General features: G+C 42.6%; 1 protein-coding gene and 1 long non-coding RNA gene across 5 annotated transcripts; one reads left to right on the top strand and one right to left on the bottom strand.

Annotated features, from left to right (window-relative positions):
• Nucleotides 1–29,190: 29,190 nt before the first annotated feature.
• LOC137203159 (uncharacterized) lies at nucleotides 29,191–30,223 on the bottom strand. The gene is made up of 2 exons (XR_010932957.1): nucleotides 29,973–30,223; nucleotides 29,191–29,469 (listed from the first exon to the last, which is right to left on the bottom strand). It is a non-coding gene; the product is annotated as an uncharacterized lncRNA (long non-coding RNA).
• A 274-nt stretch (nucleotides 30,224–30,497) lies between these two features.
• ADNP2 (ADNP homeobox 2) lies at nucleotides 30,498–70,272 on the top strand. 4 transcript variants are annotated; one of them, XR_010932955.1, is made up of 9 exons: nucleotides 30,498–30,628; nucleotides 38,674–38,794; nucleotides 49,330–49,419; nucleotides 53,140–56,294; nucleotides 56,762–56,940; nucleotides 62,893–63,099; nucleotides 65,918–66,179; nucleotides 66,800–67,058; nucleotides 67,148–70,272. XR_010932955.1 is itself a non-coding variant. In XM_067698766.1 (5 exons), the coding sequence occupies exons 2-5, from the start codon at nucleotides 38,687–38,689 to the stop codon at nucleotides 56,841–56,843; spliced, it is 3,435 nt and encodes a 1,144-aa protein (XP_067554867.1). In that variant the 5' UTR covers nucleotides 30,498–30,628; nucleotides 38,674–38,686; the 3' UTR covers nucleotides 56,844–57,894. The 4 variants fall into 4 exon arrangements, 3 of the variants coding, with proteins under 3 accessions (XP_067554867.1, XP_067554866.1, XP_067554865.1); XM_067698766.1 differs by lacking the exons at nucleotides 62,893–63,099; nucleotides 65,918–66,179; nucleotides 66,800–67,058; nucleotides 67,148–70,272 and having other exon boundaries at nucleotides 56,762–57,894; XM_067698765.1 differs by lacking the exons at nucleotides 62,893–63,099; nucleotides 65,918–66,179; nucleotides 66,800–67,058; nucleotides 67,148–70,272 and having other exon boundaries at nucleotides 53,140–57,894.
• The last annotated feature ends 1,446 nt before the right edge of the window (nucleotides 70,273–71,718 follow it).

The following is a 71,718-nucleotide window of genomic DNA, read 5'->3' as shown; positions in this document are numbered from 1 at the left end:
TCATCTGTAAACAGTGACAGTTTTACTTCTTCTTTTCCAGTTTGGATTCCTTTTATTTGTTTTTCTTCTCTGATTGCCTTGGCTAGGACTTCCAAAACTATGTTGAATAAGAGTGGCAAGAGTGGAAATTCTTGTCTTGTTCCTGATTTTAGAGGAAATGCTTTCAGTTTTTCACCATTAAGATAGATGTTAGTTGAGGGTTTGTTGTATATGGTCTTTATTATCTGAGGTAGGTTCCCTCTATGCCCACTTTCTGGAGAGTTTTTATCACAAGTGGGTGTTGAATTTTGTCAAAAGCTTTTCTGCATTTATTGAGATGACCATATGGTTTTTATTCTTCAGTTTGCTAATGTAGTGTATTACATTGATTGATTTGCATATATTGAAGAATCCTTGCATCCCTGGGATAAATCCCACTTGGTCATGGTGTATGATTCTTTTAATGTGTTGTTGGATTCTGTTGGCTAGTATTTTGTTGAGGATTTTTGTGTCTATGTTCATCATAGATATTGGCCTGTAATTTTCTTTCTTTCTTTTTTTGTGTGGTATCTTTGCCTGGTTTTGGTATCAGGGTGATGGTGGCCTCATAGAATGAGCTTGGGAGTGTTCCTTCCTCTGCAATTTTTTGGAATGGTTTCAGAAGGATAGGTGTTAGCTCTTCTCTAAATGTTTGATAGAATTCACCTGTGAAGCCATCTGCTTCTGGACTTTTGTTTGTTGGTAGTTTTTAAATTACAGTTTCAATTTCATTACTTGTGATTGGTCTGTTCATATTTTCTATTTCTTCCTGGTTCAGTCTTGGAAGGTTGTACCTTTCTAAGAATTTTTCTATTTCTCTACTTCCTCTTAAAAGGAGTTTGTTCACACAGGGCCACTTCATTTTACTACCTTGACTCCTAAAATGGTCAGACCTTTATTCTGGCTTTTGAAAGCACTAAATCAAACAAAACATGAACTGACAGCATTAAAAAGGGGTGTGTGTGTGTGTGTGTGTGTTTTAATTATGGAGCTTTTCTGAGCTTCTAAGAGAAACTCATTACAATCTCTAAGAGAAGCCCGTGAGGATCCCCTCAAGGGTGAGGGGCCTTCAGGGTTGTCTCAGATAACTCTCAGGTAGGGTGGAGACAGAAAACAGTAATGAAGACATAAACGAGGTGAAGGATCCAGAGAGGAGAGCTCAGAGCAAGAAACTTTCTCAGAGTAATAAAAGCAGGGCTTGTGGAAAGGGGCCAAAAGGAAATCAAGGAATACTGTGCGGGAACTGAGGTCTTGGATGTACTGATGGGAAAGGGGCTTGATGGGCTGGGCAGGAACTTCCTGCACACAAGAGTCCCAAGGACGCCAGGTTGGTTATATTTTCCTAAGTTGTTCTCACTTAGAGTCAAAAGCAGGTGGGCTGGGCCCCAAGCTGTAAAAGAGCCCACTTCTCTGTGTTTGACCCAAATCTTATCCTTCAGGCTTCTGAAGAACAACACAAGCTGACGTCACACCTCTCCAGGCATTTTACCAAAAGGGCATTGATTGGGGAAGAGAGGAGCCCTCAGCAGTGCAATAGGGATCTTTGGGTGGATTCTGATGAGTATGAGAAGCTTGAATCTCCAAGTTCCTCTGCACCTCCCTCACTGCTAGAGTCCAGCGTCCTTCTCCCATCCGAGGAGACCAACCTCCCCTTGTGAAGACTTTGCAATGTTCTCAGCGAGGCAATTAGCTTTCAAGAGAATGCCATTCTCAAGACCCACCCACCACAGTCAGATCCCTGTGCATGGGGGATGCATACCAAGTCTGGCCTGGGGAGAGAGGTGTGCAAAAGGCTTCTTCTAGTTGTTATCAACGGATATCTGAGCATAACGTTTGAAAATGGATTTTACTGATATTATACGAAGAGGAAAACAATGTTGGGTTGAACAGAATCTATTGATATGGGGCACTTAGCAGATATTCTGGACTCAGCGTTAGCCTCAGCAGCTGGGAGTTGTTCTCACAATTTTCTTAGTTGGTTGACTGACAGCCAGAGTAATTGGTGGCCACGTTAAATGGATTTGAGATCCATAGCTTTCTTGATTTAATGTATACAAAGGAATCTCCTGGCTTAAGGAGTTAAAAAATAATGGAATGGGTATGTCAAGTAAGACCCACTTATACATTTCCTCCCTAGGTTCTGGTAAGAAGGCACTGAGACACTCTTACCAAAGCATGGAGAAATATATTAATGAAGAGAACACTAATATAATCCACTTCTACTTGAGAATGGGATGCTGCTGCACATGCACAATTTGATGCCTCTCTTGCCTCAGCCTGAGGATGGTCCTGGGGTGGGTGTCTCTTATCCAGAATCAGAGCCAAGCCTCATTATTGCTTTCTCCTTGGGTAGCAGGAACTCTGGAGAAGGTGCTCATTTTAGATGCGGTCATAGGGTGGTGAGAGAAAAATTAGACTGTTCTGTGATACAGGAAGGCTCCTCGTGCAGCAACTAAGATCCAACACATCCAAAAATAAATAAATAAAAATAAATTAATTAAAAAAAAAGAACAGACATTCACTGTTGATTCAAAATTTAATGACCAACATGCACTTAAGAATGTGTATTCTGCTGCTGTTGAGTGGAGTTTTCTGTATATGTCTGTTAGGTTTAATTGGTTTTTAACGTTGTTCAAGTCCTCTGTTTCCTTATTGATCTCCTGTTTAGATGTTCTATCCATTATTGAAAGTAGAGAATTGAAATCTGCAACTGTTCTGGTAGAACCGTCTCTCTTCCCCTCCAATTCTGTCAATATTTGCTTCATATGTTTTGAGACTCCACCTTTTTAGTGCATATATAATTATAACTGTTATATCTTTTTAAAAAATTACTGAAGTATAGTTGATTTACAATGTGTTAGTTTCTGCTGTACAGCAAAGTGACTCAGTTATATATATATATATATATATATATGCACTCATATATTTCTGTATATATATTTTCATATCTTTTCCATTATGGTTTATCACAGGATATTAAATATAGTTCCCTGTGCTATACAGTAAGACCTTGCTGTTTATCCATCCTATATATAATAGTTTGTATTTGCTAATCCCAAACTCCCAATCCTTCCATCCCCCCTACCCTTGGAAACCACCAGGCTGTTCTCTATGTCTGTGACTCTGTTTCTGTTTCATAGCTATGTTCATTTGCGTCGTATTTTAGATTCCACGTGTAAATGATATCATATGGTATTTTTCTTTCTTTCTGACTTACATCACTAAGTATGATAATCTTTAGGTCCATCCATGTTGCTGCAAATGGCATTATTTCATTCTTTTTTAAAAACATCTTTATTAGAGTATAATTGCTTTATAATAGTGTGTTAGTTTCTGCTGTATAACAAAGTGAATCAGCTATACGTATACATATATCCCCATATCCCCTCCCTCTTGCATCTCCCTGCCCCCGCCTCCCTATCCCACCCCTCTAGGTGGTCACAAAGCACTGAGCTGATCTGCCTGTGCTATGCGGCTGCTTCCCATTAGCTATCTATTTTACGTTTGGTAGTGTATATATGTTCATGCCACTCTCTCCCTTCGTCCCAGCTTACCCTTCCCCCTCCCCATGTCCTCAAGTCCGTTCTCTACATCTGCATCTTTATTCCTGTCCTGACACTAGGTTCTCCAGAACCATTTATTTATTTATTTAGATTCCATATATATGTGTTAGTGTATGGTATTTGTTTTACTCTTTCTGACTTATTTCACTCTGTATGACAGACTCTAGGTCCATCCACCTCACTACAAATAACTCAGTTTCATTTCTTTTTATGGTTGAGTAATACCCCATTGTATATATGTGCCACATCTTCTTTATCCATCCATCTATCGATGGACACTTAGGTTGATTCCATGTCCTGGCTATTGTAAATAGAGCTGCAATGAATATTGTGGTACATGACCTTTGTTTCTTTATAATTTTTAAAAACTTATTTATTTGTTTGTTTATTTATTTATTTGGCTGCATTGGGTCTTTGTTGCTGCCCATGGGCTTTCTCTAATTGCGGCGAGCGTGGGCTACTCTTCGTTGCGGTGTGCATGCTTCTCATTGCAGTGGTTTCTCTTGTTGAGGAGCATGGGCTCTAGGTGCGTGGGCTTCAGTAGTTGTGGCACACAGGCTCAGGAGTCGTGGCTTGTGGGCTCTAGAGCACAGGCTCAGTAGTTGTGGCACACGGGCTTAGTTACTCCGCGGCATATGGGATCTTCCCAGACAAGGGCTCGAACCTGTGTCCCCTGCATTGGCAGCCGGATTCTTAACCACTGTGCCACCAGGGAAGTCCCCATGACTCTTTTTGAATTATGGTTTTCTCCAGGTATATGCCCAGTAGTGGGATTGCTGGGTTGTATGGTAGTTCTATTTTTAGTTTTCTAAGGAACCTCCATACTGTTCTCTATAGTGGCTGTATCAATTTACATTCCCACCAACAGTGCATGAGGGTTCCCTTTTCTCCATACCCTCTGCAGCATTTGTTGTTTGTAGATTTTTTTATGATGGCCATTCTGACCAGTGTGAGGTGATACCTCATTGTGGTTTTGATCTGCATTTCTCTAATGATTAGTGATGTTGAGCATCCTTTAATGTGTTTGTTGGCCATCTGTATATCTTCTTTGGAGAAATGTCTATTTAGGTCTCCTGCCCATTTTTGGATTGGGTTTTTTGTTTTTTTGATATTGATGTGCATGAGCTGCTTGTATATTTTGGAGATTGATCCTTTGTCAGTTGCTTCATTTGCAAATATTTTCTCCCATTCTGAGCGTTGTCTTTTCGTCTTAAGGTTTCTTTTGCTGTGCAAAAGCTTTGAAGTGTCATTAGGTCCCATTTGTTTATTTTTGTTTTTATTTCCCTTTCTCTAGGAAGTGGGTCGAAAAGGATCTTGCTGTGATTTATGTCATAGAGTGTTCTGCCTATGGTTTCCTCTAAGAGTTTTATAGTGTCTGGCCTTACATTTAGGTCTTTAATCCATTTTCAGTTTATTTTTGTGTATCGTGTTAGGGAGTGTTCTAATTTCATTCTTTTACATGTAGCTGTCCAGTCTTTCCAGCACCACTTATTGAAGAGGCTGTCTTTTCTCCATTGTATATTCTTATCTCCTTTATCAAAGATAAGGTGACCATATGTATGTGGATTTATCTCTGTGCTTTCTATCCTATTCCATTGATCTGTATTTCTGTTTTTGTGCCAGTACCATACTGTCTTGATTACTGTAGCTTTGTAGTATAGTCTGAAGTCCCAGAGCCTGATTCCTCCAGCCCCATTTTTCTTTCTCAAGATTGCTTTGGCTATTCGGGGTCTTTGGTGTTTCCATCCAAATTGTGAAATTTTTTGTTTTAGTTCTGTGAAAAATGCCATTGGTAGTTTGATAGGGATTGCATTGAATCTGTATATTGCTTTGGATAGTACAGTCATTTTCACAATGTTGATTCTCCCAATCCAACAACATGGTATATCTCTCCATCTGTTTGTATTATCTTTAGTTTCTTTCATCAGTGTCTTATAGTTTTCTGCATACTGTTTTTTTGTCTCTTTAGGTAGGTTTATTCCTAGGTATTTTATTCTTTTTGTTGCAATGGTAAATGGGAGTGTTTCCTTAATTTCTCTTTCAGATTTTTCCTCGTTAGTGTATAGGATTGCAAGAGATTGCTGTGCATTAATTTTGTATCCTGCTACTTTACCAGATCCATTGATTAGCTCTAGTAGTTTTCTGGTAGCATCTTTAGGATTCTCTATGTATACTATCAAGTCATTGCAAACAGTGACAGTTTTACTTCTTCTTTTCTGATTTGGATTCCCTTTATTTCTTTTTATTCTCTGATTGCTGTGGCTAAAACTTCCATAACTATGTTGAATAATAGAGGTGAGAGTGGGCAACCTTGTCTTCTTCCTGATCTTAGTGGAAATGGTTTCAGTTTTTCACCATTGAGAATGATGTTGGCTGTGGGTTTGTAATATATGGCCTTAATTATGTTGAGGTAAGTTCCCTCTGTGCCTACTTTATGGAGGGGTTTTGTCATAAATGGATGTTGAATTTTGTCAAAAGCTTTTCCTGCATCTATTGAGATGATCATATGGTGTTTCTCCTTCTGTTTGTTAATGTGGTTTATCACATTGATTGATTTGCATATATTGAAGAATCCTTGCATTCCTGGGATAAACCCCACCGATCATGGTGTATGATCCTTTTAATGTTCTGTTGGATTCTGTTTGCTAGTATTTTGTTGAGGATTTTTGCATCTATGTTCATCAGTGATATTGGCCTGTAGTTTTCTTTTTTTGTGACATCTTTGTCTGGTTTTGGTATCCGGGTGATGGTGGCCTTGAAGAATGAATTTGGGAATGTTCCTCCTCCTGCTATATTTTGGAAGAGTTTGAGAAGGATAGGTGTTACCTCTTCTCTAAATGTTTGATAGAATTCCCCTGTGAAGCCATCTGGTCCTGGGCTTTTGTTTGTTGGAAGATTTTTAATCACAGTTTCAATTTCAGTGCTTGTGATTTGTTTGTTTATATTTTCTATTTCTTCCTGGTTCAGTTTGGGAAGGCTGTGCTTTTCTAAGAATTTGTCCTTTTCTTCCGGGTTGACTATTTTATTGGCATATTGTTGCTTGTAGTAATCTCTCATTTTCCTTTGTATTTCTGCAGTGTCAGTTGTTACTTCTCCTTTTTTCATTTCTAATTATATTGATTTGAGTCTTTTCCCTTTTTTCTTTATGAGTCTGGCTAATGGTTTATCAATATTGTTTATCTTCTCAAAGAACCAGCTTTTAGTTTTATTGATCTTTGCTGTTGTTTCCTTCATTTCTTTTTCATTTGTTTCTGATCTGATTTTTATGATCTCTTTCCTTCTGCTAACTTTGGTGTTTTTGTGTTCTTCTTTCTCTAATTTCTTTCTTATTTGAGATTTTTCTTGTTTCCTGAGTTAGGATTGTATTGCTATAAACTTTCCTCTTAGAACTGCTTTTGCTGCATCCCATAGGTTTTGGGTCATTGTGTTTTTATTGTCATTTCTTTCTAGGTATTTTTTGATTTCCTCTTTGATTTCTTCAATGATCTCTTGGTTATTTAGTAGTATACCGTTTAGCCTCCATGTATCTGTATTTTTTATAGTTTTTTTTCCCTGTAATTGATATCTAGTCTTATAGCGTTGTGGTTGGAAAAGATACTTGACACAATTTCAGTTTTCTTAAATTTACCAAGGCTTGATTTGTGACCCAAGATATGATCTATCCTAAAGAATTTTCCATGAGCACTTGAGAAGAAATTATATTCTGTTGTTTTTGGATGGAATGTCCTATAAATATCAATGAAGTCCATCTTGTTTAATGTGTCACTTAAAGCTTGTGTTTCCTTATTTATTTCATTTTGGATGATCTGTCCATTGGTGAAAGTGGGGTGTTAAAGTCCCCTACTATTATTGTGTTACTGTCGATTTCCCCTTTTATGGCTGTTAGCATTTGCCTTATGTATTGAGGTGCTCCTCTGTTGGGTGCATAAATATTTACAACTGTTATATCTTCTTTTTTTGTGTGTGTGGTACACGGGCCTCTCACTGTTGTGGCCTCTCCCACTGTGGACCACAGGCTCTGGACACACAGGCTCAATGGTCATGGCTCACGGGCCCAGCCACTCCGCGGCATGTGGGATCTTCCCGGACTGGGACACGAACCTGTTTCCCCCGCATCGGCAGGCGGACTCTCAACCACTGAGCCACCAGGGAAGCCCCGCTATCTTCTTCTTGGATTGGTCCCTTGATCATTATGTAGTGTCCTTGTTTGTCTCTTGTAATAGTCTTTATTTTAAAGCCCATTTTGTCTGATATGAGAATTGCTACTCCAGCTTTCTTTTGATTTCCATTTGCATGGAATATCTTTTTCCATTCCTCACTTTCAGTCTGTATGTGTCCCTAGGTCTGAAGCAGGTCTCTTGTAGACAGCATATATATGGATCTTGTTTTTGTATCCATTCAGCCAGTCTGTGTCTTTTGGCTGGAGCATTTAATCCATTTACATTTAAGGTAATTATCAATATGTATGTTCCTATTACCATTTTTTAAATTGTTTTGGGTTTGTTATTGTAGGTCTTTTCCTTCTCTTGTCTTTCCTGCCTAGAGAAGTTCCTTTAGCATTTGTTGTAAATCTGGTTTGGTGGTGCTGAATTCTCTTAGCTTTTGCTTGTCTGTAAAGGTTTTAATTTCTCTGTCAAATCTGAGTAAGATCCTTGCTGGGTAGAGTAATCTTGGTTGTAGGTTTTTCCCTTTCATCACTTTAAATATGTCTTGCCACACCCTTCTGCTTGCAGAAAGATCAGCTGTTAACCTTATGGGGATTCCTTTTATGTTATTTGTTGCTTTTCCCTTGTTGCTTTTAATATTTTTTCTTTGTATTTAATTTTTGATAGTTTGATTAGCCTGTATCTTGGCATGCTTCTCCTTGGATTTATCCTGTATGGGACTCTCTGTGCTTCCTGGACTTGATTGACTATTTCCTTTCCCATAGTAGGGAAGTTTTCAACTATAATCTCTTCAAATATTTTCTGAGTCCCTTTCTTTTTCTCGTCTTCTTCTGGGACCCCTATAATTCGAATGTTGGTGTGTTTAATGTTGTCCCAGAGGTCTCTGAGACTATACTCAATTCTTTTCATTCTTTTTTCTTTATTCTGCTCTGTGGTAGTTATTTCCACTATTTTGTCTTCCAGGTCACTTATCTGTTCTTCTGCCTCAGTTATTCTGGTATTGATTCCTTCTAAAGAATTTGTAATTTCATTTATTGTGTTGTTCATCATTGTTTGTTTGCTCTTTAGTTCTTCTAGGTCCCTGTTAAGCGTTTCTTGTATTTTCTCCATTCTATTTCCAAGATTTTGGATCACCTTTACTGTCATTACTCTGAATTCTATTTCAGGTAGACTGCCTATTTCCTCTTCATTTGTTTGGTCTGGTGGGTTTTTACCTGCTCTTTCATCTGCTCTGTTTCTCTGTCTTCTCATTTTGCTTAACTTACTGTGTTTGGGGTCTCCTTTTTGCAGGCTGCAGGTTCGTAGTTCCCATTGTTTTTGGTGTCTGCCCCCAGTGGGCAAGGTTGGTTCAGTGGGTTATGTAGGCTTCCTGGTGGAGGGGACTGATGCCTGTGTTCTGGTGGATGAGGCTGGATCTTGTCTTTCTGGTGGGCAGGACTGCATCTGTTGATGCGTTTTGGGGTGTTTGTGAACTTATTATGATTTTCGGCACCCTCTGTGCTAATGAGTGGGGTTGTGTTCCTGTCTTGCTAGTTGTTTGACATGGGGTATCCAGCACTGTAGCTTGCTGGTCGTTGAGTGGAGCTGGGTCCTAGTGTTGAGATGGAGATCTCTGGGAGAGCTCTTGCTGATTGATATTATGAGGGAATGGGAGGTCTCTGGTGGATCAATGTCCTGAACTCAGCTCTCCCACCTCAGAGTCTCAGGCCTGACAACCGGCCAGAGCACCAAGACCCTGTAAGCCACGTGGCTCTCGGCCCTGGTTCTTGCGCTTCCCATCACTCTGCCAGCTCCTGCCTCTGTGCTTTCCTCACTTTCGGTTTGATATTTACTTCCCATGCCAGGTCGGGGGGCGGAGGGCAGTGCAGAGAATGCCAGCAGGCAGCTGCCCCACCGCGTCCTCGTCTGCACCACACACCAGGCTTGCCAGGTCCCTCCCAGTCATGGGGCAGTGTCCGCAAAGACAGCCTGACCGCTGACAGATCCACAGACCTGGCGAGGAGGGAGGGATTGGAGCAGGCATGGCCTACATGTCACCCACCGGCAGCAGCGCCAACCTATTTCATTCTCTTTAATGGCTGAATAGTATTCCGTTTTATATCTATATATATACCATATCTTCTATATCCATTCATCTGTCAATGGACATTTAGGTTGCTTCCATGTCTTGGCTATTGTAAATATTACTCATATCTTCTTGATGAATTGACTGTTTTATCAATATGTAACGCCCTTCTTTGTCTCTTGTAATAATTTTTGACTTAAATCTACTGTCTCATATTAGTATAACCAGCCACCCTGGCTCTTTTGGTAAATATTTGTATAGAATATCTTTTCCCATCATTTCACTTTCAGCCTATTTTTCTCTTTGCATCTAAAGTGAGTCTCCTGTAGGCAGCACATAGTTGGATCATGTTTTAAAATCCATTCTGCCAATATCTGCCTTTTAATTGATGAGTTTAATCTATTTACATTTAAAGTGATTACTTACAATGATGGATTTACTTCTGCCAATTTGCTATTTCTTTTCTATATTTGTTATTATTTTTGTTCTTTAATTCCTCTGATACTGCCACCTTTTTTTGGGATTGATTTTGGTTCCCTTTTTTTTTCTGTATAATTTTTAGGTTTTTTCTTAGTGGTTACTATGGGGATTAGAGTGAAATTCTAAATTTACATGACTCTAGACTGAATAAACACAGACTTAGCTTCAACAGCATATGTTGACTCTGCTCCGATCCAGCATCATCTCCCCTTTGTGTTGCTGTCATCACTAATTGCATCTATATATGTTGTGTACCCATTAACATAGATGTAGAATAATTGTTTTATGCATGTGTCTCCTAAATCATATAGGAAAAAAAGAAGAGGAGTTATAACCCAACAACACAATAATACTAACTTTTATATTTATGTATATATTTACCTTTCCCAGAGATCTTTATTTCTTTGTATGACTTTGTGTTACCATCTAGGTTCCTTTAATTTCACCCTGAATTTCCTTTAGAATTTCTTGTAGGGGAGGTCTACCCGTGATGAATTCTCTTAGCTTTTGTTTCTCTGAGAATTTCTTAATTTCTCCTTCTTGAAGGATAATTTTGCTGGACATAAAATTCTTAGTTGACAGTTTTTTTTCCCCAGTAATTTAAATATATTTTCCCATTACCTACTGGCTTCAGTGGTTTCTGAAGAGAAATTGACTTATTGGCTTATTGAAGAGTGCTTTTACAAGTTGCTTCTCTCTTGCTGCTTTCAGGATTCTCTCTTTGTCTTTGTCTTTTGACAGTTTGATTGTAACATGTTTCAGTGACATCTCTTAGAGTTTATCCTGCTTGGAGTTCATGGAACTTGAGTGTGTAGATTCAAATTTGGGAAATTTCTGGCCATTATTTCTTCAAATATTTTCTGCTTCCTTTCTATCCTACTTCTTCTTCTGGGACTCCATAATGTGGATATTGATACACTTGATGTCTTGTAGGTCTTTTTTTCTTTCTGCTCCTCAGACTGGGTAATTTCAGTTGCCCTGTATTCAAGTTTGCTAATCCTTTCTTCTGCCTGCTCAAATCTGCTGCTAGATCTCTCTAGTGGATTTTTTTTTTGATGTGGACCATTTTTAAAGTCTTCATTGAATTTGTTACAAGATTGTTTCTATTTTATGTTTTTTTTAGGCCACGAGGCATGTGGGATCTTAGCTCCCCAACCAGGGATCAAACCCGCACCCCCGTGCATTGGAAGGCAAAGTCTTAACCACTGGACCACCAGGGAAGTACCTCTAGTGAATTTTTAATTTCAGCTATTGTACTTTTCAGCTCCAGAATTTCCATTTGGTTCCTTTTTTATAATTTTTATCTCTTTATTGATATTTCCTACTGTTTGTGCATTGTTCCCCTGATTGCCCTTAGTTCCTTGTGCATGTTTTTTTTCTGCTTCCTGAGCACATTTAAGACAGCTAAAGTCTTCATCTAGTAAATCCAGTGTCTTGGTTTCTTCAGAGATGTTTATGGCCAGTTGCTTTTTTCCCCCTGTGAATACACCACATTTTTCTGTTGCTTTGTATGCCATGTAAATATTTTGTTGAGAACTGGATATTTTGAACATTGCTATGTGGTAATTCTGAAAATCAACTTCTTCCCCTTCCACAGGGATTGGTGATGTTGCTTGTTGAGGGGTTCAGTCATCTGTACAGTGACTTTTCCAAGGATAGATCATATGTAAGGCATATAACAATTCTCAATAAATTTTAAAAGGTTGAAATCATACAAAGTATCTCTTCTGACTACAGTAGAATGAAGCTAGATATCAATAACACAGGAACACTGGAAAATTCAAAAATATATGGAAATTAAACAACATACTCCTAAACAACCAATGGACCAAAGAAGAAATAGCTAAGCAAATTAGAAAATAATGTGAGATGAGTGAAAACAAAACCACAATATACCAAAACTCATGGCCTGCAGTGAAAATAGTGCTCACAGAGAAATTTATAGCTACAAATGCTTACATTATTAAAAAAAGAAAGATATCAACAGTCTAACTTATACACCTTAGGAATGAGGAAAAAGAGAGCAAGCCAAACCCAAAGCCAGCAGAAGGAAGAAAATAATGAAGATTAGAGCAGATTTAAATGAAATAGAGAATATAAACATGATAAAGTCAATGAAACCAAAAGGTGGTTCTTTGAAAAAAACAAAACTGACAAACGTTTGCTAGATCAACAAAGGAAAAAACAGAGAAGATGCATATAACGAAAATTACAAATTAAGGGAGGTCATTATTACCTAACTTATAGAAATAAAAAGGATTAGAAGAGAATACTATGAACAACTGTATGCCAACACATTAGATAATCTGGGGGAATTTGACAAATTCATGGAAACAGACAAATTACCAATACTGACTCAAGAAGAAATAGAATATTTCAACAGACCTATAACAAGTAAAGATTGAATCAATAAACAAAAATCTCTCCCCAAAAGGAAAGCCCAGGCCTTCCCTGGTGGCACAGTGGTTATGAATTTGCCTGCCAACGCAGGGGACATGGGTTCAAGCCCTGGTCTGGGAAGATCCCACATGCCACAGAGCAACCAAGCCCGTGCACTACAACTACTGATCCTGTGCTATAGAGCCCATGAGCCACAACTACTGAGCCCACGTGCCTAGAGCCCATGCTCCACAACAAGAGAAGCCACCGCAATGAGAAGCCCGCGCACTGCAACGAAGAGTAGCCCCCACTTACCACAACTAGAGAACACCCACGTGCAGCAATGAAGACCCAACAGAGCCAAAACTAAATTAATTAATTAATTAATTAGTTAGTTAGTTAAAAAAAAAAAAGCCCAGAACCAGATGGCTTCACTGATAAATTGTACCAAGCATTTAAATAAGACTTAAACACCAATCATACTTAAACTTTTCCAAAAAACAGAAGAGGGAACACTTCTTAACACATTTTCTGAGGCTACTATTACCTTGATTCCAAAGCCAGATGAATATACCACAAGAAATGAAAACTACAGACCAATGTCTCTTATGAATATAGTGTATTAGTTTCCTAGGCCTTCCGTAACAAAGTACCACAAACTAAGTAGCTTAATACAACACAAATCATTGTCTCAAAGTTTGGGAAACTAGAAATCCAAAGTCAGTGTCAGCAGGGCCATGCTCCCTCCAAAACCTGTAGAGGAATCCTTCCTTCCTCTTCCTAGTCTCTTGTGGTTTGTCAGAAATCTTTGGTGTTCTTTGGTTTGCACTGCATAACTTCAGTCTCTGTCTTCATCTTTACATAGCATTCTCCCTCTGTGTCTCTGTCTTCACATGGCTGTCTTCTTATAAGGACATCTGGAACATTGAATTAGAGGTTCATTCAACTCTAGTATGACCTCATTTTAACTAATTTCATCTGCAGTGAGCTCATTTCCAAATAAGGTCACATTCATAGGTATCTGGGATTAGGACTTCAACATACCTTTTCTTCAGGGGAACAGAATTCAATTCATAACCTAAAAATTGAGCAAATTGAGTCCAAAAGCACATTAAAGAATTATACCCCAAGACCAAGTGGGATTTATTCTAGGCATGTGAGGGTGGCTCAACATAAGAAAATCAATCAATGTAACCCACCATATTAATAGAATGAAGGAACGCCCCCTCCCATATGATCACCTTAATAGATGCAGAGAAAACACTTGACAAAATTCAACACTCTTTCACGATAAAAATGCTCAGCAAACTAGAAATAGAAACTTCCTTAACATGATAGAGGACATTTATGAAAAATCCACAGCTACTAAAAATCAACGTCCTACTCAATGGTAAAAGACTTTCTCCCAAAGATAAGAAACAAAACAAGGATACTCCCTTTCACTACTGCTATTCAACATTGTACTGTATGTCCTAGCCAGAGCAATTATGCAAGAAAAATAAATAAAAGGCATCCAAATTGGAAAGAAAGAAGTAAAACTATCTCGAATTGCAGATGATTCTACATATAGAAAATCCCAAAGAATAATAAAAAAAAAGTAGAGCTAATAAATAAATTTAGCAAAGTTGCTTGTAGATTAATATACAAAGAGCAGTTGTGTTTCTCTGCATCAATAATGAACAGTCTAAAAGAAAATTAAGAAACAATTCTATTTACAATAGCATCTCTCCAAAATACCTAGGATCTGATTTACCCAAGGAGGTAAAAGACTTGTTTATTGAAAACTACAAAACATTAATGAAAGAAAGTAAAGAAGACCTAAATAAGTGGGAAAATATGCCATATTCTTGAATTGGAAGACAATACTGTTAAGATGACAATACTCCAGAAACAAACTACATATTCAATGCAACCCCTATAAAAATTCCAATGGCCTTTTTTTTTTGCAGAAATGGAAAAGCCACTACTCAAATTCATTAGAATTCAAAAGAATTGCAAGGGTTCCCAAATAACCAACAACAAATAGAAAAAAATTTGGGAGACTCATACTTCTGGTTTTAAACCTGATCACAAAGCTGCAGTAATCAAAACGGTATTGGTACTAGCATAGGGATAGACACATGTACTAATGGAATAGAAGAGTCCAGTAATAAACCTATATATTTATGGCCAATTGACAAGGGTGCTGAGACCCTTCAGTGTGAGAAAGAAGAGTCTCTTCAACAAATAGTGATGCAGCAACTGGATGTGCACACAGGAAATAATAGAGTTGGATTCCTACCTCACTCCGTATACAAAAATCAACTCAAAATCAACAGCCAAAGTGTGAAAGCTAAAACGATACAACTCTTTGTAAAAAATATAGGGGTAAATTTCTTTGTCCTTGGATTTGGAAAAAGGCATTCTTAGGTTTGACACCAAAACATGGGCAACATAAGAAATAATAACTGGACTTCATCAAAATCAAAACTTTCGTATATCAAACGACATCATCAAACAAATAAAAATAAAAGTACGGAGTAGAGAAGATATTTGCAAATCATGTGTTGATAAGTTTAGTATTCATAACACATAAAGAATTCTAACAACTCAACAACAAAAGGCAAACAAGCCAGTTTATAAATGGGTAAAGACAGGCTTCCCTGGTCATGCAGTGGTTAAATGTCCGCCTGCCAACGCAGGGGACACGGGTTCGAGCCCTGGTCTGGGAAGATCCCACATGCCGCGGAGCAACTAAGCCCGTGTGCCACAACTACTGAGCCTGCGCTCTAGAGCCCATGAGCCACAACTACTGAGCCTGAGTGCTACAACTACTGAAGCCCATGTGCCTAGGGCCCATGCTCCACAACAAGAGAAGCCACTGCAAGGGAAAGCCTGTGCACCACAACGAAGAGTAGCCCCTGCTTGCCACAACTAGAGAAAGCCTGTGCACAGCAATGGAGACCCAACACAGCCAAAAATAAATAAATCACATTTTAAAAAATGGGTCAAGAATCTTAGTAGACATTTCTCCAAAGAAGTATATAAATGGCCAACATGTACATGAAAAGATGTTCAACATCACTGGTCATTAATGAAATGCAAGTCAAAACCATAATGAGATACAACTTCACATCCATGAGGATGGTAACAACAACAAAAACAGCAACAGCAACGATAACAGCAATGAAAAATAGCAGGTATTGGCAGCATGTGAATAAATTGGAACTTTCCTAAATTGTTGTAAAATGGTGAAACCACTATAGAAAAAGGGTTTGGCAGTTCCTCAAAAAGGTAAACACAGAATTACCACATGATCCAGCAATTTCACTCCTGTATATATAACCAAAAGATATAAAAACATATATCCTCATAAAAACTTGCACATGAATGTTTATAACATCATTATTCCTAATAGCCCAACATGGTAATACCTCTAACGTTCATCAGTGGATGAATGGATTAAAAAGTGTGCATATGGACAGTGGAATATTATTCAGCCGTTAAAGGGAATGAGTTATGATAGATGCTATAGATGCTATAATTCGGACGAACCTCAAGAACATTATTCTAAACGTAAGTAGCCAGTTACAAAAGCTCACATATTGTCTGATTCCTTCTATATGAGTGTCCAGAATAGCCAAACCCGTAGACAGAAGAGACCAGTGGTTGTCAGGGGCTGGGGGTGGGGGAGGGGGAGTGACTACTTCATGGATACGAACGTGATCCTGGGGGGATGAAAATGTTTTTAAACAAGAAAGAGGTAGTGGCTGCATGGCACTCTGAATGCACTAAGTGCTCCTGAATTGTGCACTTTGAAATGATTCAGTGTACATTGTATAAACTTCACCACAGTGAAAGCAAACATGAGTGATCCGTGGATCACCCTCTGCCTTCCTCTCATCATCTTCACTCAAAAATGACAATTTCGCTTAGATTTTTGACCCTACGTACACACTGCCGTGACATATTGCTATGTGTTGAAGCCCCCCCCCATTCTCCCTTCTCCATCTACATAATCTTGTAAAATCAGGTAATAAAGTAAATTATTGGGACTCTTTTGCCATCTTCCAATCAGTAATGGACAATTACAACTTATCTTTGATGCTACCATTCTCTAGAAGTAAGGCTGATAGCACTCAGCTGACACAGATACACGTCTGCAAGCAGAGAGACAGGTCACCCGAGTGCTGGCTGGTTTCAGGCACTGTGCCCAGATGCTTAGAAACGACATCTCATTCCACCTTCACACAAAATCCTGAGATAAATCTGATCGCCAACTCATAAATGTGGCGGTGGCAGTGGGGTCCCGCCACAGTCACTGCCCAGAGGGGCGTCCAAGGCGGGGGACTGGACGCCCAGGGTGAGGCTGCCTGTCCCCGGGCTGTTAGTGCGTGGCCGCAAAGGGGCCTGGACGGCCCTAGGGGTCAGGAGGAACGGACCCTTTCTCAGGTGAGCAGGTCCCGAGAGCCACCAGTCCACCGTCACAACTTCACTCCCTGCGTCTTAAGGACTTTCTGGGGTTGAAGCACAGACGCCTCAGGGGAGGCCAGGTTCCCCTGACTTACGCTCCTTTGTCTGCGCACAGGTCAGGTGAGCGCAAAGACCCCGAGCTTCAGCCCCAGCTCCAGGGCCTGAGAGAGGAGGTGGGACATGGCCAGTGATGCAGCCGCCTGGTCGCTCACCCTGCTTCCAGCTCAGAGAAGGCGAAGCCTGAGACACGGGGCGCCCTGCTTCAAGGAGCCACCTGCTGCGCCCTGGTCCCGGAGCCTCCTTGCAACACACAGAGGCTTCCCTTTGACCCACTCCAAGGCTCTCCCACAGCCCACCAGCCTGTGACGGGGGCGGCTGACCCCTGGCCACAGCAGCTCTGATACCCAGCCTCTGCTTGCTCTCATTTCCAGTCCGTCCTGCCTGTCACCGCGGACCCCTGCCTCTGACCAGCTGTGGTCCCCACAGAAACCCTTGCAGGAGGTCCCACTCTCTTTGATGTGAGTTCCTAAGCGTTTACTGCGCTTGGTGCCCAGGTCTTGTTATTGGTTCCCATCTGTGCGGCATCCTTGCTGGAATCAGACCATTCCTTTCTGTCCCTTTTTGCCGTCTTGGCGTTGCTGTTTTGCGCTGTGCTGACTAAAAGTAATTTGGTCATAATTATAATCACAGGGTAGAACCTGGCATAGGTCCCATGAACCTGTGGCTGGAGCTGGCCTCCCAGACCAGCGGTCTGTGATTCCTGTGGACCAGCGTCCTCTTGGGCAAACTCTGCTTGGGGTCGGCAGCGACATAGGATGAGATTGTTCTTTCATCTCAAGCTTGTGTCCTGAGAGCCTGGCTTTGGTCCAGAGACAGCGGTTCTCTCTGGTTTCCACCTGCTGGGGCCAACGGTCAGGGGGGAGCTAAAGGCACCATGTTCAAGAGCATCACATTCCTTCCGACTGTCAGCAGCTCTTGTGGCTCATCCAAGTCTACATCCCCCGCCCCACCCCGCTTCCAGGACAACCCCTGCTTCTTATATGTTCTCTCATTGTAACCACAGTTATTGCACCTGTCATTCTCAATGACATCACTTCACCAAGGACAACTTGGGCCTTCAGTGGCCCCTCTGGAGAACATCCGGCTTGAAAAGAAGTCCATTTGAGAGGTATGTAGAAGAGAAAGGGAGCCGGATTTCTCAGGCTCAAATGGTGCTGAGAGATCTCAGCACTGTTTGCTTAGTAGAGGCCTCCCAATTAAATTCTGAATCCAAATTCTTTCGCTGGAAGTGTATTTGGCCAAAGCTAATGAACAACTTGACAAACTTCAGCTCCCACCAACTACTCACCTCCCTAGGAAGCCCCGTCCCGAGGGGCCTCCTGCACCCAGGTCTCCCTCCCCCACTCCTATCACTTCCCTTCCGCACCTGCATCCACTCTCCCTGCCTCTTCCCCCGTCCAGGCCCCCTGCCTTTCCCCAAAACTCTCCTAAAACCCCAAATTGGCAGGTACCTTTCATAAGCCAAATATGTAGGCAGCTGTAGACTGTAAACCATGGACTCAAGCCAAATTAAAAACTATAATTAAGGATTTCCCTGAACCCAGATAAAACCAGCAACTCTTCATAGGATTTAAGTTCTTTCAGATTCAGGGGCCCCCCGGTGGCCCTGCGGTCCTTCTCCCAGTGCAGGGGGCCCGGGTTCATCCCCGGTCAGGGCACTGGATCCCGCATGTCGCAGCTAAATAAATAAATAAGTAAATATTTTAAAAATAAACAAATTCTTTTGGACTCATATGAGCCAGGGTTGCCTGACCCATATCAACAGAACCTCAGGTTCTAAATCCTGGATGGCAAAAGCTGACTGGACTGACTTGGAGAGGGATCTGCAGAATAAACCTGAGGGTGCAAAGAAGGCCAGATAAGTAGGCCAGAGTTTCCTAAAAGCCATACAGGAAACATTTGCTGTAAAAATTTACTGGACGAAATTCATCATGCAAACAAAGAAAGGTGAAACTATAGGAGATTTTGAGGACATTCTGGAGTTAAAGAAGGTGCTGATGAAACAGCAGCTCTTTTGTCTCATCTGGTCTATGCAGTTAGACCTGAGATTGGAGGCCTAATTCAAGAACAGAAATCAGAACGGGAAATAGCCCTTCACCTGAACGACAGCACCTGGCTTTAGAACAAAAATGAGGCAGGACCCAGAATAAACCTGGGACCCTGCAGATCAAAGAGCCAGCTGGCCCACCCCCCAACCAACCATCTCCTGACGGAACGTGTGTTGATACCGTACACAGAGGGACACTTGAACAAAGATCATCCCTTCTTGCAAAAGAAAGACCAAGACCAAGCCCAAGCCTCGACTCAGATCCCTGAGGGTGCTGCAAGGAGGGAGCAGTGCCCTGAAACAAGGTGAATTAACTCAGTTAAGATCACTGAGGTTATGGTCAACTTCATCAGTTCCCGGTCCATACGGGTGCTACCCTTCCTACATTAAACTCTGCTACCTTTTAGTCAACACATCACAACAGGTGGGAGGTATCTCTGATGACCCCCAGATTTTCCAGATCTCTCAGCCCTTAACTGTAATGTCTGAGCCATTGGCTGAGAAGCATTCCTTCCTGCTCTGTGGTACCACTCCAGCAAATGCCATAGGGAGCGACTTATTCTGCTAATGGAATTGGAAGATGAAATGCACACCACAGGGACTATTTCTTGAGCCCCAAAGACTCCTGTATTCACAATCAAGTTGTGTCTGCCCTGGGTATACCTTTGCCTCCCCCATGATATTTATGCAGACCCCAGATAAAGGTCTCGATGCAGTACCTGACAAGGATAAACATAACTGGACCAGACCTACCAAACCGTTCCTAAGCTTCCCCCATATTCCCTGAAGCAAGAAGCAAGGGAAGAGATCAAACCTCTGTGGAAGGCCTTACGTCCACAGGCTTCTCACATCCTGCGCTAGCCTTCGCAACACTCCGTCCTGCAAGCAAAGGAACCAAATGAGTGAGGCCACTGCTTTGTTCAAGGCCTCAGGGCCATCAGCAAAATTGTGATTTCCCAGTTCCCAGTAGAGCCCAGATACCATCCTACGTCCAATTCCTCTGGAAGCCACTTGGCCACTGTGGTGAACCTCTGCCCCTTTCAGGCTGCCCCCCGGATCCTGAATCAAGACTTGAAGGATCTAAAGTTCTCTCATGATTTAGTGCTGGCGCAACATGTACATGATTTCCTACTTTTCTCAGAGAACAAAGCCTGTGAGAAGGACTCCATTCACTTTCTCTCAGCTTTGGAAGAAAAGGGACTTAAGGTTTTGAAAGATAAGTTACCAAATTTTACCAAAACAGTCCATTATTTAGGGTATGACCTATCTAAAGAGGAAGGCTCACTCCTGGCAGACTAAAGACGGGCCGCACTTATCCCAGACCCCTCACCAGAGGACACTGGGGAGGACTTCTAGGCTTAACTGGATGTTGCAGACAATGGGGGCCAAATCTTTCTAAGATTGTATCATGTCTTTACGAAGTAAGTCCTCAGTGAGGGTCCTTTTCCTCTTGGAGCCAAACATCAACAGGCATTCAGAACCTGAAGAAAGCTCTTCACCAGCCTCCTTCCCTGCACATCCTGGCTACAAACTCCCCATTGTCTGTTTGCGGAGAAGCAGTCTGGACGAGCCCTTGGAATTTTAACTCGGCGTCCTGGGAACCAGCAAACCCATCACTCACTAGAGACTTGGGCAGAATTGCTCCACTGTCGAGGTCATCAGCTCACTCTGAATGTCTTGTCTGAATGGGCTGCTTCTAAGGAATCCCTGGATTTTGAGGTCCCTTTTGAAATAGTCTTCCAGCTAGATGGAATTCCGGACTGCTTCTCTAGTTGGGAATCATGAACCGAGCTGTGAAATGGGACTCTGGAGTTTAACTGCCGGCTTTTGTTGTTAACAGTGGGTGGTAAGGGGCCTTTCAGTGAAATTTAGGAGCAGTTTTCTCAGGTGTCTCTTCCAACAGACGAGCCCCCTGAGCTGAAGATCATGAAGGGACGGCTTAGGATGATGCTGCGGGGAGGCGGCCTCAGCCGCTGATGACGGGGCTGGGTGTAGTAGAGAGTCCTTTGCAATGTTTCGCCGTGACCTGTGTGCAGGAAGGCGGAGTCTAGTGTTGGAGGTGAAACCCCTAAATGCATCGGCCTTCCCTGTTATCAGATCATAGGGTGACTGATGTATCCCTGGAGGAGTCAACCATATGCCCATAGGGTTATTGGAGCGCTCTTGGTCCAAGGACCTCAGGGTTTCTGAAAACAGCTAACTTTTTGGGTTTTTTTTTTAGTTTTTTTTTTTGTGGTACGCGGGCCTCTCACTGTTGTGGCCTCTCCCGTTGCGGAGCACAGGCTCCAGACGCACAGGCTCAGCGGCCATGGCTCACAGGCCCAGCTGCTCCACGGCACATGGGATCTTCCCGGACCGGGGCACACACCCGTGTCCCCTGCATCGGCAGGCGGACTCTCAACCACTGCGCCACCAGGGAAGCCCTATAACAATCTATTGATCAGATTCTAGGTAATTATAAATTTGAATTTAACAACCTTCATAGAGCAATGGGCCAAACACTTGCCACCTGAAAGAGCCCAAAGCATGTAAGCAGCTGAGGTAAGGCCTTGCGTCCCAGACAACTTCTCTTTAACTGGGTCTCCATGGGCCCCTCCTGGGCACTAGTTTTGGGGGACCAGGACCTTAGGTGCTGCTGCCTCAGACCAAATCCTCATGAACTTTAGGAAGAGTTTCTCAGACTTGTCTATACACAGAGGCCCTAAATCTAGAAGTCACTAAGGCTGGAAATTCTAACTGAGACATGAGCTCTGAAATGAGGCCACCTTGATTACTCAGACAATTTTCCTGGAGGAATCAGACTCATTGTGATGCCAACAACCAGAACAGTGTTCCCAAATGTGGGACCATACAAAGAGAGAGGCTCTAAGAGAGTTACCATTAACTCTGGGGAAGCTATGACCACCCCCCCCCACCCCCGCCTCCCCACCCCCGGGAACTGCAGACTGGCAGGGCAGAGAGAGATGACCACAGTGCTCTAGATTTCGGGTTGGCCAGTCATGTGCCACTGGTAGTACTTGCTGTGCTTGGATCAATGAAACAGGCAGAACACATGGTATGTCACCTTAAAGAAAAAGCCATTTGTCTCTTTAGGGTTAATCCTCATGGTCTACGGGACTTTCTTCTCTCGCCCTAGGTTGGGCAGCTGCTATTCCTAGTTCAAAGCAACCTACAGGGACTACTGACGGCTCTTGTTTTTGTTGTGGTCACGACGTTCTATCCAGCCTCACAGGCTTCTGTGCAGCTGCTCCCTCATCAGCTCAGATGATTGCCATGACGGGACAACTAAAAGAAAAAATAAATCCCGTGATATGATTGTTGATGGAGACAGCTAGAGAATCCCCAAGCTGTGAAGACCTGGATCCCTCACCTTCCCTGAACTGATCAGCTTCCCACAGGTGAGACAGAGACCCAAGTGGGAAGGGGACTGAGAGACTAAATACACAAATGGACAAGGGTCAGACCATTTTTGACAGTCTCTGACTCACAGCCTCTGCAGCGATCAGCCCGGAATGATCAGGACTTCGTCAGTGACTGCCAGCTTCCTTATTATTATTATTATTATTTTTTGCTTCCACTTCCAACTTAGGACCAGCCAGAAAAAGCCAAATGCGCTCCCTAGCCCGGTCTGCTCCACAAACACGAGGGGTCCCAACTCTACTTAGCCGCCTGCAGCTCCCCAGGGCACCTGCCTGAAGCCTTCCCTTTTCGCTCCGAAGGTTTCTCACTCATCTGCCTGCCTCTGAGTCTCTACCAAACACAGGTGATGGCGGCTGACATGCCTGCTACAGCCAGACCCAGATAAACAGCCTCTGTTTGTTCTCATTTGGGGGATCTTCATTTATTTCCACGTGACAAACTGGACTTACGTAGATTGTGAAACAGTCTGAAAAAGAAGGATGCTGACAACTGAGCCTGGAGTGGCCTTTCCGAAGCCTGTGCTATTTAGATCCCCGCCCCCGCCCTGCTTTAGAGCTTTACTGCCTCCCCTGCCGCTGCTCTTCTAAGCTATCTTGGTTGGCTTCCAGCCTCTCTCCCTTACACTGGTAACCAAACTGACCTTTTATTTTCTGGAACGTGCTTGCTTTCTTTTCCTTCCTGGCTTTGGGACAGGCAGCTTCTTCCACCTGGATTTCTCCCCTATTTCTCTCTTCAACTGGATGCATCCTCACTGCCCCTCAGGTGTGCGCACGGACATCACTTTGTCTGGCCAGCTCGCCTCCATGCCGGCCTGTGTTAATTGCTCCTCCTCTTGTTACCGTAACAGACCATTTTCCCGCTGATTATTTGGTTGTGTTCACCATTCAACTGTAAGCTAAATTATAGTGGTCATACACCACACCAAGCCTAATCCCATCAGCCCTCACAGTAGTTTTGCAATTCCTTATCTAGATAATCTGAATGAACATATCTGAAACGTTTCCTCTGAAGAAATTATTTCTAGAATTATTTTCTATCAGTATGGGATCTAATGCTTCGCTGATTACATAGTACCACCAACTGACTGTACAGTTCAACTTTTCCGTTATCTTATTTGTCATAACTAACCTAGGAAGGCAGTTGTCTACAAAGTGTTTTGTATTTTAACTTTATTATTATATTAAAATCATAGAATCTCAGGGTAGAAGTGACTTCAAGAACAAGTCCCATCTAGTACATTCCTTTGTGCTGGTTCACTCTTTACTCTCTCTCACCCATGTTCATGGCTTTGTAACTGAGCAGGACCCTATGGGGTCTTCTCGGGACAGACCCCTCCCCCATATCCTCTGCTGCAGCTCCTCTCTGAAGTACCTGGATAATAGTATCTGATGCACGCTTCCTGAGTTGTTTTACAGATGCTAAAACCACCACCAAGTGGGAGAAATTAACTACCTGATGACCATGAGCATATAGCCCCCAGGCCTCCTGGAGCCTAAGGATTGAGCCTAAGGTGAACCCCTGTGACACCACCTTGGTACCCCATCATCAACCAGTCAGAGAATTGTGCACGAGCTGATCACATACCCTGCGACCCCCACTCCCTCCCTCACCTGGCCTTTAAAAATGCTTTGCTGAAACCCTTCAGGGAGTTCGGGTTTCTTGAGCACTAGCTACCCTGGACTCCTTGTACGGTGCCTGCGATAAACGCTGCCCTTTCCTTCACCGCAGCCCAGTGGCAGTGGATTGGCTTTGCTGTGCGTAGGCCGGCTGACCCAACTTTGGTTCAGTAACAGCTTCGATTATTATCTGTATTATGGTGACTTTATATTTCTAACGCAGACCTGCATTCTTAGATCCAGACCTGTATTTCCAACTATTTGATTTTAGCATCTAGAGGTCTCAACAGCCTTCTTCAACAATGTCAAGACCAACCTTGTGATCCCTTCATTCTCTTTCCAGTGTTTCCACTATCTGTCCTCACTGCCCTCGTTCTTGACACTTCACTCACAGCCCCGTCCACACTGTCAGGTCTGGTTCCCTTCACTTCCTAAATACCTCTTGGAGCTATCTGCTCTCCATCTCCAGGGCTACCCGCCAAATCCCGGTTCCAAATGGCCATCGTCTTCCCCCTGCACCTCTCCGGCACTCTCCTCTGATTCCCACACCTGCTCTCCTCCACACTAGAGCCAGCTGTACTCTCCAAAAGCAAATCGCACGCTGTCATCCCACTCACTGAAAACACTTCACTGGCTTCTCACTGGTCTTAAAAAAGACCCAAGTAGTTTACTGATCTGGCTCCTAGCTTCCCCTCGTAATGTACTTTCTTCCTGTGACCTGACCTGTAATTCAGTCCTTCTGGTTTCCTTGGTCAGCCTGTGCCACACCTGCCCCAGGCACCGGGCTTTGCAGGGCTGTTCCCACTGCCTGGAGTCATCTCCCCTCACCACCTCTCTCTGCCTTGATCAACTCATGCCTCCTTGCCCTCTGACCTCAGGTTGCCACTGCAACAGGATTGCTCAGCCGGCTCAGGTCTCTGGGCTATAGACACCTGGAGAGCCTGCCTTCTACTCAGCTGGTAATTAAACTTTCACTGTGTACTTATTTCACTAATGACAGTCTCCCTCACTGTTCTCTAAGCTCTGTGAAAGCAGGGGTTGAGCTGCTTTTGTTTTCCGCTCATCGCCGTCTCCTTGGCGTCTAGTAGACACACAAATAAACGTAAAACCAAGGTGAGAAAGGGAAGATCCCATGTCGGGTTCACAAGGAATATCATCTCCCCTTCTATAGACATTTCAGCGGTTTTGGATTAAGCGTAGCAATTAATTTTATTGTAGATGAGCACGTGGACAGTTGTCTCTGTGTGTTGCCAGATGCAGTTGCAGAGGGTGCTAGCCCAGCTCCGCCCAGAGGAAGGGACACTCCTTTCTCTTTCTTTCTTTGTCTGGAAGCTGGGTGGGGCCCTCAGGGCAGCACACGCCCAAGGGCTCCCTCTGTGGGCCAACGTGTCAGGCTCTGGGGCCAGTTTAAGACTTCTCTCCGTTCTGTGGTCACCCAGATTTTGCTCTTTTTACGGTGGACAGTGAGTTTTGCAAAAGCTGATGCTGATTTTATAGAAGGAACCAGATGAGAGAGTAGGAAAAGCCCAGCACATCTGTAGACTCAACTGAAGCTAAAATCAAAGCATCTGTACTCGTACTGACACCAAGTAGGTTGAGAAGAAGCAGAACAAACTTGTTTGTGCTACGACGTGCCCAGCATATAAGTCCTCAGGTCTACCTTCTGATTTTGAATGATTTGATGACTGAGTCCCTCTGGGTCATATTGCTCATTCCTCTGTCATGGGGAGGGACAGTCCTTTCAACATCAAAGCCGTTGATTGTAGTTTTAAATGTCATTTGTCACATATCCATGCATACTCAAGTGTTTAGCGACATTAGCGACATAGTAGACCAGTGTCTGCAATTTCCTTTGAATGCATCCAAAAAACAACACAAAAAAGATGGAACAAGAGATGAATAGTTGATTCACATTAGCCAAAACATGGAAGCAACCTAAATGTCCATCAACAGATGAATGGATAAAGAAGATGTGGTATATATATACAGTGGAGTATTACTTAGCTATTAAAAAGGGTGAAATAATGCCATTTGCAGCAACATGGATGGACCTAGAGATTATCACACTAAGTGAAGTAAGTCAGAAAGAGAAAGACAAATACCATACGATATCACTTATATGTGGAATCTGAAATATACCACAAATGAACCTATCTACGAAACAGAAACAGACTCACAGACGTAGAGAACAGACTCGGGGTTGCCAAGGGGGAGGGAGGTGAGGGAGGGAAGGACCGGGAGTTTGGGATTAGCAGATGCAAACTGTTGTATACAGGTTGGATAAACAACAAGGTCCTCCTGTAGAGCACAGGAAACTATATTCAATACCCTGTGATAAACCATCATGGAAAAGTATATAAAAAAAGAACGTCTGTATGTGTAGAACTGAGTCACTTTGCTGTACAGCAGAGATTGGCACAGCATTGTAAATCAACTATACCTCAATAAAAAAAAGAATTGAAAGAGATGAATAGTTAGATAGCTGGGTGATAAAGCAAATAGAGTAAAATTGTTCATTATAAGATCCAGGTGGTGGTGGGCTTCCCTGATGGCGCAGTGGATAAGAATCCGCCTGCCAATGCAGGGGACACGGGTTCGAGCCCTGGTCCGGGAAGATCCCACATGCCGCAGAGCAACTAAGCCCGTGTGACACAGCTCAAGCTCTGAGCCCAAGCTCTGAAGCCCATTGAGCGACAACTAATGAGCCTGTGTGCCACAACTACTGAAGCCTGCGCACCTAGAGCCCGTGCTCCGCAACAAGAGAAGCCACCGCGATGAGAAGCCCGCGCGCTGCAACAAAGAGTAGCCCCTGCTCGCCGCAATTAGAGAAAGCCCACGTGCAGCAACGAAGACCCAACACAGGCAAAAAATAAATAAATTAATTAAAAACAGAAAAGAATACTGGATACTCTTAAAAATAATTGTTAAAAAAAGGATCTAGGTGATGGTGTTCACTGTGCATTTATTTCAACTTTTCAGTATGTTCAAAGTTTTGCATAAGATGTTGGGAGAAAATTCAACATTTATTAAAACCTTGTGATATTTATTAAAATATTTATGAATATAAATTTTATTAAAGGAACCTAGGCATCAGGGATACAGTGATGATCAGAAGACATGGCTCCTCTTGGTACAGCACTCGCTGGGAGAGACAGACACGTCAGCAGGTGATGATCAAACAGCATGGTGAGTGAAGTGATAGATACACACAGACTTCTCTGGGCGTGTCAAGAAGAACCCACCACATTTCGCCATGTGTATTTGTGCGGTGGTGTTGGTCAGGGAGATCTTCCTGGAAGAGAAGCCACCAGAACTCAGCCTCGAACGGCAATGGGATAGAGATCAGGTCAGGTAGTAGGGAAGGAAGGAATTCCATGAACAAACCCTGTATAGTGTTTGCAGCAGCGGGAGATGGGCTGGACTGGTCAGCTCTGGGGAGCTTGTGTTCCAAGCTGGCCAGCTGGGCTTGCTCCTTGGTGGTGGGGGGAGGTGGAATGGCTGAAGGTAAGAATGGAAACGGCAGGGTCAGATTCGCTTTTTGCTGCGTCTCTACCTAGCTGACTGCAGAGCATCCCTGAGACACCAAAGCTGGAGGTCAGGTCGGTGCCTGACTGTGCAGGTGTTCCTGTCAGGAGATGCACACATGGCAAGAGGGCTGTAGGTGGGGGAACAGATTTGAGGAGCATTAGGATGTAAAATTAGAAAACTGGAGATGGGAAAGATGAAGGGTGGTAAGCACGCTACTTACAGTTAGAGGGGCTGTTGAGGGATGATGGGCTCAGCCTTGAACACCTGGGGCACCCAAGTGGAGCTGCCAAGTTGGCAGCCAGAAAACAAAGCTGAAACTTAGGGAAGAGGTGGATACACTTCATTACTGGAATCGAAATAATGAAGTTTGAATCTGCAGTTGAGACTAACAAGGGAGAGTATGGAGAGTGATAACTGAAAGGGATGGGGTTTCCAATACCTGGAACAGTGCCTGGCACATAGGACGTGGTGATGAATATGAACAAAAGTGGGAAGAATTCTGGGACAAACATTCAAGGATGGGCTGAGAAAGGGAAGCTGGTAAAGGTGTAAGGACCGATCAAAGAGGGTGGAGAAGATTAAAGGTCATGTTTGGGAAGGAAGTGTTTCAGGACAGGGAGGAGGTTACAAATAAAAGATGAGGCTAAAATCTGTTCATGGGTGTAACAGTCGGGAGGTCACTGGTAGCCAAGGGATATCTACAGAGTGCAGAGGGTGGGGACAAGAGAGCACAGGGTGAGGAGTGGAAGCAGCTGAGGCATCGGGAGAAATGTGACACAATTCCTCCATACTGGAGCGCCGTGGTCTAGATCAAGGGTGACTGGAAGGCTTTAACTTTTCATCACACCCATAATTACTTGAAGAAGGATATCTAGGGACGTCATACCCATTTACTGCTGTGATTTATTATCAAATTAAATCATGATTCATAAATAACTATAAAGAGCAAATTCTCCTTCAATTATGGCCTGTATTCCTGTAGGAAAAAAGCAAATTGTGGCTAAGTAACATCAGCCCAGCATTCAACACAATTTTTAAAAATAAATTTTATGTATGTATGTATTTATTTTTGGCTGCGTTGGGTCTTCGTTGCTGCACACGGGCTTTTCTCTAGTTGTGGCGAGCGGGGGCTACTCTTCTTTGCAGTGAGTGGGCTTCTCATTGCTGTGGCTTCTCTTGTTGCGGAGCACGGGCTCTAGGTGCGTGGGCTTCAGCAGTTGTGGCTCGTGGGCTCTAGAGCACAGGCTGGGTAGTTGTGGCGCACGGGCTCAGTTGCATGTGGGATGTGGGATCCCGCGGCATGTGGGATCTTCACGGACCAGGGCTCAAACCCGTGTCCCCTGCATTGGCAGGCGGATTCTTAACCACTGTGCCACCAGGGAAGCCCTCAACACAATTTTTAAATTAACTCAGACATTTATTTAGTGCCTGTCATGTTTTTAGTCACTGGGCTAAACTGAACAGAAGTTACCAGTAGAAAGAGAGAAGCTGGAATTATGGGAGAGGGAGGGCTGGACAATGAGGTGCTGGGCAGGGCAAACAGGCCAGGGGTGAAGGTGCTGGCCATGGGTGTGAGCAGACGCAGCCTCTGATCAGGACGGTTGCTCAGGAAACAGGCGTGTGCGTGGGGCCAGGAGCGGGTTCCAGGGAGACCAGGTCTGATGGTCTTGGTGTTCTGGAAGAAGGAGGAGACTTGGTCTTCTGCTGAAAAGGAAGCTGAGGATTATTCCGGCAGCTTCAATGAAGTGAGAAAGGTCTGGAATAGTTATTGAGGAGCGATAAATTAAAGTAGCTGTGTGCAGACACACCAGGCCTCTCGTTAAACTGCAAGTTCTCTGAGGGCGATGTGGCCCTTTTCTTCCCCCTTGGGCGCTTGACTCCACGAAGGAAGACCCAAAGGCATTTTGAAAGCCTCCTACTCCATGATTTCATTCATTTTGAAAAATAATTATTGCCTCACAATTTTTTAAAGAGTTGGGCATCAGTGAACTTCTAGGCCGTTTAAGAGATTTAACAAATGTATGCAATTAACTTTTCTCCTACACAACATGTAGTAGCTCTAACTTAAAAATCAGAATTCTCAAGAAAAGGTGTGACATTAATTTTCTCAGAAAATAATTACAAAGTCAGGAGACCCTATCCAGTCAGTTCACCAAGATGTGTCAATCAAGGGCATACTTGTCAAAGTTCTGATAGTCCAAGTTCTATCCTCCAATGGCAGGGCAGGCTTCTCCTCACATCTGGTTTCCCATTGGCTCTGAGATGTGGGCGGGGCCACCCATTCCTGCTGCTGCCACTAGCTCCACCCCACCCCATGCAAATGAAATCAAAGCTTTGGTGAACCCACGTGATTGGTCACGTGGCACGACACACTCGCCCCACCCCCTCAAATGACATCATCACCCTCTCAAACTCTCACGAGAGTTTGCACAGATGCTGGTGAGAGGCTGGCAGGCCAGTCCACTGTGGCAGGAGGGGGGGGGGTCAGGGGAGGGAGCTTCAATACAGACCCCCATTCCCACTGCTGAGTCTCCAGTCCAGCTTAAGACAGGGGCCCCTAGGGGCCTGTGGGGCAGTGCCCAGGGGTCCCATGCACACTCTTCCCCCATTGGCTGGCTGCTCCGGCATGCAAATGAGGGCGCGCGTCACTTCCGGAGGCCAATCGAGCGCCATTTTCTCTTTCTGGCCGAGCTGGGAGGAGGGGACGGGGTCGCGCGGGGTGGGCGCGCGCCGAGCCGGGGTCCCGCCGCGCGGGGCTGAGGCGGGCGGGCGCGGGGCCCCAGCGGGCGCGGCGAGAGCGGCGGGGGACGCGGCGGCGCTGCGGTCGCCCAGCGGTAGGTAACCCTGGCCTGCGCCGACGCCCCTGGCCCGGCCCGGCCCGCGAAGTCCCGGCGGCGGCCCCGCCCCATCCCGCCCACACCCCGCGGCCCGGGGCCGCCTCATGAATCCCGCGACGTTCTCCCGGCGCGGGGTAGCCGCCAGAAGGGCGCCCGTCGTTCCTCCGCGTCACGTGGGGGCCGGGGGTGGGGAGGGGGCGGGGATGGGGGTTCGGGGGGCGGGGCGGGGGGACGGGACCGGGGTGAGGGGGACAAGGGGACTGGGCGGCGGCAGGGGAGGGCCGGGCGTGCGGAGGGCGGCGGGACGGGGACCCGGGGAGCCGCCGGGAGCGAGTGCGGACGCGGGCCGAGCGGATGCGAGCTCCCCCGGCCTGCGCTGTGGCGGCTGTCTCGGGAGGAGAGAACAGCCGGTAGCAAAGCCCAGTTCCTTCACCCCTGAGCGTTTGGTGTGAATATTGACCACATGCAGTTGTTGACATGAACGTTTTAACTTTTCATATGTCGTCGCTTCCTGCGTTGACGTACAGTCTGGGTGCAGAATTTCTCCTCTCACTTGGCTTTGGAACGTCCAAACCTGTAGCCACCAGTTCACCCTGTACACAGTTGCAAAATGATAAGTAGTTAAATATTTAAAGTATTTTCTTTGAATTTGAATGGGAGGCTTACCTGAATGCTCTTAAAACTCGTTCTGATTGAATGGAATGGGTGATGGCAGCCTCTTGAGACCTGAAGGACTCTTCTGTGTGGTGATTTACAATGCAGATGGGCAAGTGCCGGCAGACAGCGGCGGGTACCCCGGTCTCGCCAGATAGGTGGGGCGGGGAGTCAAGGTTGTGGGGAGAGGACCGCGTGAAAAGTGCGGCTTCTGGGAAGTGCGTGTTCATCTTTGGAAGTGAAGTAATGCGTGCGTGACTTATTTAGAGCTGAACGAACTTTGATATTCCGGTTGGAGATGCAGCTGTGTTGAGCCAGTGGTCTTTAGGCGTGGAAGTGACAGACCTGTGTGCAGGAAGGGAACTGGTGCTGGCCTGGAGGGTGGGGCGGAGATGCTCACCCGTCCGTCTGAGCAGTGGTGAGGACGTGAGAGCTGGATTTAGGGTTAGGAATTGAAGGTCGGTGACGGGAGGTGAAGGTGGAGTTGTTAAAAGATTTTTAGCTGCAGAGATCTGGGACACCTTTTTAACTTGAACCCAGGTTTGCGATGTGCTTTTGGTGAATTTGTGGTTGAAGTCCCTTTGAGGGGTCACGCCCCAGCTTTCTGCCGTGGCCGCCACTCTGGATGTCACACACCTGTTAGGGCAGTGTTTAACAAGTGGGGAGACTGACTGAAAGATGATGACTTGCTGAAGGCCACAAGTCTGAGAAGGGGTCTTCCTGTGTTTGAACCCAGACCTTTGAATCTTGCTTTCATGCATTGTACAAATACTGTGTGTGTTCTTTTTAAAATTAATTAATTAATTTATGGCTGCGTTGGGTCTTCGTTGCTGCGCGCGGGCTTTCTCTAGTTGCGGCGAGCCGGGGCTTCTCTTCCTTGCGGTGCGTGGGCTGCTTCTTGCAGTGGCTTCTCTTGTTGTGGGTCACGGGCTCTAGGCGTGCGGGCTTCAGTAGTTGTGTCTCCCGGGCTTCAGTAGTTGTGGCGCACAGGCTTAGTTGCTCCGCGTCATGTGGGATCTTCCCGGACCAGGGCTCGAACCCGTGTCCCCTGCATTGGCAGGCGGATTCTTATCCACTGCGCCACCAGGGAAATCCCTGAATATTATGTGTTTTCAAAGTTACTTAAAAACAAAAAAAACAACAAACCTGTATTCCAATAGTTGGGACATTTCATGTAGATTTTTTGGAGTTAGATAATGGCAACTCACAGTTCTAAGTGCTTTTCTTGTGTTAAACTGTTCTTTTCTCAAAAGTGCTTCTCAGAGTAGGTTGTGCAGAAGGAACTGAGGCCCCAGGATTAAGTGACTTGTCGAAGATCACACAGCTAGTCAGATGTGGAGCTGATTTGAGCTCAGGCAGTGCAGCTCCAGAATCTTTTGCTCGTGAGATGATTGTGTGGGGTTGCTTCTGAAGTGAAATCTTTTTAGAACTGAAAAGAAACTGAACTGAAAAGAACTGAACTGAACTGAAAAGAAAGTTCTGTGGCTTTAAAAAGTATTATATTACCTGAATGATTTTCTTTTTTGCAGTGTATTTTTTCAATAATGGAATATTCTTAAATAATCATGATACTAAAAAGCAACAAAAGATACCCTTTAAGTGCCTCTTTGGGAAGTAATATTTTCTTGTGCACATCAGCACAATTTTTGGTAATCCCGTGTCTACCACACACTGTGAAATTAAAGGTAATTTACTATGAACAGAGGTGGATAGATTAGTGCAGCTGCATTAGCCTGCTGTTTTCTAATGGTGAAGATACAGATTTAACCGAGTACTAAGAATATATAGAGAACAGCATCAGTAAAGGATCTATAGATATGGAAGCACTGAACAACTTCTTTCCTAGTTAATTAATCCACTAGGTCCTCTTTATGAAATCTTGCATCTCTTAGAATGGAGAAATAATGGTAAAAGTCACCTTCTGTTCCCCAAAGTGATTGGCAACAGTAGACCAAGGATTTTGAAAGAATTGTTTTAAGGTTATGAAACTTCTGTGATTTACCTACGTTTTATTTTTTATTATCTTTACTTGGTTTCCCTAAAACAGCAAACTGCTGAAAAGGGGAAACTTTTTTTTTTAATTAAGCATGGATCTGTGTACTTGTTTTGGAAGGGGGCGGGGAACCACAATCGCGATGATGAGGGAATGGGGCACTTACAGTTGAGAATAAAAAGCTCTGATTCTCCAAATTGAAGAAGACAAACTTCCTTGGCCCTCCTCCCAAGCCTTGAACAAGTAACTGCCGAGCCTTTTAAAACTTGCCCAGTCACTGGAAGCCTCTTTTCAGTGCCTTCCTCCTGAGGGTCGGCCTGTCGGTAGCAGCCTTGGGAACCATCCTGTGAAAATTGGCCAATCCCTAAACTGCTTCTGAGAGTGTACCAATCCCTGTACTCCTTGCTTCTCAAAACTGTGATAAGATCAGCACTTGCTTTGTAAGGCCAGATTTCTTTGCAAGCAAAAAATTCAGCTTTTTTGTTTTGGATATATGTGGATGGTGGTCTTAACCTTGGACAATTCTATTTACCAGCTTTGGGGAAAGAAGAACCCCAAAGGATAGAGAGGATAGTGGGACTTTAAGGAGGAAATAACGGCAAGTCTGATAAAGTGAGTGGAAAGCATAAAGAAGGATTTTTGTTGAGGCATGCTCTGGCCGAGGAAGCCAGTCTGGGCTTGAAAGTGACCTTGTGCTTAATATTTAGGAATGCCACCACGAGGTTCTTGACAGCTCCTCTGTTAAATTATGCTTTTGAAGGCTAGAACCCAATTCAGTGAATTTTATTGTTAATAATTTTATTATTAGTTTTTTTTTTTTTTTGGCTGTACGCGGGCCTCTCACTGCTGTGGCCTCTCCCGTTGCAGAGCACAGGCTCCGGACACGCAAGCTCAGCGGCCATGGCTCACGGGCCCAGCCGCTCTGCGGCATGTGGGATCCTCCCGCACCGGGGCACGAACCCGTGTCCCCTGCATCAGCAGGCGGACTCTCAACCACTGCGCCACCAGGGAAGCCCTAATTTTATTATTTTTAACTTTACTTCCTCTGATTTTTATATCTCCCAGTTCTAAAATGCTAAATGATCCTTCAAGCTCACTTTCTACTGAGCCTGAGATATACTTTTCACATAGATAACTTGTCTGAAAAGCGTGTCTGTTCCAAATCAGCTTCTCAAACACTTCATGTTTCTTTATTACCCACGAAAAGTTCCTCCCACTGTTAACCCTCCCTGCCCCGCTCATCTCTCGTTTTATTCCAGTCCACCTTTTTGGTTTTACTTACCTTTTGCCCAGTATATTCAGACTTTTACTACCTTACCTCAGTCATTTTCTGATGCTGATCTATTCACTTGGAATGTCTTGGACTCCAAGTCACCAACCCTCCATAGCCTTTCCATTTTGAACCTCAGTGATAGGCCCAGATGTGCAAAGAAAACATGATTCCTGCCCTGAAGAAGTTCAGTCCAATAGGGAAAATAGGTGTAGAAGTAGATAATTACAACGTAGTGAGGTGAGTGCAATGAAATAAGTATAAACTGGCCACTCTGGGAATTCCTCGGAGGGGCACCAAGCTTATCCTTGAGGGAGGAGGGGTTATAAGAGGGTATAGAAGCGGAATTGCGGGCTTACAGAAATTATTTAAGATCTTGGGAGGTACTGCCAGTTGTCCTGTAAACATGCAGAAAGTACAGTTTTTCTACTTATCCTCACTACCAGTGGACATTATCAATCTTTAAGTTACTGTTTTGATAATAAAAAATTGGCATTCATTTTTTTACCTGGCATTTCTTTAACTCGAGTTTAACTGATTTTGTTTTATAGCTTGCACATTAAAACTTTTTTTGAAATAGTTTCGGATTTATAGAAAGTTGCAAGTACAGTACAAAGAACTTCTTCCCCTGAATCATTTGAAACTAAGTTGACAAAAATGATGCCACATTACCCCCAATATTGTCTGTTTCCTACAATAAGAACATTCTCATATATATCCAGAACACAACCATCAAAATCAGGAGATCAATTTATTACCATCTAATCCTCAGACTCCATTGAAATTTTGCCAGTTGTTCCAATAACATCATTTATAGTAAAGAATCTAGTTAGAATTGCGCATTGAATTTAGTTATCTTTAGTCTCTCTCCATCTGGAACAGTTCTTAGTTTTTCCTTCCATGATCTTTTTCTAAGTGTATAATTAGTTGATTTGTAGTAAATTTATAGAGTTGTGCAACCAACAGCGCAATCTAATATTAGAACATTTCCAGCACTCTCCCCAAAAACCTATCCATGTGCAGTTACTACCCGTTCCCACCCGCAGCTGACTGCTAATCTACCTTCTATCTCTGTAGATTTGTCTTTTCTGAACATTTCATGTAAATGGAATCAGACAGTATGAGGACTTTTGCGTCTGGCTTCTTTCACTTAGCGTCATGTTTTCGAGATTCATTCATGTTGTAGCGTGCATCAGTACCTAGTTACTTTTATTGCCAGATACTATTTTGTGGTATGGGTATGCCGTATTTTGTTCATCCAGTCAACATTTGGTGGACACTTGGGTTGTTTCCACATTTTGGCTATTATGAATAGTGCGCCCTTGTATCATCTGGACACTTTTGAAGATTGCAGTTTAGATATTTTGTACAGTGTCTCTTAACTGAATGTCTGCCAGACTTCTGTGAATTACACTTTCCCCTTTGGTTATTAACAAGTATTTTGTGGGGAGATGCTTGGAAACCATGTAAAATATCCCATTCCTCACTAAACTTTCAATTTATTAAATTGTTTATGTTACCATGGACTTAAGTTTACATTCTAGTGGGTTATATTTTGGTTACTATTTCTGAATACCAAACCACCCCAAAACTTTGTAGAATGAAACATTTTATTAAAAAAACTCAGTAATTCTTTGGGTCAGGAGTTCAGGTGGGAGCAGGGAAGCTGGCTTGTTTATATTCCACAATGTCTGGGGCCTCATCTGGAAAGACTCAAAGGCTCAGGGTGACTGGACAGCTGCAGGCTCTAGAGCATCTTCACTCTTGTGTCTGCTAGTTGATGCGGAGCCTCTCCATGTGGGCTAGTTGAACTTCTTACAATAAGGAGTCTAGATTCCAAGAGTAATGGTACCCAGAGGGCAGGCAAAAGCATGTGGCATTTTTATGGTCTACCTTTGGAATTCACATGGCATTACTTCTGCCACACTTTATTGGTTGAGGTTGCCAGAAAGTTCTGCCCAGGTTCTAAGGGTGGGAGCATAGATGCCCCTACTTTTTGGGAGGAGTGTCAAGGACATATTTTAAGGAAAGCATGTGGGATGGGAGATCCTGTTACGCTATCTTTGGAAAATTCAGTGCCACAGATTAATCTGTTACTGTCATTACTTATTTGGTACCCACATTGTCCCACATTTGGCTTGTGGGAACTTCTTCAAGCGCTTGACTTCTTTTGAGTCCTTTTGACATGTCTCACCATTCTTTGAGCAACTTCGTGATTTTCTGGCATAAGACATTCTAGGCTCATCTTGTCTTTTATGTGCTCCAGCCCTAGAATCAGCCGTTTTTTCCAAGGAGCCCTGTTTCCTTTTAATGGAAAGTGGTATTTAGAAAGTAAGATTTGAGGGACTTCCCAGGTGGCACAGTGGTTAAGAATCTGCCTGCCAATGCAGGGGACACGGGTTCGAGCCCTGGTCTGGGAAGATCCCACATGCTGTGGAGCAACTAAGCCCATGAGCCACAACTACTGAGCCTGCGTTCTAGAGCCTGTGAGCCACAACAACTGAGCCCGTGTGCCACAACTACTGAGCCCATGCCCTGCAACAAGAGAAGTCGCCGCAATGAGAAGCCCCCATACTGCAATGAAGACTAGCCTCTTCTGTCCGCAACTAGAGAAAGCCTGGGCGCAGCAACAAAGACCCCACGCAGCCAAAAATAAGTAAATAAATAAATAAAATTAAAAAAGAAAAGAAAAGTAAGATTTGGGCCCAAGGAGTGCTCACTGCTACTGGGGTGTGTAACTGCTTCCAGGCTCTTGCAGTGGACAGAGCTATACAATATACACAGACACATTAACAAATGTATTTATTTTTAATCTATGTATGTGTTAAAAATAATGAGGTCACAGCTATACCTCTTATCATGGTCAAGTACCACAGGATTTATTTTAATTTTATGCTTTTTCAGGTATTTTAAAACAGCTTTATGGAGATGTAATTTACATACCATACACTTCACCTTTTTTTAAAAAAATTATTTACTTATTTATTTATTTGGCTCTGCCGGGTCTTAGTCGCGGCACGTGGGATCTTCACTGAGGCACACGGGATCTTTAGTTGCGGCATGCAGGATCTAGTTCCCTGACCAGGGGTCGAACCCAGGCTCCCGGCATTGGGAGCGTGGAGTCTTAACCACTGGACCACCAGGGAAGTCCCCAGTTCACCTATTTAAAGTGTACTTACTAAGTGGCTTTTAGTAGGTTCACAGAGTTGTGCATACATCACCACAGTCGATTTTAGAATATTGTCATTATTCCAAAAGGAAACCCTGTTCCCCTTAGCCATCACCTTCCAGTCCACCTCAGCCTTAAGCAACCAGTATTCTCCTTTCTGTCTCTATAGATTTGTCTGTTCTGGATACTTCATATACATTGAATCATATAATATGTGGTCCTTGGTGTCTGGCTCCTTTCACATAGCATAATGTTCCCTCACACAGGATCTTTGTTGAGGCATGTGGGAGCTTTCGTTGAGGCACCAGGGCTTCTCTTTAGTTGTGGCTCATGGGCTCAGTAGTTGTGGCCCACGGGCTTAGTTGCTCCACGGCTTATGGGATCTTCCCAGACCAGGGATTGAACCCATGTCCCCTGCATTGGCAGGCAGATTGTTAACCACTGCGCCACCAGGGAAGTCCCCTTAGCCTATTTTTAAGTTGGGTTTTTTATTTGCCTTTTAATTATTGTTATGTATTCTGGATATAAGTTTCTTATCAGAAATAAGATTTACAAATATTTTCTCCCATTTTGTGGATTCTCTTTGCTTTTTTGATGGTTTCCTTCAAAGCAGGTAGGTCTTTAATTTTGATGAAGTCCAACTTATCTATTTTTTCTCTTGTTGCTAGTGCTTTTTGGTGTCATATCTAAGAATCCATTGCCAAATCCAAGGTCATGAAGATTTATGCCTATGTTTTCTTCCGAGAGTTTTAAAATTTCACCATGTGCATGTATGATCCATTTGGAGTTAATTTTTGTATATGGTATAAGGGAAGAGTCCAACTTCATTCTTTTGTATGTGGAAATCTGATTGTCCCAGAGTAAAAATTACTCTGCTTTACCAGCCCTGTTTTAAAAAATTTTATGTGTGTATGTGTATATGTACTTATTACAGTTTTGTTTTCTTCCCTTTTAAGGAAAATTTCAAAAATGTTTCAAATTCCCGTGGAGAATCTTGACAACATCAGGAAGGTACGGAAAAAGGTGAAAAGCATTCTTATGGATATTGGGCTTGACAGCTGCAAGGAGTTGCTGAAGGTAAGAAGACATAAGTAACAGATTAAGAGAAGACAGTAATATTGGAGATACTGGGGGTGGTGAGATTTGAACTGGGAGGTTTTGGAGACTGGGTAAGATGCCTCAAGATGGAAATTGCCGACTCTTGAAATGAGGCATGGGAATAGCATTCGTTTTTATTCATGTCTTTGACTTAAAGTGGGCTACTTTAGGCTCTTCCAGTTTTTTTTTTTTTTTTTTTTTTTTTTACAAATTTATTTATTTTATTTATTTATTTTTGGCTGCGTTGGGTCTTTGTTGCTGCACGCCAGCTTTCTCTAGTTGTGGTGAACAGGGGCTTCTTTTGTTGCAGAGCACGGGCTCTAGGCACGTGGGCTTCAGTAGTTGCAGCACATGGGCTCTAGAGTGCAGGCTCAGTAGTTGTGGCGCACGGGCTTAGTTGCTCCGTGGCATGTGGGATCTTCCCGGACCAGGGATTGAACCCGTGTCCCTTGCATTGGCAGGCGGATTCTTAACCACTGCGCCACCAGGGAAGCCCTCTTCCAGTTTTTAACATTACTTTTAGGAGGGACTGTTTATAGTCATTAGTTGCAACATATTTTTGTTTTTGATCTTTGAGGGGAGTGTCTTGAATTACATAAATTATTTTATCAGAAGAAAACTAACTCAATTTTGTTAGAGTGATCGTCAAATGGGGATGCGTTCTTGTATGATAGGGTTGTTTGTTTTCTTTTGTTTTTTTCTGATTTGTGAATTTAATACATTCAGTCTTACAAAAGTTTAAAAATTCAGGTCACAGTCACACACTTTATTGATAAATTATGGTCTCATATAATTTTATCTTTTCTTATAACTGGAGAATATATGGCTGGCATAAAGAAATAAAAATTGTTAAATAAAGCTTGCTTTGTAGCTTTATAGCCACTTATAATTCTATGCATGTTTAATTCATAGCATAGCTATTGAAATAGGGACCGTGTCTGCTTTGAATTTTTCAGACTTGTGAAGAATTCGATTCAAGGTGTTATTGGCCTGGGAAGAGTTCAGTTTCTTAATTTTCAAATCTCAGACTTTGAACCAGATTGACTTTTATTTATAAAAAGGTGTTCAGGTGTTCTGATGCTGAAAGACCAATACGTAACCAGGATTCTCATTAATGGTCAGAATTGATTTTTGCTCTAAAGTAAAATTTCTCAAAGGTAGACCTCAAATAGTTATCTTCAAACATTACCACCCCAGAGAGATCTTCCCCCTAAAATGCTGCCCTTTTCACTTTGTTATCTTACCTGTTCTTTCTTCAGAGCTCCTGCAATACCTGATGTTATTTGTTTATCTGTATCCCTCACTCGAATGTAAGAAGGCATGGACCACATTGTTTTGTTATCCACTCTATTACCTGTACATGCTTAACATATATATTTTTTTTAACAAATATTTTTCAAGTGAATGAATGAAAGTAAAACCCAAGTAGAGAAGTACTTTCAATAACAGACTGTGCCTGAAAGTTTATTTGGAAATAAAAGGTTGGAGGAGATACTGAATTGGAAGCTCTTAGACACTGTTGTTCAAGAACAGTCTTAAAGTGAGAGCACGGTCATTGTTCCTGCAGCTCTGTCTGTAAGTCATATTTTATGCATGAGGAAGAAAGCAGGATAATCTTTTGGAGACAGGTTTGAAAAGGTAGATAGTGGACACATAGTCCATTAATAATAGATAAGTATGTGAGTTTAAGTAATATTTGCAGAGAATATAAAAATAACAAGCTAAGAGCACAATATATATAGACTGAGGAAATTTCAAATGATAATGTATGAGAAAATTTTTGGAATGGTGCCTGGCACGCAGTAGATGCTCAAAAAATGTGCCCTGAAGGTATAGCAGTGCCTTCAGTAACAGACTGAAACTCTCTGGAATATTTGGGGGATGAAGGCGTGGCTTTCACTTTAGTCCTGGCTAGCAGCTAGCGGTGTGGCCTTGGGCACATCTGTGACTCTTTGGGCCTCGGTGTCCTCGTTCCAAGGAATGTAGAGAATTAGTCAGGATACTTACCCTTGAAAGGGGTTGACAGTCTAGCAGGAGCTGAGACAAACTTGAAACAGTCATAGTGAGAAACAGACAGATCACTTCTAGCTGAGGAGGCTAGAACAGCCTTTATGGAGGAGATGAGATTTGAACTGTTTTTTGTTTGTTTTTATTTGTGTATTTATTTATTTATTTTTGGCCGTGCCGCATGGCATGAGGGATATTAGTTCCCCAGCCAGGGATAGAACCTGTGCCCCCTGCGATAGAAGCACAGGGTCTTAACCACTGGACCGCCAGGGAAGTCCCCATGTTTTTAAAGATAGGGTAGGATTCTCCAGTGGAATTAGAAAGAATATTTCAGGAACATGGAATTTAGAATCACAACCCAGTTGATTAATCCCCATCACACTAGGCTAAGTGAATTCAGTTTTTTAAAAAACTGTTCTATTTAGAAATAATAATTCAAACTTACAGAATAGTTACAAGAATAAAAATAGTACAGGGAACACTCATTACCCTTTACCCAGACTTACCAGTTGTTAACATTTTCTCCCATTTGCTTTAATATTTGCACACTCTTGCCTGTGCTGTGTGTGTGTAGTATTTTTCCCTGAGCCACTTAAGTAGGTTGCTTATCTCATGACCCTTATTACCTAAATACTTAAAGTGTGTGTTTTCTAAGAATAAGATTAGTCTCTTATATTGCCACAGGATGGTTATGAACTTAGGTAAATTTAACATGGATATGACATTTTTGTCTAATCGTTTATAGCATTTTTTCCCCCTGTCAGTGGTGGACCCAATTTAGGGTCAGGTATTGCCTTTGGTTGTCATCTCTCTTTAGTCTCCTTTAATGTGAATTTACTTTTTAAATGGAATTTTTACAGAATTAGTTTTATTTTTAGGTAAAATGCCAGAAACAACTAAAATTTTTCATCCTGGAGTCCTTTGTTTTTGACATGGCGTAAAACTGGACATTCCTCACTAACTTGCTTCCTCAGTCAGCCTAAGAATTGTTTACTCATCTGAATTTGTTCAGGACTGTTTACTTTTTCTTTCCAAGACTATAGTGACACAGAAACATACATACTTCACAAGAGAAAAGTAAGAGATTTGAATGGCATACCAGAATTGTTAATTAACTATTAGGTTAAATTTTACTATTTCTTTTGGGGGAAAATTTTTGTTTTATTAATTTGTAGTTGGTCCTATATTTTGCAAAATTTTTGAAAATTCAAGCAATGTAGAAGTTCATTATAGAAAAATTAGAAAATATACACAAACTTGGAGGAAAAAAATGACTCAATTGTAAACCATTACCCCAGAATCTCCATGGTAAACACTGTTATATCTTTCCAGATTTTTAGAAACAGGACATGATCTAACTATAAAATACTATGCTAGTAGCTTTGTTCTTACTTTTCTCTGAATCTCCTATGAAGAACTTCTTTCCACGTCAAATGCATTTATTCTTAATCCATTGTATTATTTAGAGTCTCTTGGTCTCAAGCAACGAAAACCAGTACTGACCAAGTTAAGTTAAGCAAGAGGGAATTTATCTGAAGTCTGTGGGTGCTTACAGAGAGTCAGCCCTGGGGACACCTGTCCATGTGGTCCTTTCCGTTTCCTTAGCCAGCATTTCAGATTTCGTAGTGAGAAATCACTCTGCCTTCTCTGATTTCCAAGGTATATATGACTCCACTTATCCTAAGAGTTAGGCCCTCAAATCGTAGGCTGTACAGTTCTTGTCAAAAGCCTGGCTGAGAAAAGTGAATCTTAGGGGAAATAGGCTCTTCCAAGAACCTTATCTCCTTTTCTAAAAATAGATCGAAACCCTGCTACTCCTTAGAGTATCTTGAGGAGTTTTTTAAAAAGTTAACATTTGGGGCTTCCCTGGTGGCCCAGTGGTTAAGAATCCGCCTGCCAAAGCAGGGGACATGGGTTCGATCCCTGGTCCAGGAAGATCCCACATGCCGCAGAGCAACTTAACTTATGCGCCACAGCTCCTGAGCCTGCGCTCTAGAGCCCGTGAACCACAACTAACTGAGCCCTCATGCCACAAGCCCGCACGCCTAGATCCCATGCTCCACAACAAGAGAAGCCACCGCAATGAGAAGCCTGCCCACCACAACGAAGAGTAGCCCCTGCTCACTGCAACTAGAGAAAGCCCACGTGCAGCAATGAAGACCCAATGCAGCCAAAAATAAATAAAATAAAAATTTAAAAAATAAAATAGGGCTTCCCTGGTGGCGCAGTGGTTGAGAGTCCGCCTGCTGATGCAGGGGACGCGGGTTCGTGCCCCGGTCCGGAAGGATCCCATATGCCGCAGAGCGGCTGGGCCCGTAAGCCGTGGCCGCTGAGCCTGCACGTCTGGAGCCTGTGCTCCGCAACGGGAGAGGCCACAGCAGTGAGAGGCCCGCGTACCGCAAAATAAAATAAAATAAATTAGATCAAGATACTCAAAAAAAAGTTAACATTTGATCAGTTAAATTAAAGGCTACCTACATAATTTGGAGGACACTGTGCAAAACGAAAATGCAGGGCCATGGACAGGCCCCATAGGCGTACTGTCCCAACCCACAGCAGATGGGTGACTCCCAAGAGAATGCAACTTCCGTGCCAGGATGCTTCTGTTGCCTGGATCCAGGGTGGGCTCAAGGCCCCAAGTTATCTACCAAACACCTTGGTGCTGCCAGTCCAGGGTTGGGCTGGTTACCACCTTCCTCCTCCTCTCCCCAGGTCTGCCTGGCTCCCACCAGGGCGACTGGGGAATATGGACCTCTTGACAACTTGGTTGTTGCCCCAGGTGGTGGACAAGAGTCTAGGAGTGGTTGCAGGGTGAGGGGAGTTTGGAGGGTTGTGGAGACTGAGGGCAGGGACAGAATCTGTCCCAGGACAGTGGAGGTAGGACCACGCGTGAGCTGACGCTTCAGGCCCCTGACACATGCTCCACGGTCCTATCAGACTTCACTTTATAAAATAAATTCAAAGGTGAAATTATTAACACTTTCAAAATGCTGACAACAGGGATTACACCCCAGCACTGGCCTGTCTGAGCACAGGGCTCTGTGCAACTGCATCGGTCGTTTTCAAAACTTTCCCAGTTCTTTATTTTTTTAATTTAGTTAAAAAAAAATTTAGTTATTTAACCTCATGTTGAAAATATTATTTCAGTATGTAATCAGTATAAAATAAGTAATGAAATATTTTAACCTCTTTTTTCTCTTAAATCCTCCAAGTGTATTTATAGAATTTTTTTATTATGGTAAGATATATATAACATAAAATTTGCCATTTTAGCCTTTTTTTTGGGCCACGCTGCACGGCTTGTGGGATGTTAGTTCCCTGACCAGGGATTGAACCTGGGCCCCGGCAGTGAAAGCGCCAAGTCTTAACCACTGGACCACCAAGGAATTCTGCATTTTAGCTATTTTTAAGTGTATAGTTCAGTAGCATTAATGATATTAACACTGTTTTGCAACTAGATTTTCATCATCTCAAACAAACTCAGTAACCCTGAAGTAGTAACTCCCCATGTCCCACCCCAGCCTCTGATAACCTCTAATCTACTTTATGTCTCTATAGATTTGCCTATTAAAAATATTTCATGTGAGTGGAGTCATGCAGTATCGGTCCTTTTGTGACTGGTTTATTTCACTAGCTTAATGTTTTCAATGTGGCATGTGTCAAAATCTTAACTCCTTTTTATGGCTAAGTAATATTCCATTACGTAGACATATACCACATTTTATCAGTTCATCTGTTGATACACACAGGTTGATTCCATCTTTTGGCAGTTGTGAATAATGCTGTGGTGAACTTTGCGTCACAGGTATCTGTTTGAGTCCCTGTTTCAGTTTTAGGGTATATACCTCAGAGAAATGCTGGGTCATGTAATAATTGTTTAGCTTTTTGAGGAACCACCTAACTGTTTCCACAGTGGCTGCACCTTTTTCAGTTGCCACCAGCCATGCATGAGGGGTCCAGTTTACCCACAGCCTTGCTAACATTTGTTCTCTCTTTCAGTCTCTCCCTCTTTCTCTCCCTCCCTCACCATTGTGGCCACTAATGATGTTGAGCATCTTTTCATGTGCCTATTGTACTTTTTTGCCCATTTTTAAATTGGATTGTTCGTCTTTTTGTTGTTGAGTTGTAGTTTTTTATGTATTCTGGATATTAAACCGTTATTAGATATGTTTTGTAGATATTTCCTCCCATTTTTACTTTCTTGATAATATCTTGATGCACAAAAGTTTTAAATTTTGATGAGGCCCAATTTATTTGTTTATTTATTTATTTTTTTTTGCGGTACCTGGGCCTCTCACTGTTGTGGCCTCTCCCGTTGCAGAGCACAGGCCCCGGACATGCAGGCTCAGGCGACCATGGCTCATGGGCCCAGCCGCTCCGCGGCATGTGGGATCTTCCCTGACCGGGAACTTCCCTGACCGGGGCACGAACCTGTGTCCCCTGCGTCGGCAGGCGGACTCTCAGCCACTGCGCCACCAGGGAAGCCCGGTCCGATTTATTTTTGTGTTTGCAATGCTTTCTATGTAGTATCTAAGAATCCATTGCCAAATTCAAGCCAAGAAGATTTTCTCCTTTGTTGTTTTCTAAGAGTTTTATGGTTGTAGTTCTTTTTGTTTAGGTTTTGATCCATTTTGAATTAATTTTGTATATGGTGTGATATAGGGGTCTAACTTTATTCTTTTGCATGTGGAAATCCAGTTGTCCCAGTGCCATTTATTTGACTAATTTTTCCCACATTGAATGGACTTGGCGGCCTTGTAGAAAATGATTTGGCCATAGGTGCATGGATTTATTTCTGAACTCTCAATTCTAGTCCATTAATCTTTATGTCTATCCTTATGTTAGTATTACACTTTTGATTACCCTAGTTTTGTGATAAGTTTTGAAATTGGGAAGTGTGAGCTCTCCAACTCTGTTCTTTTTTTTTTTTTAACATCTTTATTGGAGTATAATTGCTTTACAATGGTGTGTTAGTTTCTTCTGCACTTGCCCTTAGTGTGTTTTCGATTACCTTCATTATTTTACTCAGGTTTCCCCATGTAAAACCCTAAAAGAAGTTTTTTTTCAGAACTCGCGCTAGGAGAGTATGTGGCATGTCTTGAGTGTGCTGGACCCACATCAGGGATCGGTCCTGACCATCCTTTTCATTGCTTGGTCAGCCTCGTTAGGCAGGCCCATCCCTTGAATCTCATTAAAGTGTAGAGGAAACTAGTACTGGGTTGCTTGATTAAAAAAAACAAAAAAACACATGTAATCAGTGGGAAAGTGGAAGAGACATTGGATGTTCTTTCTGTGTATGATGTGTGTGTTGCTTAGAGGAGAGATTTCTAATGTATGATGTGGACCCTTGAGGAATCATGAAGTTATTAGGGAGTACTACAATTTCTCTGGTGGCTGCAAATTCAAATGAAGCATTGTCTGAGAATTGAAAGTAATCTCTCCCATTAAATTACTGTTATATATCAAATGTTCATAGATACTGAGGTGATTAATATTATCCAAATTTATTTAAAAGTATTACTCTTCCTATCAGCTTTTGTCATCCTCTGTTTTCTCAATTAACAGCTATCAGAGATACAAATACTGTCACATGGAGGCCAGAAAGCTTTGAAGAAGCGGTAGGGAAAAAGGGGATTAAAAAAAGAAGGTCCCTAGGTTAGAGTGTCAAAGTATCTATCAGATTTATTGAGTGAGTTAGAGATAGAAGGAATTAATGTTGACTGTCTAGTAGAAGTTTGGATCCATGATCATTTTCGCCTTTTTGTCACCTTGTGGGTTATTACCTTGTAAGCCTTTTTTTCCTCCCAGTCTTGCCTTTGGTGCAAAAGCTTGACTACTCTAGCTCTTGCTTCTCACTGCACTGCACCACGTTCCTTTCTGTGCTTTCTGCTCAGAGCTGCCATTTCTGAGGCAACTAGTGCACTTCTTTGCATCAAGTTACAGATTAGATGAGAACATTTCAACCAATGTTTACAAATTTGGGGTTGCTGCATCTAAATTAGGGAAGCTTAAACAAAAAGAGTGCACTGAACCCACCCCATGTCAATCTTCTGAGACCTATATATGTACAAACAGATTTTTAAAAATGTGTTAACCTATGTTTCTACATCTCATGTACAAAAATATATTGAAATATTCTTAATCCATTTATTTCCTAATGATTGTGGTTTTTTTCTTACTAGCTCTTTTTTTTCCTGCATCTGACAATGGAAAGCACTCTTTCCTTTAAACCCTTCTCATCGCCTGTCATAGAACATTACTGCTTCCCTCTTCCTTTTCCAGTATTTTCTTATGAAAAATTTAAGCCTACAGAGATACTGAAAGGCTTGTACTGTGAAAACCCATGTACCTACCACGTAAAGTCTGCAAAATTAACATGAATATGTATCTACACTCATCATTTTATGTTATTGTTTGATGCATTTCAAAGAAAGTTGCAGGCATTGATAAATTTGCTGTTTTTGTATTTGAAGTGAGACTTTCGTAGACAGCATATAATTGGATCGTGGTTTTTAACCCAATATGACATTCTCTACCTCTTATTTGAGTGTTTAGACCAGAGGTAGGCAAACTATGGCCCATGGGCCAAATCTGGCTTGCTGCCCGTTTTGTAAATAAACTTTCTTGGAATACAGCCATGCTTATTAGTGTTTACATATTGTCTATGGCTGCTTTTGTGCACAATGGTGGGATTGAGTAGTTGTATCAAACAGAGACTGCATGGCTGTCAAAGCCTTAAATATTTATCATCTGACTCTTTACAGAAACAGTTTACCAGCCCCTGTTATTTAATGTGATTGTTGACATGATTGGGTTTAAATCTCCCATCTCACTGTTTGTTTTTACCTATCTTATCTGTTCTTTGTTCTTTTTATTCTTTTTCTGCTTTCGTTTGGATGAATATTTTTATGATTACATATTATCTCCATTTCTGGCTTATTAGCTATACTTTGTGGGTACCTTCCTCATATAATACTGCTTCACATATAGTATACAGCAGCATGCTTTCATTTCCCCTTCCAGCCTTTGTGCTATTGTTGTCATATATTTTACCTCTATATATGTTACAAACCTCACAATAAAAGCAGTGTTCTATCCAGTTTTTTTTTATTTTATTTTTTTTTGCGGTACGCGGGCTTCTCACCGTTGTGGCCTTTCCCGTTGAGGAGCACAGGCTCCGGACGCGCAGGCTCAGCGGCCATGGCTCACGGGCCCAGCCGCTCCGCGGCATGTGGGATCTTCCCGGACCGGGGCACGAACCCGTGTCCCCTGCATCGGCAGGCGGACTCTCAACCACTGCGCCACCAGGGAAGCCCCATATCCAATTTAAATCCTTGTAATAATTTGCACTTTTCTCTAGTTCTGAATTGACCTGGTAGCAATGTATTAGCCTAGGTATAGTCCAAGGCAGATGTGATATTAATTGTCATTCTCTGGCTTAACTAATTCTTTATTTTATATTAAAATAGTCTTTAATTATTAAAAAAAACCCAGTAATATATACTGTGAAAGTTAGAAAGTACAGGTTATCATTTCTTTAGAAAATAGAAATATTAAATGCCACGTACCTACCGTTCAGAGATTTAGCTTTCTCTGTGTGTGTAAACATATAAATGCGTGCAGTATTTACCACAGTGAGCTCATAGCGGTCACTCTTTCTTATTGCATGCTTTTTCAGTTACCTTCATCTTTCTGTGTCATCAAATGTTCATCCTATCTAATACCCAGTCCATATTCAGATTTCTCCAGTTGCCCCCAGATATTTTTCACACTCTGTCTCTTTGAAGCGGAATTCAGTCTGAACCCTGCTGCATCTGGCTTTAGTGTCTCAGAGTCACGTCCCTTTCCGTCTTGCCGTCCCTGTGGTGGTGTTAGCCACACACTTGAGCCCCTACGTCACTCCCCACCCTGACACTCTTCTCCGTGGTGCTCGCGCTGATGGAAGACAGTGTCTGCTCATGCAGTTTCTGTCTTTCAAAACTTACTTGTGGAAATCTCATCTGTTTATTTCTTATAAAACTGTAACTTAAAAAAATATATATATATATTTTTGAATTTACGGAAGACTAAATACATGGAAAAAAATCCAGCACCCTAACAAGTACGGCCAGGAAGGAAATCAGCTCTGTAATAGGATGGTTTAATGAACTACAATCAAGAAAGGATGGGAAAGGAAGAAAAAAATGTGCATTGAATTTAAGACACTGTAAAAACTTGGAAGACATATTCATTTATTATTCAAGTGTAAACTCAGTAAGTACTTGGTGTAAATTAAAAGGCCGCTGCTGAGGTACAAAAACTGTAATATTAACTTGGATTATTTCAACATTTTCCCCAGGTCTCCAACTTGATGGGAACTCTGTCACAACTTGCCCTGGGCTGCATTTTCATTTCACTCTTCCCAAGTAGATTTCTTAGGTGCCAAGTAATCCCATCAGGTTCTAATTAAATATTTCTTTATCTTCTGAAATTATGTAATAATCTCTCTTTTTCTCCCTTTTTAAAAGGACCTTAAAGGCTTTGATCCAGGAGAGAAGTACTTTTATAACACATCATGGGGAGATATTTCTCTCTGGGAACCTTCTGGAAAGAAAGTGGTATGTATTTTCATTTTTGATTTTCATGTTTCCTAAGAACTTGGGGGTAAGTGTCAATTTAGTTCTGAGGAACATCATATGTTTTGGGGTTGCAGATGAATGAATGGGAGGAGGAGGAGGTGTAGTGTAAATATTCAGGGAAGTAGAAAGAAAAACAAAGTTAAACGTTTTGTGATATAGGATTATTGATGCTTTGAGAGTTTTCCGCCTATCAAGTTGGTAAAGTGATGTAGTGAAACTATTATTTGTCCTTGATTATTATATGTCTCTGATGTAAGAAGGGCTTCTGATTTATATAACTATTCTCAGTAAAAAGAAATGTCATGACTTTATATGTAACGAAGGTACATCCTGGTTTCAAAAATTAAAATAAGAATATGGAGTTTGAATCGAGGAACACAGTTTATAATAATTTGAAGCCTCACACTTAGGCAGATTCGAGCTAAAATATGTGACATACCGCTGAATTCTCCTTCTTAAAGTGTTTTCTTCTGGAACACCCTTCCTGCCCCCCAGCCACTGGACTATAGCACCTTCATCAGCGTCAAACCAGCACGTCCCAGATATGACGTCACTGCCTCCCCTCACCGCTCCCCACCCCCATTTGGCCAGATCGTGCGTCCCAGATATGATGTCACTGCCTCCCCTCACCGCTCCCCCACCCCATTTGGCCAGACCGTGTTGACCTTGGGAATTCTGGCTTTAACAACAAATTCCTGTAGCCAGTGAGTCATTTCTCCGTCAGAATTTTACTTAAAAAAATTTCCGTTGTCACCTTGTCCTCCTGAGTCCTGCTTTCTGCCCTGTTTTGTGTCTCTTATCCTCCTTAACCCGAAACTCCCCTCTCTACCCACAGATACAGGGTTCCTTGAAACTGCTTTGATTTGGTTATTCTGCTCAGAACAGCTCATAGCTATTCAAATATGCCTTGTTTTGAAGATCTTGGCTTTGTGAATATTTTCTTGGGCCTCCCTGATTTTTCTCATCCAAATTCTTAAAAGATTCTGTAACATAACATGCAATATAATTTATAATTTATGCTTTTCATCAATAAACATATTTTGAATTCCTGTTACAAACTAGGTAAAACTTTGAGTGCTTGATACAAAGAGGTGAAATTTAGGGTTCTTTTCCTCAGGGAGTTTATGTTTTTGTTCGGGTGAATAGGGCCTAGCATAAAAAGTTAAATAACAATATGGAAGAGTGGAGATTGAATTTGTTAAGTAGATACCATATTGAGAAAAAAACCCAATAAACCACTGTTGCCTGGCATGGTGGAGGCTGTGTTGTCTGCTCGTTGTAGTACCTTGCCCCTCTCTGTGCCGTAGGTAGCTTCTTGCTTTAATTTGTCTCTGGGTAATAGGATATGTGAACAGAGACAGTTTCGGGCACCATAGCAGAAAAGTGTGACCCTGCTGGATTATGTGGCTCAGGCTGCACAGAAGTGAGATGTGTTGGACTTTTGGGTTTGGGACTGAGACGCTCAGGTTATATCAGGTGATGGAGCCCAGCTGTTGTGGGACCTGAGGACGAGGCCTTAGGCTGACAGAGAGACAGGGACTATCACAGGGACAGGATTTCCACCAGCACCCAGAACACCTGACTCCCCTTCTTTTCTGCTTCTCTCCTTGGTTATTTTTTCTAACTCTGTTACAGTGAACCAAGGTCTCACGCTCAAATTGTTTCTGATTGGTCACTGTCCTAGAACTTTCACATACAAGTTTTTCTCTGAACATTTTGTCAGGGATTTTGTGCTTATGGACTTACTATTTATTTTCCATTTTAATAGGTTTGTAGTGGTATCTGCTCTGGTGTTAGTTTGCATTTCCCTAGTGACTGATGATGTTGAGCATCTTTTCGTGTGTTTGGCATCTGGATACCCTCTTTACTTTAAAGCATTTGATGCTTAAAATGTTTTGCCAGTTTTCTAAAAATTGGGTTATATGTTTTCTTACTGAGACTTTAACATGTCCACAAAAATGATTCTGGACACAAGTCCTTTATTAGATATGTGGTTTGCAAATATTGTCTCCTAGCCTGTGGTTTGTCTTTTTATCTTTTAAACAGTGTCTTTCAAAGAGCAGATTTCTTACTTTGATGAAGTCCTGTTTATCATTGTTTTCTATTATGGATCATACTTATGGTGTCATATTTAAGAAATCTTTTCTTAGCCCAAAGATCTGTTCAATACTAACAGATAGTAACAAGTTGTTAGTAAGTGCTATTGACTCTTTAATTGGGTGTAATTTTCGTTAAGTATCTGGTTTTTCAGTACAGCATTTTGTGGAGTATAAGATGCACCATTTTAAAATGAACCACTAATGAAACTAAAGTAATACTTCACACTTAAGCTGTGTTGCAGCATTGAACTGTCAGTTGTAAGGTGTTTTCAGATTTCAGAGATATTAAAATATGGGGGGAAGAGTGTGTCAGAGTTAGTGAAAAATGTTTTTTTACTTTGTGATCTGTGGTTGGCTGTTGCCCTAGGTTTATTATAGATCCTCCTTGAAGTGCCAGAACGCGGGATTTCTAATTGCTGGGAAGGCAGTAGTAACATGTTGTTGAATGAGTTTGGGTGATTTCTCTGACCAGTGACCCAAGAGGAAAACTGCATGACTAGGAGAGAAGGTGACAAAACCCACTGGAGGGGAGTATGTGTATGTGTGTATGAGAGAGAGCGGTCACGAGAGCACAGATCTGGGAAGGAGCGGGGTGGCCTGTGGCCACTACAGTAGCTGGAAAAAGGGTTGCAGAACGGGAAGGCCTCTGCCCCAGTGTTTAACCTGTCCGCACCTTAACCTCCCTCCTTTGTGAAACTAGGGCCCGTGTTTCCTGGGGCACCAGCTCTGGGGTCCGGAGGCTGTCATACTGCTCCAGGTTGTCAGACCAGCAAGGTTTCCTGGATGCTAGAACAGACTGTGCTCCTCAGTTGGCCAGCTGCTGTACAAATGTCTGTTCTTGTGCCCCAAGCTTGTTGAATTTCCCGTATTTGCCTTACAAAGAAATACCGTACTGTCAGAGTTACAGTCTGTGGCCTGAACTTACCTCAGGATTATTCACAGTGAGTTAGGCACAGTCCCTCTTTCTTCAGTGCTTGTCGCATGGTTTATTGGCTACTTGCTTGTGCCATGCGCTGTCTGTGTGTCTCCTGCCTTCTCCAGGAATCTGGGAAATGGAAGACAGTGATGATGGGGTTAACAATTTGCAAGTTTGGTTATATTAGATAAATTCCAGAAGTTTTAGAATTTGGAGTAAAAACAGCATTGGAACTAAGAGAAGTGGGATGAGAAGGGGAGACAATAACTTTTTCGTGCAGAAAATTGAGTTTATTTTAATTAATGCAGTTAGGACTGCATCAATTCAAAGTATAGGACTAAGTAATGAGATTTGTGGTTTAATGGCTGGCTTGGAAACAGGGTTCAGCTAACTGTGATTTCGGGGCCAAACTGTGTTTGTATGGCCTACATGCTGAGAATAGTTGTTACATTTTTAAATGTTTGAGAAGGAAAGAAATTGAAAAGAATACTGTTTTGTGACATGTGAAAATTTGAATTAGGGTCTCTAGTGTTACTTACACGTTATCTGTGGGTACTTTCCCCTTACAACACAGCACTAGATCTAGCCAGTTAGAAGAAAAAGAATCATATACTTGTCAACTGTAGAAGGTGTAGCATCTGATAGTTTTATTAAACTATGCTTGACTTTCTTTTCTTTTAACAGAGATATCGAACAAAACCATACTGTTGTAGCCTCTGTAAATACTCCACAAAAGTGCTTACTTCATTCAAAAATCATTTACATCGTTACCATGAAGATGAAATTGACCAAGAGCTGGTGATCCCTTGTCCAAACTGTGTGTTTTCCTCTCAACCCAGAGTTGTGGGAAGGCACTTCAGAATGTTTCATGCACCTGCTCGGAAAGCCCAGAACCACACTGTGAATATTTTAGGTGAAACTAAATCATCTAGGAGTGATGTGATAAGTTTTACATGTTTAAAATGTAACTTTTCAAACACTCTGTACTACAGCATGAAGAAGCATGTGCTGGTAGCCCATTTTCACTACTTAATTAATTCCTACTTTGGCCTGAGAACTGAGGAGATGGGTGAGCAACCAAGAGCTGACGACCCCCGTTCTACAGAGAAGATGCCCCCATCCGACAGGTATTACTGTAAAAAGTGCAGCGCCAACGCCAGCAGCCAGGATGCTTTAATGTACCACATCTTGACGTCGGATATACACAGGGATTTGGAGAATAAGCTTAGGTCTGTGATCTCAGAACATATTAAGAAGACTGGACTTTTGAAGCAAATGCATATTGCTCCAAAACCAGCTGCACGTGTGGCTGTACCACCCAACAGCAGTGCTCCGGGCATCCCAGCCACATCTCCTTGCTTCCACCTGGCCTTGCCACAGAACAGTCAGAGCCAAACTGTGGTACAGCCAGTTCAGGGTGCGCCCCCCCCGGTGACTGGGGCCTCGGGCGCTTCTGGAAGCCTCACCCACTCCCCGCCTGCCGTTGCCCAGTCTCATGTGACTCTGGTCTCCAGTCCTCTGCCAGTGGGCCAGAGCAACCTCACTCTGCCGCCCTCAACACCTCAGCCTGTCTTTCTCTCTCATGGAGTTCCACTTAATCAGGCAGCAAACCCTCCTGCGTTGCCCTTGAGTCAGCCAGTGGGACCTGTAAATAAGTCGGTCGGAACCGGCGTCCTCCCCATAAAGCAGACCATCCGCCCGGGGGTTTTGCCCCTCAGCCAGCCTGTTGGGCCCATAAGCAGACCAGTCGGGCCTGGAGTTCTCTCGGTAAATAGACCTGTTGCGTCTGGTGTCCTTCCTGTCAATCCCTCTGTCACCCCTGGAGTTCTTCAGGCGGTCTCGCCAGGGGTGATTTCTGTGAGTCGGACAGTCCCGTCAGGGGTCCTTCCTGCGGGACAGATGACCCCTGCTGGGGTTATCCCTTCAGGACAGACAGCAACTTCTGGGGTTCTCCCTGCTGGCCAGGTGGTTCAGTCAGGGGTTCTCCCCATTGGCCAGACAGCGCCATCGGGGGTGCTCCCCACTGGGCTGACAGTCCCGCCGCGGGTCCTCCCTCCTGGCCAGACGGTCCCACTGAGGGTTCTCCCTGCAGGCCAGGTAGTCCCACCTGGGCTCCTTCCTCCCAACCAGACGGTCTCGTCAGGTGTTCTCCCTGTGAACCAGGGTATTAACTCTGGTGTTCTTCAGCTCAGTCAGCCTGTCGTGTCAGGGGTCCTTCCTGTGGGCCAGCCAGTGAGGCCGGGGGTCCTGCAGCTTAATCAGTCTGTGAGTACCAACATCCTGCCTGCTCATCAGCCCATCAGACCCGGGGCTTCGCCAAACACCGCTTTCCTAACATCAGGCTCTATTCTCAGACAGCTGATACCCACAGGGAAACAAGTGAATGGGATTCCCACATACACACTTGCCCCAGTATCTGTCACTTTGCCTGTGCCCCCTGGAAGTGTCGCCACTGTTGCCCCCCCCCAGATGCCCATCCAGCTCCTGCAGTCGGGCACGGCTGCACAGATGGCCAGCTCCATGGCCAGCCTGCCCTCCCCACCAGTGGTGGTAAATGCCACTCAGAATATGTTCGTTCAGCCTTCTTCGTCTGTGGCAGAGGCAAATCAGGTGCTCAAACAGGCAAAGCAGTGGAAAACCTGTCCAGTTTGCAACGAGCTCTTCCCTTCCAATGTCTACCAGGTCCACATGGAAGTGGCACATAAGCACAGCGAATCCAAATCCGCTGAAACACTGGAGCCGGAAAAGCTGGCGGCATGTGCACCGTTTCTAAAGTGGATGAGAGAGAAAACAGTGCGGTGTTTGTCCTGTAAGTGCTTAGTCTCAGAGGAGGAGCTTATCCGCCACTTGCTGGTGCACGGCCTGGGGTGCTTGTTCTGCCCGTGCACTTTCCACGATATTAAAGGCCTCTCAGAGCATAGTAGGGCTATGCACCTAGGGAAGAGGAGACTGCCCGTGGACTATAGCGACAAAGGATTTCAGCTGGATGTCGATGCCAATGGCAGCCTGCTGTTTCCCCACCTCGACTTCATCACCATCTTGCCCAGGGAGGAGCTGGGTGAGCGGGAGGTCTACTTGGCCGTGCTGGCTGGGATACACTCCAAGTCACTGGTGCCCGTGTACATCAAAGTGAGGCCGCAGACCGAGGGTGCGCCCGGGAGGCCTGGCAACCAGGCGCTGACCTGCCCTTTTTGCTTCGGCACCTTCGTGACGGCTGAGGCGTACGAGCTGCATCTGAAGGAGCGGCACCACATCATGCCAACGGTGCACACGATTTTGAAATCCCCGGCTTTCAAGTGCATCCACTGCTGTGGGGTTTACACGGGCAACATGACTCTGGCAGCCATTGCCATACACCTGCTGCGCTGTCGGAGTGCTCCGAAGGACAGCAGCTCAGGCCTGCAGGTCCAGCCCAATTTTATTGAGAACAGTGAGCTGCTTTTAGTCAATGGTGAGGTGATCCACGACTCCAGTTTTTCTGTAAAGAGAAAGATGCCTGACGGCCAGTTTGGGGCTGAGGAGCAGAGGGAGGGCGAGGCGCGGCCTGTCCCCACGAGCGCTGACAGAGAGCCATCCCCGGAGAAGGCGACGAGCGCCGTGCCTTCTAAAAGACAGAGGAGCGAAAGCAGGACGGAGGCGCCCCTTGTTCACGACGACGCTCTCCAGGTTTTAGCGTTAAATCCTAAAAGATACGAAGACCGTTCTTACGAAGAAAAAAAGCAGTTTCTTAGAGATTATTTCCACAAGAGACCATATCCCAGTAAAAAGGAAATAGAACTGTTATCCTCACTCCTATGGGTGTGGAAAATTGACGTGGCTTCATTTTTTGGAAAAAGAAGGTATATTTGCATGAAAGCAATAAAAAATCACAAGCCTTCTGTACTTTTAGGCTTTGATATGTCTGAACTTAAAAATGTTAAACACAGATTGAACTTTGACTATGAACCACAAAACTTGTAAAAAAAAATTAGGAAATCTGAAGTACTAGATACTTAGTAGTCTTTTTCAACTGAGATTTTTAAAAATGTTATTTTCTTCACTGTATGTTGAACTAATCAATTTCAGTGGTCTTTATGCTGCTCTTTAGATTTATTTCAGGTGCTCAGAAAGACTTTTATATAAAGAACTGAATAGTTCTTTCAAATTTATTGTTTCCTGCAGCTTGATTTTGTAACAGTTGTTTTTCATTTTTTCCTCTGTCATGTAAATTAAATCTTTTGATATTTCATGCATGCCTTGTTTTCCCAGTAGTGTCAGTATCGTATGATAAAAACTGAAATCTATATATGTTTGTTTTTCATTTAAGGAAATTTCAGCTTGTTTCAGAATACTTGATTAACTGCGAATTAAAACTGCTCTCCCTCAGCTTCACAAGTAGCAGCAGATGATACAGTAAATGTTTAGAGAAGTGAGTAGAAGCCCCTGTGACATGTCTGGTTCCTTAAGGATGCACTGCATTAACTTATGCTGATTTCTTCTTGTAAGGTATTTGCTCATTAGATTATACTTTCGATTTACGTTTTTTCAGGTTTGTCCTAACAGCTGTTTTTGATTGTAACTCAGAAAACCAAATGTTTTCATTTGTTAAAAATATACTGAACCTGAAGTCTGGTATTAAAGCTCATAAGTCAAGAGTTATTTTACAAATAAAGTAATTCTGTAGGTACAAAAATACTTCTCAGTGTAGACTTTCCCCTTTTGATACGCTGATAAGTCTTCTCTCCATTCAAAGGTATGACAATAAATCTTCAGTGCCTTTAGAACAAACACTGGAAACACACACAAGCTCTCCTCCTAACCTAACTGTTCATAAGCCAGTGAAAGGGAAGGACCGTGTTACTCAGGAACAAAATGTTGACCCCTGGGTGTGGCTACTAACTGAAATATAAACACAGGTTTTCAGGGGACAAGGTGAAATGAGTAGACCGGAGCTAGTCTCCCGGTTGGTGTATTAAGTCTCTGACAGTCTCCTAGAGGTAAATGTATTCATTTGGGGGAAATGGGCTTTCCCATAGCCGAGTTGTCCAGGTTAATGGGATGGGGTATTGCTAAGGAGCTCAAGTGTATTACTCTCCTTTGGACAGCTAAGCCTCGGTTTTTTCACACAATATAAAATAACTTAAAGCACCAGAAGCAGTAATGGAGACCATCCAGTTTAGACCTTAAGTCGTAGTGCTGGTGATACACAGCAGAGGCACCTGTGCAACATACTCAGAAGATAAGACAGTCTCTGGGAAATAAGATAATGTTACCGTATGGATTTTTAAAATATAGCTGCATGTCATTGCTGTAATGTGCGTTTTTGAGGCAGTCGTGAAACTGGTGTGTGATTGTTGGTGGTGTGCTCTGTTGTAAATTCAAAGAGCTTGTTCAAGTTTATTTTTTTTTTACCTATTGTTTTCAGAGTGTCTATTTTGAATTAAAACTTGTTACACCACTGCAAGTAGAACTGTTTAATTCTTTTAACTGTTAAAACATCACGGTGACTCAGGAACAATCTAAACGTAGAAGTAGATACCATATTTATTTTCTAAAAAACATTACTTGTCATTGTGAAAATAAGCACAACCCAAAAGGGCTAACTAATTACAGGGTCACAAAATAGATGTGGCTAGAGATCCTTGCCGTGTCTGGCAGCGGCTGGGAGTCGGCCTTTCTCCAGGTTGTGCTCTGCTGAACGGCGCAGCTTGCCGTGTGCATGGTTTGACCCTCCCTTCTTCAGTTGTGCACGTTAGGGGTTCTGTTGGCATTGGGGCCTGATCATTCTTTGCTCGGGTGACTGTCCTGTCCACTGCAGGATCGGGGCAGCATCCCCGGTCTCTACCCTCCAAGTCAGTGGCACCTCCACCCAGCCCCCGGGCCCCCCGGGCTGGCAGATGTGTCCCTGCCAGGTGTCCCTGTGGGGCAGCATCAGCCCCTGAGGAGAACCACTGTGATGAAGGAATTCTGATTTCTAATTGTATTTCAGCTTTCGATGTGGAGTCTTTTTATGCTACGCTAGTTACTGGTTATTAAATAATGTTTTAGGCTTATGGATCAAAATTTGATATAAGTTGAGCTTCAAAAAGTACATGGGAGTTCTTGCAAATGTAAAAAATGAGTAAATTTAGTACTGTTTTTGCCTCTGCTGTGCGGCATGTGGGATCTTAGTTCCCTGACCAGGGATCGAACCTGTGCCCCCTGCAGTGGAAGTGTGGAGTCCTAACCACTGGACTGCCAGGGAAGTCCCTAAATGTATAATTTGAAAATGAAAAACTAAACTATAGATTAATAGTGGTGGAGGTTTTTTAAACTACTCCATTAAAAGATTAGAAATTGAGAAGGAAAGGAGACAATCCTTTTTATTACCACAGTTACGAATAATTGTATATGTTAAAACATTTTGTAATCTATGTAGCATGAACTCTAAAAATATTTCATATTTGGAGACACTGCTTAGGAAAGATCCTCCGTGTTCTCCTTGCTGCACGTAGTAAAGCCTCCCTTCTCCTACCCTCTCCCCCCCAGATTACATATTTGAAGTCTATTCAGTGAAAGACAAATTAGAATGTAGGATACTATTTTAGCTTCTGAATTCTGTTAACACATCCTTGTTTTGGATGTGTTATTTTTTAATAACTAGGAACCACATCACTTCATTTGTTACAGTGACTAATAAATGAGAGACAGTAATTCAGGAGTGCTCCAGAAAGCTTTTCATCCACCAAATGACAGGATAAGCACCTTCACCACCCACACCTTTGGTTATTTCTTCTTTTGATCACTGCTCTCCCACGCATCCCTCAGCATGCTGCTTCCAGAGTGAAACTGCTAGCAAATCTCAGTCTGTCGGATTTTGCCTTAGCAACTCAGCTGAGGAGCAAGTTGGCTTTGATTTCACCTTGTCCTAAGGCCCATGAATGTTTTCTCTAGAAAGCTGCAGGCGAGTGAGGTAGGAAGGGCTGAGTGTGGACCCTACAGCTCTCGAGGACAGTAGGCCTCGGAGTCCGACACAACGGCAGGAGTACCTGCCTTCAGTTTCTGTGCTGTGGGCTACAGGGCTGGCATGAGGGCAGGCAGACAGCAGAGGTGGCCGTGTCGAGGACAGTGCTGGGTACAAGGGCAGTGTTGGTACCACAGTAGCTTGAAGACTACATGGTATAGGTGGTGTCCGCCCACTCTTCCCCCTTCACCCTCATCAATGAGATCAAACAAAACATAGCCAATCAGTGAAGAGGCCAGGCCGGTCCTGAAAAGCCCACAGGGGCCAGAAGACCCTCATCCACGTACCACCAGGTAACCACAGAAACTAGGCTTCTGCACCACCGCACTGGACTGGCATTCCCGGGCCAAGGAGCTCTCCCAGGAATTCCTGGTCTGGGTGGTTCTCAGGAAAGGGCTGTTGCTCATATGAGACTTGTCAGTTGGCCTCCCTGGTGTTGTGGACACATCATCCTCTCCCTCAAGCTCAGGCCGGTTCAGTCTCCCTTGCAGAAGCCATGTGGTTCTGGTTCTTCATTCAGTATTGAAATAAGACCTCTGGAAATCCTACGCTGTGCTGTAGTTGGGCAGCAGCTGGGCCAGGCCTGCAGTAGACAGTTGCTCTTCTGCCCCCGAGTTCCCAGGGGTGTGTGGCCAGGGAGGGCAGTCGCCCACCTCCTGTTACCCTTTTCCAACAGCTCTTCACATATGATGATTATGTGCAACTTTCTAAGAGTTCACTAAAGAAAGCAACAACCCCGACCAATTAAGAAAAGAAAAAACAGCCCCAAAACACTAACCTAGTTTTTACATTGTTTTTAAACAGACCTTCCTAGTAGATAACAAACATTTATCCACAGTTTACTATTGCTAGGAGATGGGCTGAGTATTTTAACGACAATGATAAGGATCTATTTAGTGCTTACTCAGCTGTGCACAGCTGACATGCATTTTAACTCTCAACCATCCTACAAGGTAAACGGTAGTATCTCGTTTTGCCTAAAAGGAAACCGAGGCATGGAGAGCTTAAGTAAGTTGGCCAAGGCAGGGAGCTAGTTAGGTGAAAAGAGCTAGGGCGATACCTGAGGGCCGAGCGCCATGCTCTTAGCTGGTATGATTCATTCCTATGTTCACGTATTTCCCCATTTAAGCCTCATAATACTCTTAGGATGTAGGGTTTATTTTACCTGCATTTTAAAGATGAAGAAATGGGATCCAAGGTAGAGTGACCAGCTGTACCAGTTTACTCAGGACTGAGGGATTTCTCTGAACTTTCAGTACCCAAACTGGGAGCATCCAGGCAGGTGGGGATAAGTTGGTCACCCTACTCAGAGGTCAGTTCACCCCCCACGGTGACATGTCCCCTAACTGATGCAGTACTGTCTGTAATAAATCTCTGTCTGCTCTCTCTAGACGCACACGTAGCCCTTTAGGGTGTCGAGATATACAGGGCATCCTGATCCTAGATGGTTACAGCACCAACAGTAACAGTGCCCTCTGTGTGCCAGGTGTTGTTCTAAATGCTTTGCGTAACGAACTCAATGACATCATGTGTTGTGAATGAAAAGTGAGAGGAGGGAAGTCCTGGTTAGAACAACAATAAAAGAAGTACACACAGATTTGCTATTTAGATATCTTATAATGTCTCCCCATGTTACTAAATAGAGTCCCTGCTGAACTATCAACTAAGGAATAAAAATTCCAACTATGAGGTACTGCCAGAAAACTTTTCTTTAGTTTTTAAATATTTATTTATTTATTTATCTATTTGGCTGGGCCAGATCTTAGTTGTGGCATGCGGGATCTTTGCAGAGGCATTTGGGATCTTCAGTTGCGGCATGTGAACTCAGTTGCAGCATGGGGGATCTAGTTCCCTGACCAGGGATTGAACTCGGCCCTCCTGCATTGGGAGCGCAGAGTTAGCCACTGGACCACTAGGGAAGTCCCACTTTTCTTTAGTCTTAAAAACTTAAACTTAATTTCATTCTCTTACTGATAGTTATAATTTTAACGTTCTCAAACCAATTCCTTTTTCATAGGTGCTGAGAGTAAATATCTAAACATGCATTCCTTAACATAAAGCTTCACCTTGTAGCACACCTGCTGATTTATACTTCTGGAATCTATTTTTTCTGTTATGCAGTTATTAAATCTCAGCTTTAGAATTTTTCTAGTTTTTGATAACCTGTCCTAATTACTACTTAGTTTTTAAAATTTAAAAGTTAAAAATCAGATATCTGGGAGGGTTACCTTGTAAAGTAGATTAAAATCCAAATCCAAATCTGTTGTATCTGACAGGGATCTCTTAAGGCCACCATGTTGGCAGGTGGAAAACAAACACTAACGCCATTCACTCAGATGGCCTAGCTCACTTTTTTTGTTCTAAGTCCTTATTGAATTTGTTACAACATTGCTTCTGTATTATGTTTTGGTTTTTTGGTCAGGAGGCATGTGGCATCTTAGCTCCCTGACCAGGGCTCAAACCCTTGCATTGGAAGGCAGTCTTAACTACTGGACTGCCAGGGAAGTCCCCTAGCTCACGTTTTGAGAGGGAAAATGTCTATAACGCTGCTAAACAGTAGCTAACACGTTTTCCACAGCCCGTTAAAGGAGGTGCTTCCCAAACCACTTTTCTTTATCCGACTCATAAAATCATGAGCAGTGTTCGTTTACTTTTAAACAAACAAAAAATTACATAAATTCCTTTTCAGAAGGAAAACTTTAACAATTAAAATTTAGAATTTTATCAATATTTAAATTATAAATCAAACCAGCTATATAGGTATGTTTGCTATGAACAAACTAAGACAGATCATGTGGTCATACTATCAAATGCAAATTCAGAATTAGTTGTCATAAATGAATATATTTTTTCAGAAATTAGTTGCTTACAGTTTACAGTCCACGATATGGAAAGTTTAATATATTAATTTACCATTTGCCTAAACATAATCTGGAGAAAATTGAATAATAGCAACGAATAATGATTCGGTAGTTTTTCTTAAAACAATGTTTCTATATAGATCTATCTTGAGCGTTAGTTGAGTTGTAAAATCCGTAAAAACAACAGTTTTGCTAGAGTTTATAGATAAGTTGACTCATTCTGCCTCCCCAGTCCTCTGTGGAGCAGCTTTCAGAATTGTTAGACTGAAGACCCGGAAAATCCTACATTGACTATGAAATAGTGATACTGACACACATACACACACACAAGTTAATATGATATCAAACTTGGACTACATCTCACAGATTCTAGAAGGAGTTTCCATGCAGACTTAGATTCAAGGTCTTCTCATTACAAGGAAAGCACCTTTGGTCCTGAAAAAGACAGGAGATTTATCCTCAGTTTGCTGTTGTCTTGTGGAAGATGACTTAAGAATTCTTAACACTGGGAAAGTCATGAGATCATTTTAAAGAAATTATGCGTTTTGCAGGGAAGGTAATTTTTGGTTATTTTTAAAATTTAATTTTGTCTAGATTTTATATGTGCTTTCAAATAACTAACTGGAGTGGCTACGTACATCAATAAGACAACTTACACAAAAGAAGGAGGGCAGCTGATGCAGGAATTTCTGAAGCTCACTGGGGAAGCCTAAGTTTAGCCGGGCCAGTGGCTCCTCCCCACTCCAGTCACATGACTCCAGGCATGTTAGCAGAGGCCTTTTCACTACGTTCAGCTCTAAGGTGAGTGCCCTTCTCATAACTAATCAGAAGATCAATAGCCTCGCACCAGAACTCACATTGTTATCACAGCAGTTCTTGGTGCCCTGTTTCCTTGTTGCCTTATATTTCACTGCTGACCTTGTTTTTCTTCACAGGTGGTGGTAATGACCATCTTGGTCCAATAAGCCACTAATTTAGAAGTAAGCAGGATACACATATATCAACACCCAGTACGTAGAATTTTCTAACCATATCCTAGCTATTGGCATTGCCAATTTTTTGGCCTCTACATAACATTCTGTGTTAGATGATTTGATGACTAAAGGTGAAGCTGGGATACTGAAAGTAGATGTATTGTTACAACATGGAATCAACTCAGAATTTTAAAAACGAAAATGGAAAATCTTGGTAAATTCATTATGAGATCTATTCAGTAATCAAAGTAGATTGACATTACTGTGATTACAGGTTGTTATCTGAGTCCCACTTAGAAATGAATCTTTAAATATATGTTTAGAACTGCACACTTTTTTTTTTTTGGCTGTGCCGCGCGGCTTGTGGGATCTTAGTTCCCCGTCCAGGGATTGAACCTGCGCCCTCCGCAGTGAAAGCCACTGTACTGCCGGGGAATTCCCAGAATTGTACACTGTTGTCCAAATGAAACATATCTTATTTCCAGGATCAAAATACCCATAATGTCTGAGGGTTGCAGTGTAATTAAATGATATCCTCAATCTAATTTCTCAACACTTAAGAAGTTCAGGGTGTGAACTACTTAACCTTACTCTGCCATCTGAGAAGCTACGCCGGTTCTGGCTGTACTTTACCTGTTTTTCCATTCACAAAATGGCAGGTGGGGAGAGGTGATTCCTTCTGTGTTTCATAAGATATGGCCTCAGTATAATCATATGTTTTATTTTCAATGCACTAGAAATAGAGAATGGGTCTTTGCCAATTCCTGGACAGTTAATTAGTAATTAACTGCTTCCTTGCAATGACTTGTGTAAGAATAGATTATTAGTTTGGCATCAATGCATTCCTGCCCTACAGGGTTGCCAAAGTGTCTACAAGAAAAACACTAGACACCCAATATCTTGTAATAACCTATAATGGAATATAATCTGCAAAAAAGCCTAGTCACTGTGCTGTATGCCTAAAACTAACACAGTGTTGTAAATCAACTATACTTCAATTAAAAAAAAGACTAGACAGATTCAAAGAGTTCAGAATACAGTATATTCTTGAGGGTAACCATAAGAGTCTTTTGCCTTCTGATATAAAGTCCACCTCAATCTAGGTCATTTGGTTGTAACTCAAACTATGTAGACTAGCATAAAAGTCTAAGAGATTGTCTTTCATTACATTTCTCCATGCACCCTGCATGGTCAGGACCTTTTGCCCATGAGGATAAGCAATGTGAAGGAAGACAGTGCCAGAATGATTAATTTTCTTTGATTTAAAATTTAATATTCATTTATTAAAAAAATTAAGCTGCTACCTACATTTGGTAATGTTATATTCTTCCAGTAGTGGTTTCTCACTGCTAAGACACTATTTGTGTGCATAGTCTAAGATTATCAGCAACATTATTTTATAAGTACTTCACTATCGGGATAATATTGCAGATTTTTCTTCCTAAAGCAGTAAAGTACCTTTGGACCAGGTTTTCCTGGATATGTGCTATATATATCTGTCTGCCTATCATAGTTTATATCGATTGAGATGATATGTCCAGTAGTAGAAAGATGCTAATAAAAATGCAAAGGGCAACTTGAGTCGCAGTAAAACAAGGTGAAGTGCTTTGACTGTTGAGTTCATCTGAAGCTGTCAGAATATGTTACACACATCAAGTGTGTCTGCCTCACTTCAGGGGCTTTAGGGAAGTGGGAGGTGCACTTTCACGTACAAGACGTGCAGAGTCTCTACAAACCTAAAATCTAAAAGAAAAGGGTGAGGCTAGAACAAGTTACTCTGATGACATGATTTTGGATAAATGTGGTCTTCATTACTGTATAACGTACTATAGGTTTCCAAAATTTGTCAAAATCAGCCTTTCATGTTGGACCTTTTGAGTTCAGTGGTTCAGTCCCTCGTCACTGGAGGCTCTGGGAGTTTGTACAAGCGTGTGTGACTTGGGTCTGTGTTTACATTGCTTCAGCCCCTTCCCCCTGATTGGTTCTCATATTTTCACCTGAGCCCACCTGTGAGTTGGCGTTAAATTGCCACAGACTGAAGCGTGAACTGCCCTAGAGATTTAAATCCTAACATTGATTCCTTGCCAGGTGCTAGTTACAAAATCATAACCTGAAATGAAAAGATGGTAAATAGATCAAAGAGCTTTTTTTTTCTGTTGCAAATTCGGTTGGCATCTGAATATTTGGATAGATTAGTTAAAAATCCAAATATCTTGGTAGTTTAATCACTATATCTTAGTGTTTAAATCACAGCAATGTCTGAGATATAATCCAACATACCCGCAAACTCATCAACTGTCCTTAGAAGTCTTCAAGACTCCTGTCTGAATCTTCGTTCTGTAATAAAGAAACATTAGTTTAGGATTAACTGAATTTGTGCATTTGATTTATGAATAAAATTTATTTTTAAGTTTTTAACGACTGTGCAAAGAATAGTGTTGGTTATTAACTTGGTAATTTGAATTGCAAAACTATTTTTACATGGAATGCTTATGTTTTTAAGTTGATAGCGTTGCTTAATAGAAGTAACTATTAATTCAATTTGATTAACTTCTTGTTTCCATTATCGCCATTTGTAAAACCTGACAGGAATTTTACAAATGAGCAGGGGCTGAGGTGCTTTCTGACTTGTATTAATTTTAAAGGATACATATTCAAAACCTCTTGATCACGTGCAATGGTGGCATGCTAAGTATGCAATGCAGCCACTGAAGATGGCGACCAGTGTGGTTGTAGACGGGCACTTGTAGCCACGAGGTACCTCACTCATCCATTCGTCATTCCCAGCTACTTCAGTGGTGATGCCAGAGGGAGCAGACTTGCCTCAGGTGTGACCTGAGCCCGAATCCAGCACCTGTGCCCTGTCGACTAAGAAACGTGCCTTCCTGAGCTGCTTCCTTAACAAAGGTTCATACTCCTTGTGCCTTATACGTTGTTTGATGGTAAATGAGGCTTTCTTTAAAGGCAAGTTTTGAGAGTTGCAATAAGAAATAGGTGTGATTTTTTTTGGATGTTTCAGTAGAAAATGTTTCTGAGAGTATGTATTTTGCATTTGCTTAGTACCTGCAGTTTGCTCACCTGAGTCTGACAATCCTGTGGAAGAGATAAGTTAGGCTTTGCTTCTTGCTGATGAGCAAACCGGCCCAGAGAGGTAAATGACTTTTCTTAGGCCATATGATACAGTGGTTGGCAGAGCCAGATCTAAGTTGGAGTTACTGACTTATTTTCTAGCATACACTACCTCTCCATGAAGATAAGTCTTTAAAAAATAATGTTTTAACGTGGGATAACAGATGACCTCAGTGAGAGAGAAACGGGGAAGCTGCTCAGTCAACCCGAGTGCAGCCGAGGTTGCTCACTGGTGGAGGGGAGGGAGAAGAGGCCGGCAACACCTGCAAGCACTTGAAGCAGCACCTGAAAGTGGGGTCCTCGTAACAGGAATCCCACAGGCCTGCTGCTTTAAACTGATGTGACTCCCACAAATCGAAGGAAGCGGCAAACTGACGCAACTTATGTTTGACTTTCAGATTCTCCAGCAGTGTTTTTCAACCTGGGAAGGGCCGAACACCCTACAAAGGTTAAGGAGCGTGAGAAAGAAACACTTTCAAAGCTGGACAGCCCTAAAGCCCAAGCAAATCGCAAGCTGCTAACAGCAGTGCACGTGACGGCGGTATCTCCACCCCCGACCCTGACGTCAGCAGACCTTCCCGTGGGCTTCAGCGAGGACGGATTCTGCTCTGGACAGCCCAGAACTTACTTGAAGAAAGCGTTCTGCTGTTTGAAGAGGTCAGGATAAGTGTTGTCTGAGAGGACGTGAGTGATTCCATGGCCCTGGAGCCTGCCTGCTCTGACACCTCGGCGTTACCTCATTTCAGGTTCAGAGAAAATTAAAGTCTCCGGCTCCACCAAAACCCTAGGACACTAGCTCCACCCCTTCAGCAGAGGCACAGCCCAGGGGCGAGGACGAACACCTCCAGGGCGGCTGGAGCACCTTCTTCTGACACTGGCTGCCCTTCCAAGGTGGGTGATGGTATCTCACTCATTGCTGTGCCAGCTGGGCTTGTGCAAGGACAGTGTAAAAAGCTTCGTTCTTTAAAACCTGTAGAGTCTGAGTGGCACATGAGTCCTGTCTTTGCTGCAAGGGTCTGGGGTTCATTCTGTGCTTTTCCTTTGGGTACTGAATTCTGCATTCAGTTAGGAAGCATCACATTCAAGTTATTCCTTGTCCCCAGACCTCACTGCCCTCACCTTTCTGCCTGGAACACTCCAAACCACGCTTAAAGCAGCTACTCCTTTTGTTCCTCAAACTAAGACCAGCGTGATCCTTAGATGCATTGTCGAGAAATTAATGTAATCTGGGAACGTGTCATGTGACCTTTAAGGCCCGTTCATACATGGACCCCAAAATGGTTCATTGCTCCACATATTCTTGGTTATCAGACCACAGGTCAACAGGGCAGTGTGTGTGTGCAAAAGGATGTTTGTACACAGGCACCTGAAGAGAGAGGGAAGGAGCCTGGATGAACATATCAGCTAAGACGCCAAAGCGTTATTTCTAGACTGCTTATGACCAGAAATTTGTACTCGTTTCCTTTTTCCCCCCAATTTAAAAAATTGTTAGAATACATGTAATATAAAATTTACCATCTTAACCATTCTTAAGTGTACAGTTTGGTGGCATTTAAATAGATTCACATTGTTGTGGAACCGTCACCACCATCCATCCAGGGAACATTTTTATCTTCCCAAATTGAAACGCTGTCTCTATTCAACACTAACTCCCATATTTCCCCTCCCCCAGCCCCTGGAACCCAGCGTTCTACTTTCTGTCTCTATGTATGATTTTGCCAACTCTAGTGATCTCCTTTAAATGGAATCATTCAGGATTTGTCCTTTTGTGACTGGCTCATTTCACTCAGCATAATTCCTCCAGTTTCATCCATGTTGTAGTGTGTGTCAGAGTGTCCTTCCTCTTAAAGGCTGAATAATATTTGGTCATATGTATTTCCATTTTTTGTTTATCTGTTCATCCTTTGATGGACACTGGGGTTACTTCCACGGTTTACCTACTGTGAACAAAGCTGCTGTGAACATGGGTGCCAAGATGCCATGCTCATTTGCTTTCAGTTAACGCTCAGCATGTCTGGGCTCCCGTGAGGCTCAGCTGTGACCTCTACGTGTCCGGGGAGATGGGCTGCGAAGCCCTTGCTGCACCTGGTGCGGGACGAGATGTGACTCCCTTCTTTGTGTTTTTCTGTATTTTACAAGTTTTCTAAAATTAAAGTGTGTTTATTTAGTTCTTTAAAAATACATGGAGTGTATCATCGAACAGTGCTACCAGTTGGGAAAGGTGATTAAATCCAATCGACCCACACATAAGTGAGATCACCGTATTTGTCTTTCTCTGACTTACTTCACTTAGTGCGATGCCTTCAAGGTCCATCCATGTTGTCGCAAATGGCAAGAGTTTATTCTTTTTTATGGCTGAGTAGTATTCCATTGTGTGTATGTATGTGTGTGTATTTATGTAAATATGTATTAATGAAAATTATATGTATATAATTACACTAGGCCTGTCAATATTTTCTTTATATACTTAGGAGCTCCTATGTTGGCTGCATAAATATTTACAAATGTTATATCCTGTTGTGGATTGAGCCCTTTATCACTATGTAATGCCCTTTTTGTCTCTTATTGCAGACTTTGCTTTAAAGTCTCTTTTGTCCGATATAAGGATAGCAGCCACAGCTTTCTTTTGGTTTCCATTTGCATGGAACATCTTTTTCCATCCCTTCACTTTCAGTCTGTGTGTAATGGAGACAGCATATAGATGGGTCTGTTTTTTTAATCCATCAGCCACTCTGTCTTTTGGTTGGAAAATTTAATCCATTTAAATTTAAAGTTATTATTGGTAGGTATGTACTTATTCCCATTTTGTTAACTGGTTTCTGGCTGTTCTGTAGTTCCTCTGTTTCTTCATCTCTTGCTCTCTCCCTTGTGGTTTGATTACTTTCTTTAGTGCTGTTCTTAGAGTCCTTTCTCATTATCTTTTGTGTGTCTGCTATAGGTTTTTGTTTTGTGGTCACCCTGAGGCTCACATCTAACAATCTGTATTTACGACAGTCTACTTTAAGTTGATAACAACCTAACTTCGAACACATTCTAAAGCTCTACATTTTAATTGCCCCCCAACATTTTATGTTGTTGGGGGTCACATTTTACACCTTTCATCTTGTATATCCCTTAATATTATTGTAGTTATCGTTACTTTTACTACTTTTGTCTTTTAACATTCATATTAGCTTTGTAAGTGATTAATGCAATACCTTTACCTTTATCAGTGAGAATTACACTTTCATATGTTTTCTTCTTAATAATTAGAGCTTAAAGTCATCCTTTTAACATTTCTTGTAAGGCCAGTTTAGTGCTGATGAACTGCATTAGCTTTTGCTTGTCTGGAAAACTCTATCTCTCTTTCAATTCTGATTGATAACTTTGCCAGGTAGAGTATTCTTGGTTAGAAGTTTTTTTCTTTCAGCACTTTGAATATATTGTGCTACTCCTTACTGGACTGCAAAGTTTCTGCTGAAAATACTGCTGATAGTGTTATGGGGATCTCTTGTATGTAATAAGTTGTTTTTCTCTTGCTGCTTTTTTTGGAAGTGTAGTAGATTTACAATATTACATTAGTTTCAGGTGTGCAGCATAGTAAATACATATTTTTATAGATTATACTCCATTAAAAATTATTACAAAATCATGATTATAATTCCCTGTACAATATATCCTTGTTGCTTATCTATTTTACACATAGTATTCAATAGTTTCTATAACTTAATCCCATCCCCCTAACATGCTCCTCCCCACTTCCCTCTCCCCAGTGGTAACCACTAGTTTGTTTTCTATATCTGTGAACCTGTTTCTGTTTTGATATATACATTCATTAGTTTTATTGTTTAGATTCCACAAATAAATGACATCATACAGTATGTGTCTTTCTCCGTCTGATTTATTTCACTAACATAATATTCTCTAGGTCCATCCACATTGCTGCAAATGGCAGTGTTTCATTTTTTGCTTATGGCTGAGTAATATTCCGTGTGTGTATCGTTTATCCATTTGTCTCTTGATGGACACTTAGGTTGCTCCCGTATCCTGGCAATTGTAAATAATGCTGCTCTGAATGTTGGGGTGCATGTATCTTTTCAAATTAGTGCTTTGATTTTTTTCTGGATAATACCCAGGAGTGGAATTGCCAGGTCATATGATAGTTCTATTTTTAGGTTTTTGAGGAAGCTCTGTACTATTTTCCACAGTGGCTGCACCAATTTAAATTCTCACCAGTATGAGTTCCCCTTTCTCCACATCCTTGCCAACATTTGTTATTTGTAGACTTTTTGATGATAGCCATTCTGACAGGTGTGAGGTGATATCTCACTTCTTGTTGTTTTGGTTTGCATTTCTCTAATAATTAGTGATAGCATTTTTTCATGTGCCTGTTAGCCATCTGTATGTCTTCTTTGGAAAAATACCTATTCAGGTCTTCTGCCCATTTTTTGATTGAGATGTTTGTTTTTATTGATATTGAGGTGTATGATGTGTTTATATATTTTGGATACTAACCTCTTGTCAGTCATATCATTTACAAATATTTTCTCCCATTCACTAGGTTGTCTTTTTGTTTTGTCAGTGGTTTCATTTGCTGTGCAGAAGCTTTTAGGAGCTTCTTAAAAGCTTCTTAAAAGCAGGCAAAAGCTTTCTTTTGCCTTAGGAGACAGGTCCAAAAAATACTGTTATGATTTATGTCAAAGGATGTTCTGCATATATTCTCTTCTAGGAGTTGTATGGTTTCAGGTCTTATATTTAGGCCTTTAATTCATGTGAGTTTATTTTTGTATATGATATGAGGAAATATTCTAATCTCATTCTTTTACATGTAGCTGTCCAACTTTCCCAGCACCACTTATTGAAGAGACTGTCTTTTTTCCATTGTATATTATTGCCTCCTTTGTCATAGATTAATTGACCATAGTAAGTGGTTTTATTTCTGGGCTCTCTATTCTGTTCTATTGATCAATGTGTCTGTTTTTGTGCCAGTACCATACTATTTTTTTTTTTTTTTTGTGGTACGTGGGACTCTTAGTGTTGTGGCCTCTCCCGTTGCGGAGCACAGGCTCTGGATGCGCAGGCTTAGCAGCCACGGCTCACGGGCCCAGCTGCTCTGCAGCATGTGGGATCTTCCCGGACCGGGGCACGAACCTGTGTCCCCTGCATCAGCAGGCGGACTCACAACCACTGTTCCACCAGGGAAGCCCTATCATTCCATTTTGATTACTGTAGCTTTGTAGTATAGTCTGAAGCCAGGGAGCATGATACCGCCAGCTCTGTTCTTCTTTCTCAAGATTTTTTTGTTATTTGGGGTCTTTTGTGTTTCTGTGTAAATTTT

This window comes from Pseudorca crassidens, chromosome 12 (genome assembly GCF_039906515.1).
Source record: "Pseudorca crassidens isolate mPseCra1 chromosome 12, mPseCra1.hap1, whole genome shotgun sequence".
Classification (NCBI taxonomy): domain Eukaryota; kingdom Metazoa; phylum Chordata; class Mammalia; order Artiodactyla; family Delphinidae; genus Pseudorca; species Pseudorca crassidens.
The sequence above is the reverse complement of the archived record's forward strand: the minus strand, read 5'-3'. Positions and strand labels throughout refer to the sequence as shown.

Coding starts and splice junctions, on each gene's coding strand:
- ADNP2 (XM_067698764.1), top strand. CDS start 38,621: ATGTGTGTATGTGTATATGTACTTATTACAGTTTTGTTTTCTTCCCTT. Junction 38,795..49,329: donor GCTGCAAGGAGTTGCTGAAG/GTAAGAAGACAT, acceptor CCTTTTTAAAAG/GACCTTAAAGGCTTTGATCC. Junction 49,420..53,139: donor AACCTTCTGGAAAGAAAGTG/GTATGTATTTTC, acceptor TTCTTTTAACAG/AGATATCGAACAAAACCATA.